This window comes from Bufo gargarizans, chromosome 9 (assembly GCF_014858855.1).
Source record: "Bufo gargarizans isolate SCDJY-AF-19 chromosome 9, ASM1485885v1, whole genome shotgun sequence".
NCBI lineage: Eukaryota > Metazoa > Chordata > Amphibia > Anura > Bufonidae > Bufo > Bufo gargarizans.
Genome location: NC_058088.1, coordinates 3712235 through 3784323, shown reverse-complemented (window position 1 = coordinate 3784323; position 72089 = coordinate 3712235). Strand labels below are relative to the sequence as shown.

Genomic DNA, 72089 nt, shown 5'->3' with positions numbered 1-72089 from the left:
GACCAAAAGTCTAATTTCTAAAAGGTAGGACATAGAGAGTTATGGTGGCCATACCCTTTAGATAAACATCAGCTGAACCCACTGATTTGGCAGGACCAGCCTACCATCTAATGTGTGTGGAAGTGTCTTGACTTCCTTCTGATGCCAGACATTCGAGATAAGCCATTGTCCATGTTGTCAGGCAGCTAGTATCACCTTCTTCCTATTGAGAACACATACTCAAGCAAGCATGTGCATAGAGGGGTTGGGAGCAATAGGTGGCCAAATGAGCGTTTGGGAGAGAGCTATCTTATGGCCACTTTCTTGTGGTGGGGTCCTCAGACTGAAGTGCTGTCTATTTCAAGCCTTATCTTGCTTTTTTAATTTTGTAGGTTTAGTTGATTTAAGATATACTGTATTTAGGAATTTCGGCTTCATGGAATAGGTTGCTGGACAATAAATATGAGGCCATGGATCTTAGATCCAGAGGAATGAAATTCTTCAAGTCTGAGAGTCATTTTTACCTAGTCAACAGAAAATGGCCATATGGTGTCTTGTGAGATGATTATTTGGAGAAACTACCAAAATTTGGAGAGTAGCAACTGTAAAGGTTTGATTGGAAAGAGGGAAAGCAGAATTTGGGTGGATGTGTGGTTTTCTGTGTGAAGATTTGGCTTTTTAACCCTATAGGACTTCTATTTTGTAATTTAGAAAGATCAAGTTTTCATAAGTAGGGTTATTTGCCATGACTGAAAACCATAATCCAAATGCAGTGTTTGTTTTGCATTGCTTCTAGGAAATTATTAGCTAAGGCCCCAGAAACTTTGGAACGAGGTGAAGACTAAGACCCCACCAAAACACTGTGTTCGGAAACCAAAGCTCTAATTACACAATAAAGTGAACAGAGTGTTTTCATTGCTCATTACCCATCCATCATTTGGATCTTTAACAGCCCCTTCAATCCAGGCATTGTAGATCAAGGGTCCTTCACCTAACTGTTGACCCATGATACTGAAGAAACCACAAGGTCAACATGAAATGCATCCCAAACTTCTTATCTTTTGTAGATATTTTCTGGATTATATGTTGTGCATATTTTTGGCTTCTCTACACAGCCTATGAGAATATGTTTAGGTAAGAATCTAATCGCAAGGATTTAAGTAGGAATTTTTTTTGTATTGTTGCAATTTATGCATCAATCCCTAGTTAGACTACTTTCACACTAGTGTTTTTGCTGGATCCGGCAGGGTTCACCAAAAACGCTTCCATTACTGATAATACAACCATCTCCATCCGTTATGAACGGATCCTTTTTGTATTATCTTTAACATACCCAAGACGGATCCGTCATGAACTCCATTGAAAGTCAATAGGGGACGGATCCGTTTTCTTTTGTGTCTGATTGTGTCAGAGAAAACGGATCCGTCCCCATTGACTTAGATTGTGAGTCATGACGGATCCGTCTTGCTCCGCATCCCAGGACAGAAAGAAAACCGCAGCATGCTGCGGTTTTCACTTCGGTATAAGAACGGAACGGAATGCATTGTGGAGAATTACGTTCTTTCAGTTACGTCTTGTCCCCATTGACAATGAATGGGGACAAAACGGAAGCGTTTTCTTCATATATTGAGACCCTATGACGGATATCAGTACCGGAAAATATTAACGCTAGTGTCAAAGTAGCCTTAGTGATGTACTTAGTTGTATACAGTAGCTATCTGCTGTTTATATGGCATAAATTAGACTACTGTACATCAGTCGGTGTAGGGTAGAGGTTGACAAGATGGATTACGTTCTGGCTTCTTCCTGATGATATCAGGGCTTACAAGTCTGCTTTCTATAGACAGGTTGCAGAATTTAGGGACCCAATGTGTGTCCAGGTGTGGATGGACAGGCAGAAGTACATATCGCTGACATCCATGCATGGAAGAAGGATCTGAAGCTGCCTCAGGAGAGTGGGAGTCATCAGACTTATCCTGTCTCTCCATATTGCAACCCTGACCCTTTCTGAAGAGGCATTCATCACCAGTTCTGCTGCCTCTGATCTGACACCAGGAATGAGGATCCTGCACATCCCACCGCATTCCAGCCGCCAAACATCCCAGACCTTATCCAGAATAAGACTACTGGGAAATGTAGGAAGGTTAACCTATTGATGAGATGATAAATAATTGGTAACAGAAAGGCTCTGAGGTTTACATTACTGCAGATTTGCTTCTGTAGACACAGATCTCTCAAGAGTTAAAGCCTGAACTTCATAGTTGGGCTCTGGTGGGAAGGAGATAAGCTATATTTAAAGGGGAAGGCCTAATATTTGACTATGAACGTTTATACCACTATGTTAAATTAAAAAAGGGATCTTTTTACTATGTTAGTCAGTAAATAGAAGATAAAAAATGAGATCCCTTAGTGGTTGGCCAACTGAACATGACAAAATTGCAAGCTATTGAGACTACTCAAGTCTCTTCCTCAGGCATCTTATAATACAGTACACAAAAGTATATTGGAATAGAGTGGTAGATGAGACAAGTGATGTAAAGCAGATCAATATGAGTGGAGGAGGAAATAAACTGTTCAGTTTAGATAAGGAATTAATGTGTTGCATGGATTTATGTCCCTCTACATCTGTGAAATTTGCCGCTTAGATCTCTGGGGTTCATCATATTCATAGACTGGATATCAGAGGACAATAAAACTTTCACACTCCTTATCTATAACTGCTACACCTTCTACAACCCTTTGTTTACTCCTTCACTCCTACTGATCTTTCTTTACATCATATGTTTCATCTACCTCACTATTCCCATGTACTTTTGTGTATAAATATATGAATCTTCAGAGGAACGACGGTCTGGTATGAATACCTATGTCTAAAGTCACTTAGGGGCCACCCTTTTTAATCTACGTTGGCACAAAATTCTGTGCTGATATATTTCTTTGTATATTTTTATGACGATCAGAGCTTTGTTTTTCTGATACAGAGTTCCAAATACCCTGTATAGACTTAATTGATAAAAACCATGCTAACAGCAGACACCACTAGAGGGAGCTTAACAGCTTACTGCATACTATGCTGCTGTTTAGTTCATTGCATAGACAGTATGCAGTAAGCTCTTAAATTCTCCCTAGAGGTGGCTGGTGGGATTTTCAGAACTTTGATATTGATGGCCTATCCTCAGGATAGGTCAGGATTGGTGGGGGTCTGACATTCACATTGATCAGCTGTTTCAAGCAGCCACCAATGCTGGAAACTATACAGTAGATGGAAGGCTCTGTGTACTATGTCGTTTCTGGTGCTGTCATACTGCAGCTCAGCTTCCATTTATGTGGATAAAACCTTCTGCTGACTACTGCCCAAAACAGCTTATCCATAGGGGCTCTGTGTGTTGGACCTTCACCGATCTGATATTGATGACCTATCCTTTAATTAGCCAAGAACTTCGAGGCAATTTAGATTTGACACTAAAATGGTATTAAAGGTTGGACATTCACTGGTGATAGACATAAAATATTTTAAGCCATATATTCTTTCAGCTGACAGCTATTTTAGCCAAATAGGCATATTATCTGACTGGAGGACAAAAGATCAGTAGCTGCCAGTTACACATGGAAATGCTTATCCAAGAGGAAACGATCACTGTTTTCCTCAATGATACTGTAGACATCATGAGTTTTGCTGGAAGACTTGGCAGACCTTTGAAATTTGCAGAACCCAAAGATCTCGTGTCCATGGCCTTTAGTCATGGACATTCACATTCAGCTCCTAAGCTTGTTTCTGGGGGATGGACATTGAAATTATGTGTTTAGCCAACATCTAGAATGTGTGTCTCTGGCTAGTACATACCCACCAATGAACAGGTCTCTAATTGCCAGGACTACCTGAGCACTAATCCAATTATAAACTTAAAGCTAAAGTAAAATAAACCATCACCCGTTCTGTTACCACGAGTGGAATTGGATGCAGAGTTCAAATAGGAGTCCCAATTGTGTAAATAAACTCTGCTCAAAAATTACCTCTGATCCCAGACCCACATCTATGGTACTTAGCAGCTTGATTAACAGAATAAAAATCAATGCGCCCAGAAGCTCACTGCCCCCGAAACCGCAATCTGTCTGGTAAGGCATGCTTCCAGCCAGGTGTTACTGTGTTCCTCCTCGATAGCTACCTCTGCTTCTCTGGTCAGGAAGTCTCTAATGGAGTAATGTCAATATTGTTTTATGGGAAAAGAAAACTGGTAGAAGCGCTAAGATTATTCCTAAAAAGATTCCTTATCTTACTCTTAAGTTTATAAACACAAAATAATCCCAGCAGTAACACCAGCAGCAAAGCCTTTGGGGAAGTGCTTACAATTTTTCTAACCCCTTTATGGAGAGGTTATAAAGGTCATTGCTATGATATTTGCCCTGGAACCAATATCTTTGTAGACGAACTTCCCAAAGAAGCTTCAACATGAACCGGTTGTTTTGTAGGAATAAAATCAATTTGTGCTAAATCAGTGGTGGAGGATGTAGTTCAGGAAAACAAGCCAAAGAAAAGCACCATCCTTCTCTTCTCTAGAATCCAGGCATAGGTCTTCTAAGATGGAAACATTCCATGGGAAGAACCTCCTATAATACTATCATGTAGGACTCAATCACATTGCCGTATTTATGTTCCATAAACCCCGTCTCTGTTAGTTTCTCTTACCAAAAATGAGATTGGATCCTAACAGAAGAACAAAGGAAATCCTTTCCTGAAGATTGTCTACTATTTGCTAGAAATGCCCCTCAAAAATAAGTTGATGATAGATTGTCCCACTGCTGGGCTCCTCAGAGATCATCTGTAATCTGTGGGGAAATCTGACGTTAAAGGGGTTGTGCAAGAATGAAGGGGAGAGGGAGGAGGTTTGACAAATCCCCATTCTGCTAGACCTGCAAAGGGAAGATGACTTACCTGCTTCCCAGACGCTGGTTCCTCGCTGCTTCTCCTGCAGGCCAAAGCTCCTTTGCTGGGGTTTAGCTATGTCAATGTCCAGTTTGACAATGCTACAGCCAATCACTGACTGCAGCGGTGTCTGGCTCCCCTTGCTCATGGCAAATGGTCACATGACACAAGAGGAACCAGACACCGCCACGACCAATGATTGGCTGTGGCGAACCAGATGTTGACATCACTGGAGCCCAGCAAAACATTGCAGGATTGCAGCAGAAGGAGTGGCTCAAATGCTGTTTCATGGGCAGTTGTGGGCAATTCCTTCATATTTAATTCCCAATTAAGCACATACAAGGCCTGGAGTTAATCTGAGGTGTGGTGCTTGCATTTTGAATATTTTCCTGAGAAGTAAACATGCGGTCAAAGGAGCTCTCCATGCAGGTGAAACAAGCCATCCTTCATCTGCGAAAAGATTTTAAAAAAATCTGAGAAATTGCTACACTATTAGGAGTGGCAAAATCTACAGTTTGGTACATCCTGAGAAAGAAAGAAAGCACTGGTGACCTCAACAATGCAAAAAGACCTGAACGCCCACGGACGACAACAGTGGTAGATGATTGCAGAATAATTACCATGGTGAAGAGAAACCCCTTCACAACAGCCAACCAAGTGAACAACACTCTCCAGGATATAGGCGTATCAATTTCCAAATCTACCATAAAGAGAAGACTGCATGAAAGTAAATACAGAGGGTTCACTGCACAGTGAAAGCCACTCATAAGCCTCAAGAATAGGGAGGCTAGATTGGACTTTGCTAAAAAAAAAAATCTTAAAAAAACAGCACACTTCTGGAAGAAGATTCTTTGGACAGATGAAACTAAGATGGATTAAAAAAAAAAGTATGATTAAGGCATGGTACAGCTCATGATCCAAAGCATACCACATCATCTGTAAAACACTGCGGAGGCAGTGTGATGGCTTTGGCATGCATGGCTGCCAGTGGCACTGGGTCCCTAGTGTTTATTGATGATGTGACACAGGACATAAGCAGCTGGATGAATTCTGGGGTTTTCAGAGACACACTGTGCGCTCAAATGCAGCCAAACTGATTGGTCGGCGTTTCATAATATACTGTAGATGGACAATGACCCAAAACATAAAGCCAAAGCAACCCAGGGGTTTATTAAAGCAAAGAAGTGGAATATTCTTGAATGGCCGAGTCAGTCCCCTGATCTGAACCCAATAGAGCATTTCACTTGTTAAAGACTAAACTTCAGACAGAAAGGCCACAAACAAACAGGAACTGAAAACCACTGCCGTAAAGGCCCGGCAGAGCAAAGGTGGAAACACAGCGTCTGGTGATGTCCATGAGGTCTAGACTTCAGGCAGTCATTGCCAACAAAGGGTTTTCAACCAAGTATTAGAAATTAACATTTTATTTACAATTATTTAATTTGTCCAATTACTTTTGAGCCCCTGAAATGAAGGGATTGAGTTTAAAAAATGTTTTAGTTCCTCACATTTTTATGCAATCATTTTGTTCAACCCACTGAATTAAAGCTGAAAGTCTGAACTTCAACTGCATCTGAATTGTTTTGTTCAAAATCCATTGTGGTAATGTACAGAACAGAGATTAGAAAAATGTTGTCGCTGTCCAAATATATATAGACCTAACTAAGATTTATAAACCATAAAACGTTAAAGGAATTCTAAAAGTTAGTCTGCAAGTTTGCGACATGGGAGTCTCCGAGCCTGAGCCTCTGTGGTTACATGCTGCTGGGGTTCATGTTATCGTTGAGGCCAGTGGATGGCTACAGTGGTGAATGTGACTACAGACGGCATGTTACACTTCCAGTCCACTGGGGACTGGAAGAAGCAGGCGCGGTATCTTCAACGCTGGAACTGAACCACTTTCAAGAGGTGGGTGGCTTTTTATTCTTTATTTCGCACTCATTCCCAGCTGTAATTCATTTTGATTTGGGGGTCGGACAACCCGTTTTAAGGTATAGAGAAGACATTACAGCAGCAATAAGTCCATGATGTTTCTCAAGAAAATTCTGAAGATCGTGACATCAGAAGAAAAAACTATACCGTGTACCAAACTTTCTCATAGTGTGCCCAACTGAGGACAGGAGGTTGCCCAGGAACCCCAACACAGAGAGGGAGTGGATAGGAAGTCAGAGAGACAAGAAGAAACCCACATAAAACAGAGTCCTTTAGAACTAAAGAATGAAGAGTGTTTAGAAGCCAAGGATGATCTACTCCAGAAAGATTAAACCTGAGGATTGTGCGCTGGACCTCGATGCCATGAAGTTGTTTGAAGCTTTAGTTCCAGCTTTTTCTTTGGAATGTAAAGCATGGAAACCAGATTGTAAAGGGAGGTCTTTTTCCTCTGTGCAGTGATCCATCCCCGTTCAAAGGAATTATGATGGATGGGACAATGGATCTCCCAAATCCTGGTGGGAATTGTCGACACATGAAAAAGATAAAATATTCAAATTACAGATTTTCATTAAAGGGAAGCTGTCACCTGGATCTTGTGTATAGAGCTGAGAACATAGGTTGCTAGATGGCCGCTAGCACATCTGCAATACCCTGTCCCCATAGCTCTCTGTGCTTTTGATGTGTCAAAAAAATGATTTTATATATATGTAAATGAACCTTAGATGATTCCTGTCTCCTCCATGCTTGAGAGATGAGTCCAGCCATGCCCACTGTGAAGGAGCCGAGCACCGCCCCGCATCCTCCGAATCTTCTCCTTGCTCCCCGACGTCACAAAGCTAGAGCGCCGTAATCTCGCAATGCGTGAGCTAGCGCATGCACAGTTCGTTCACTAAGGCTCATGCCAGCACAGGGAAGAAATACTATGCCGGCACTGCGCATGCGCTAGCTCGCGCATCGCGAGATTACGGCGCTCTAGCTTTGTGACGTCGGGGAGCAAGGAGAAGATTTGGAGGATGCGGGGCGGTGCTGGCCTTCTTCACAGTGGGCATGGCTGGGCTCCGGAAACGTTAGTAGCCTCATTTACATATATATAAAATAGTTTTTTTGACACAATAAAAGCACACAGAGCTATGGGGACTGGGTATTGCGGATGTGCTAGCGGCCATCTAGCAACCCATATCCTTAGCTCTATACCCAAAATCCAGGTGACAGGTTCCCTTTAACCTGTTCCGGACACATGACACATGACATACCGGTACGTGATGTGTAGTTCCGATCACCGCCGCCCAGCGGGCGGTGATTAGAACAAGGTGCCTGCTCAAATCATTGAGCAGGCACCCGGGGACGATGCGCGGGGGGGTCCTGTGACCGCAAACCGCAGCTTAATTCAGGGTCCCCGTGCGGCTGTAAGGGGGACCCGATGGCATGGAAGGCAGCGCAATGCCTTAATTAGGCATCGGCGCTGCCTTCCAGTGAAGAGCCTGTGAGATCCAGCCCCCTCGATCTCACAGGCCGGAAGCTGTATGAGTAATACACACTGTATTACTCATACAGCCAATGCATTCCAATATAGACGTATTGTAATGCATTGTAAAGGGGATTAGACCCCCAAAAGTTGAAGTCCCAAAGTGGGACAAAAAATAAAGTTAAAAAAAGTTGAAAAAATAAACTTTTCCCCCCCCAAAAATTAAAAGTTTCAAGTAAAAATAAACAAAAACGTAATTTTCCCCAAATAAAGTTAAAAAAATTGGTAAAAATTAGGGGGAAAAAAAAGTTGACATATTAGGTATCGTGGCGTCCATATCGACTGGCTCTATAAACATATCACATGACCTAACCCCTCAGATAAAAACCGTAAAAAATAAAAACTGTGCTAAAAAAAACATTTTTTGTCACCTTACATTACAAAAAGTACAACAGCAAGCGATCAAAAAGGCATATGCCCACCAAAATAGTACCAATCTAACAGTCACCTAATCCTGCAAAAAATGAGCCCCTACCTAAGACAATTGCCCAAAAAATAAAATCTATGGCTCAGAATATAGAGACACTAAAACATAATTTTTTTTGTTTTAAAAAAGCTGTTATTGTGTAAAACTTAAGTAAATTAAAAAAAAGTATACATATCAGGTATCTCTGTGTCCATAATAACCTGCTCTATAAAAATATCACATGACCTAACCCCTCAGATAAAAACCGTAAAAAATAATTTTTTTGTCACCTTACATCACAGAAAGTGTAATAGCAAGCGATCAAAAAGTCATATGCACCCCAAAATAGTGCCAATCAAACCGACATCTCATCCTGCAAAAAACGAGACCCTACCTAAGATAATTGCCTAAAAACTGAAAAAACTATGGCTCTCAGAATATGGAGACACTAAAACATTATTTATTTTTTTTGTTTAAAAAATGAAATAATTGTGTAAAACTTACATAAATAAAAAAAAAGTATACATATTAGGTATCGTCGCATCCGTGACAAAATGGTCTATAAAAATACCACATGATCTAACCTGTCAGATAAATGTTGAAAAAAAAAAAAAAATCATATATACCCTAAACTAGTACCAACAAAACTGCCACCCTATCCCGTAGTTTTTAAAATGGGGTCACTTTTTTGGATTTCTACTCTAGGGGTGCATCAGGGGGGCTTCAAATGGGACATGGTGTCAAAAAACCAGTCCAGCAAAACCTGCCTTCCAAAAACCGTATGGCATTTCCATCTGCGCCCTGCCGTGTGCCCGCACAGCAGTTTATGACCACATATGGGGTGTTTCTGTAAACTACAGAATCAGAGCCTTAAATATTGAGTTTTGTTTGGCTGTTAACCCTTGCTTTGTAACTGAAAAAAATTATTAAAATGGAAAATCTGCCAAAAAAGTGAAATTTTCAAATTGTATCTCTATTTTCCATTATTTCTTGTGGAACACCTAAAGGGTCAACAAAGTTTGTAAAATCAGTTTTGAACACCTTGAGGGGTGTCGTTTCTAAAATTGGGTAATTTTTGGGTGGTTTCTATTATGTAAGCCTCACAAAGTGACTTCAGACCTGAACGGGTCCTTAAAAAGTGGGTTTTTGAAAATTTCTGAAAAAGTTCAAGATTTGCTTCTAAACTTCTAAGCCTTCTAACGTCCCCAGACCCACTTCTCTACACTGACGGCGGCACTATGTATCTTTTTGGCGGGTAGCCCTACACCTTAGGAGCTACGAACCTTGGTATCATATTCCTCGAGTGCTTATCAGCTAGGTAGGTTCGGGGTGATTATTCATGAGCCTCTTCACTAATTATCCTTACGTGATCCTTAGCCTTCGCCAATCTCAGATCTGCAGTCTGCATCTAGGCGGTCGACTTCACTAACCATGCCGCCGAGTGTCCCTATGTAATTTGCCATTAGGCAACTACTTACCAATTCTGGGTCTGTTGTCGTGTTATAAGTGATTATCTATCAACGCATTTATTTACGCACGTATCATTGGACTGGGCCTGCTATAGCCACAGTCATGGGCTCCCGGTCCCTAGTACACCTACCCCGTATAACCCCCTGATGATCCCACTAGTATGGGTGAAACGCGTCGGGGTTGTAGGTCATCTATTGTTTATTATATCTGTGTTTCTTTGTGCGTGTGTCTGTTCGTATATAGTATTTTGTTATCCTCTTGGTGTACCCTGTACCTCCTGGCATATTGTCACGAGGGCATTATACAGTGGACACCTTTCATACTCTCTCATTGTGTGCTAGTTATCCGTTAGGGCACCACTTATTACCTATCTCCCTCCACTGTTCACTTCACTAGGGACAGCCAGGAGGTGGAGATTAGGTACGTGGACAGGGCGTCCCCACCACAAGGAGACGTCCCTGGGCAGAGGACCAGTTTAGGGTATCAGTGCTAGGGATTTCTTTCCCCCCTTTTTTACCCACCACTTACCCAGTGCATCTGACTATATCCTGGCCTCTTACCTCGGATCAATTATATAGAGTTCTTTGGTACATGTATATTTTTACATTTCTTATTAAATTTAGTCATCTTTTGATATAACAGGGTACCCTTGCTGGACTATTTGCTCTGTACACAAATACCCTGATTCGGTATAACTTTGGTATCTTCATTGCTGGACTTTTCCATTAAAAGTGACCTAAATAGTCACATTTGTCCCGTGTCATAACTCCTCCCCCAAAAATGACACAAGTGTGGAAATGGTTTTATTTATTGTTCAAATACATTCTTAAATGGAAAAAAATATAATTATTTTTATATTGATGACAGTAATCTTATGGTCCTCAAAGGGTTAACAGGGTTTATTACAAGGAAATATTTCTATGTCTTATTTGCCCTTGTGCGGTGCAGTTATATGTTCTAAAGCTTTTTTTGGCTTGTATTGGTGGGAAAAAAAGGGGCTTATTAGCCGTTGTGTGGTGAATTGCTAAAATAACAGCACTTTTTGTCATGTATTAGTGACAAAAGAAAAATACATTTGCCTTTCAGCGGTGCAGTTATATGTTCTAAAGCCCTTTTTGTCGTGTATTAGTGGAAAAAATTAAAATATATTTGCCGTTCAGCAGTGCAGTTATATGTTCTGCAGATAAGTAAATATATGACACCGTGCTCCCCCTAGCTCCTACCAGCCTACTATAAGGGTCCATTCACACGTCAGTATTTTTACCTTTCCAGATAAACGTTCCTGTTTTTTGCGGATCCGAAAAATCTGGATGACATGAGGATGCTTTTAGCATGTCTTCCAGATTTTCGACGGATCCATTGACTAGAATGGGATGACGGAACGCAAAATCGGACAAATAGTAGGACAGGGTATATTTTTTTTCCAGGATCCGAATAACGGAACCCACGGAACGGAACGGAATCACGGAATCGGAGAGCACCATGAGTGCTGTCCGATTATTTGCGGATTCCATTGAAAATGAATGGATCCGCATAACGTTCCGTTTTTAATCGGAACGGATGCGGAACACCAAAACGGACGTGTGAATGGACCCTAACACAGTGGAGGCGCCAGACACTTCTGGCAATATATAACAGCAGTTACCTGTTAAGTACCACTTGCTCCGTGACTGATCCTTCCTTCGTGGAATCTAACGTACTGCTGAGTAGTGAGCTAAGGTATCTAGATTGTGGCTCACGCCCCGGCCGTTGGAGCGATGCCGTTTGTATAAATCGTACCTCGTGCTTTTCTCAAGCGGATAGTGACGTACTATGTAGACTACGGTAAGTAGTGGGTACCAGAATTCCTATCTACGCGTTTCAGACTGTACGCTGTCCTTCCTAACTAAGCTCACCACTCAGCAGTACGTTAGATTTCACGAAGAAGGAAGGATCAGTCACGGAGCAAGCGCTACTTAACAGGTAACTGCTGTTGTTTGTTATATATTGCCAGAAGTGTCTGTGATGACTCCACTGTGTTATAGTAGGCTGGTAGGAGCTAGGGGGAGCACGGTGTCATATATATACTTATCTGCAGTTTACTATTTGGCAGCGGTTTGTGCGGTTCCGCTGCGACACCTGCAGCCAAGCGTGTGAATAGGGGCAAGCAACCGCCAGGGGAATTAATCGTTACTTTGAGTTATATGTTCTAATGCTTTTTGCGGGGTGTATTAGTGGCAAAAGTAAAATATATTTGCTGTTTAGCGGTGCAGTAATATGTTCTAAAGCTCTTTTGTGGAGTGTATAAGTGGAAAAAAGAAATATATATTTGCCGTTCAGCGGTGCAGTTATATGTTCTTAAGCCCTTTTTTTGCATGTATTAGTGGCACATAAAAAGTATGTGCCGTTGTGTGGTGAAGTGAGAAAATTATAGCCCTTTTTGGCGTGTATTAGTGGCAAAAAAAAAATATTTGCCATTCAGCGGTGCAGTTATATGTTCTAAAGCCCTTTTTGGCATGCATTAGTGGCAAAAAAAAATTATATTTGCCATTCAGCGGTGCAGTTATATGTTCTAAAGCCCTTTTTTTGCATGTATTAGTGGCACATAAAAAGTATTTGCCGTTGTGTGGTGAAGTGAGAAAATTATAGCCCTTTTTGGCGTGTATTAGTGGCAAAAAAAATAATATTTGCCATTCAGCGGTGCAGTTATATGTTCTAAAGCCCTTTTTGGCGTGCATTAGTGGCCAAAAAATTATATTTGCCATTCAGCGGTGCAGTTATATGTTCTTAAGCCCTTTTTTTGCATGTATTAGTGGCACATAAAAAGTATTTGCCGTTGTGTGGTGAAGTGAGAAAATTATAGCCCTTTTTGGCGTGTATTAGTGGCAAAAAAAAAAATATTTGCCATTCAGCAGTGCAGTTATATGTTCTAAAGCCCTTTTTGGCGTGCATTAGTGGCAAAAAAAAATTATTTTGCCATTCAGCGGTGCAGTTATATGTTCTAAAGCCCTTTTTTGTGTGTATTAGTGGGGGAAAAAGGGCTTATTAGCCATTTTGTGGTGAAGTGAGATAATTACAGACTTTTTTGGGGTGTTTTAATTTCCTTTTTATTTATTTGATCTAACAGTATGTCAGACAGAGAAGTGCCAGGCCCTGCACAGGGGAGTGGCAGAGGCCTAAATGTTTCTGGTGCAGGCACAGGTCGCAACAGAGTAAGAGGTCGTGGCAGCAAGAGTCGCAGCGAGAGACCTGAGCTCCCGGTGTCATCTAGCGGTCATGTCTTGACCAGCAACCCAGCGGTTCTTGAATGGATGACGATCTTCGACTCGTCGCAAGTGACATTAGACACCCCCAGCCAAGAGTCAGTGGGTTCGTCAGACACAACCCTTAGTTGGCATGTCCTGGGAGCAAGTCCTGTGCCCTCACCTGTTCTCAACCTGCCTCTGTCCTTTTCTGTTCCCTCAGCCAGAGAAGTATTGTATGTTGTGGGCTCAGCTCCACTATACAGTGAGGCCGAGCTACTAGAAGACAGTCAGCAGCTATTGGCAAGCCAAGATGTGAAGGAGAGTGCTGTGGGAGCTGGTGTTGCGAGTGGTCAGGCTCCTGACCCAGAGAGGAGGACATCAGTGGGTGCAGACAGTATTCGATGATGATGATGTAGCTGATCGCACTTTAGAGCCAGGTGACGAAGGGGCTTCATCATCATCGGGAGAAGAGGGTGGCAGCTTGCCCGTGAGGCAGCAGCGGAGCCAGCAAGTCACTAGTGTGGCCGGGAGTCAGCAGGGTGGCAGCAGTGGGAGGTCGGGAGCAAAATGTGCCCGGGGTAGACCACCCGCTTCGCATGAGCCTACCTGCCTAGGAAGTAGCAGTGCACTGGTTCACAGAGGCGGTAGCAGTCAGTCAGTGCGTAGTGTTGGGGGTAAAATTGCAGCGACCTGGTCCGCAGGGGCAACACGTGAGGCTACGGTGGGCAGATGGGGGTAGTAGTTGTCTGTACTCACGGTTAGCAGAGCCCCCCTGGTCAGTGATGGGGAAGACACCACTAAATTAAGGTGCTTTGGTGGCTGGGCCCCTGTGTTCGTAATGCCAGCACCATAAGGTGCAACCGTTGAGAGTCGTAGAAAGGATGAGGAGTCAGTTGCAGTAGAAACAGTTGAACTTTTACTTAAATTGAATGTCTCAGGAGCGTTGGTACATTTCATCAATACAGCAAATGCAATAATCCAGATGTTGGTTTAACTGGAATTCCTTATAACAAGTCGGGCAATTTTCAGTTGAGGAGTTCTCTCAAGACTTTAGCTTTAACAGGCAGAATGACAATTCTTGCTTAAATAGTTTTGCACTAAGTCCAATCTCTAGCACTCAGGTACTGAATATAATGGTTTGCTTACGTTTATATTAAGCAATCCAATAATGGCGTTCTCCCTCATGACAGCCAAACTCTCTGCTACATTATTTCTTGCAGGATGCTCTCCTGAAATGTTCAGGTCCACTATGTCCCAGAAGGCATTTAGTGGAAAAGGATAATTCTGCACACTAATCATCCAGTTGTGTCCAGGTACCTTCAAGTTCCTCCTGGTCACTGATGCTCATGAAGTCCCTTGGCTAGACTCAGCTCTAATCTTCACTAAACTTGCTTTATATTTGTACATAGGCTCACTTGCCTGTGCTGGGCTGCTGTGACTACTTGGTCTGTCCTCTCCAGGCTTGATCAGGGCCCAGAGGAAAGAAAGGCAGCTACATCTTGGACTGAGCCTGCTCTGCTCCTCCATACACATGCTTCTCTTCTCTGCTTCCTTTCTACACACTGAAATAACTTTATTAACTAACCCCAGACTATATATATCAGTGGTGCCAGCACCACCTAGGGGCGAATAGATGTAATGACAATGCCAGCCTGATATTAAGAAATACAATACATTAAATATGACAGCAGCAAAAGTTTAAAGTGCCCACATATAGCACATAGTGGGACACTGCAAAATCACCTACTCGGCGGTGTGGCAGTTTTTTGTTAAGCCGCCGGAGGAGGTGAACATGGCCATATGTAGAATCTGTGGGCAGAAGGTGAAGCGTGGCCAGGGTGTTGGCGCCACAGCCCTGCGTCAACATATGCAGCATCCCCATAAAGTGGCCTAGGAGAACCGTGGCTCCGATGTGGTGGTCCAGCCTGCCGCTGCATCACCCAGTGGCACACAGATGATTTCAGGCAGTCAAGGCTCCACCACCTCAGCCGAAGGGAGCTGTCTGTCGTTCCCATCATCTGCTGGTCCTGATGCTCCTGCTCCTGCTCCTCCTCCTCGTCAGTTATTCTGTCAGCAAGCGATCACCAAAGCAACTGCCAAGAGACAACAGTATGCGTGCACTCATCCAACGGCGCAGAAGCTGAACGTGCTCCTGTCCAAGTTGCTGGTGCTGCAGTCCCTCCCTTTCCAAGTGGTGGACTCTGCACCTTTCTGAGAACTGATGGCTTGTGCTGAGCTGAGGTGGAGAGTCCCAAGCCGTCATTTATTTGGCAAAAAGGTAGTATCGGCCCTGCACACACACGTAGAACAGAAGGTGGGCTAGTTCTTAAGCCTGTCGGTGGCTGCCAAAGTGCACAGCAGCGCCGACGTGTGGAGCTGTAACTATGGTCAGGGACAATACCTGTCCTTTACGGCCCACTTGGTGAATGTGGTTCCTGCACAGCCACCCCAGCAACTTGGGCAGGTGATGCTGCTTCCGTCTCCGCATTCTCACGCCATTGGTCCTGCGACAGTGTCCGCCTCTGCCCCCTCATCCTCCCCCGTGTCCTCAGCCTCCACTGAAGGGACAATTCACAGTGCCCCTCCAACATACCACATGTGCAGGGCACGGCGGTGTCACGCTGTTCTGCACCTCGTTTTCCTTGGCCAACGGAGTCACACAGGGGACGAACTGCTCGTGTCCTTCATCAAGAAATTGAATCCTGGCTTTCTCCCCGACAACTCAAAATTGGAACCATGGTGACTGATAACGGGAAGAACATGGTGTCTGCACTGCATCAAGGAGGGCTGAGCCATACGCCCTGCATGGCACACCAGTTCAATCTGGTTGTCAAGCGGTTCCTGAAGTCTTCCACCCATCTTCAAGACATCCTAAAAAAGGCCAGGACACTTTGCATGCACTTCAGTCACACGTACACTGTAAAGCACACCCTCCAATTTCCCCCAACATAGGCTGATATGCGACGTTTCCACCCGTTGGAATTCCACCCTCCATATGTTGGACCGACTATAAGAACAGAGAAAGGCCATAAACGATTTCTTGATGATCCAAGTGGACACGAGTACTCCCCTGTGTAACTTCGTTGTCAGCCAGTGGCAGCTCATGCGTGACACCTGCCGTTTGCTCAGGCCCTTTGTCAGTCGCCAGGACTATGGGATGAACAACGTCATTCCACTGCTTCATGTCCTGGAACAGATGCTGGTAAATCTGGCTGGTCAAGGGACTGGAGACGTGGCGCCTAGATCTCATGGCAACATGAGCCCTGTGGGGGCTTAACTGGAGGAGGAGGAGGACATTGGAGCACAAGCAATGTGTAGCGAAATGGGTGGTTTTTCTACACAGGTGACAGGAGAGGAGGAGCAGCCAGAGGAGCTACAGGGCGATGAGGAAGAGGAGCCAGAGGACCCAGACACACCATGGCAGTATGCAGTGGAGATGAAGGCAAGGAGTCCCTCCGAGTCACTTGCATGCTCACTTGCTTGCGTAGTGACAGCTGAATTGTCACCATTCGGCAGAGGGATGAGTTCTCCACCTTGTTGGACCCAAAATGGGGGCCTTTTTTACACCAGCTGAGGAAGGACAAACTGAACTACTATAGAGACATCCTATCTAGTCAGTTGGCCGCTGCCTATCTGCGCCATCGTCCATCCTCTCGCAGGTCTGATCGGGGGGGGGGCTCTCTGCACTCACGTTCTACTACCATGGCTGCCCGGGAGAAGAAAAAAACACAATGTAACAGCACTTTGCAAACCAAATTAAGTACAATAATGCCATAGTAATAGAAAATATTCTGGTGCTAATGCTATGCTTATTTTGTAAATGTGTGATTCTTGGCAATTACATTTTGTACAAAATTATTTTGGCCCGTCTGCCACACATCAAGGCGATCTCTGTAAGACGGGAATCTAACACTAAATGCTACCTGTTATGTGCCATAACGGCCACCATAAAATTCAGGGAGTGCAGGTTACACATGCATGCTGGGTCCACTCTGCTTTTTATCATTTTTGGTGCCAAAATGGCCTCCATTAAATTCAGGTACCAACATGGCTGCTGGGGAGGGGTGGCATGAGCAGTAACAGCTCCATCAGCAGCAGCCTGAGTCTAGAGTTGCTGATGAGCAGCTTTCTTCACCCGCCTAGTGAAGAAACTACTCACCACCAGCAGCAGTTAGACCTGGAGCAGGACCTGAACAAGCAGGTGGTGGCATACTTGGACAGTACCCTGCCACCCCACATTGAAGATCCGCTGTACTACTGGGTAGCCAAACCGGATTTGTGGCCTCAACTAGCAGAGTTTGCCCTGAAAAAGCTGTCCTGCCCGGCCAGTAGTGTGGCATCAGAGCGGATGTTTAGTGCAGCAGGGGCCATAGTTACCCCAAGAGGAACTCGACTGTCCACCCAAAATATGGAGACTGACCTTTGTCAAGATGAATCAGGCGTGGATCAGCCAGGATTTCCACCCACCAATGCTCTATGTATCAGACTAGATCATCCATGGTGCTGCACCAACACTTTGACAAAAGAGACCGGTTTCTTCTGGCTACCTGCCTCAGCTACTATTCTGATGTTGCCATCTGCCTGATGCCACTCATCTGATGCCAAGTGCTCCTTCTTACACCTATCATCGTCAGCAGGTACTGTTATTGCCACCCATCTCCCCACTCTGTCGCCGGGTCACTCTGTGGTCTCCTCATGCTGCTGCCACTTCCACACTATGTCACCTTGCCACTCTGCGGCCTCCTGATGCTGCTGCCACTTCCACATTATGTCACCTTGCCACTCTGTGGCCTTCTCATGCTGCTGCCACCTCCACACTCTGTCACCTTGCCACTCTGTGGCCTCCTGATGCTGCCGCCACATCCACACTGTCATTGTGCCACTCTTTGGCCTCCTCTTGATGCTGCCACCACCGTTATGCTGCCTTACACCTCACCACCATGTCATAGGGCCACTCTGTGGACTTCTCATGCTGTTCCCACCCTCCACACTTCATTGCTGGCCCACTATTTTGCCTTTCGGCCTGGCTGACATAATCATTTATTTGACCCTTCTTCCGATCTGTCAGAAGGAAGGAAAAATGAGACGCACAACGGATCCTGTCTGTGTAGCAGCTGTAAGGCCTGTATGGTCCCATCAGAATTGGCTTATGTTTCGGTAGCCAAAAGCAGGAGTGGATACAAAACACAGAAGACATGTAAATATTCCATTCACGTGTCATCTCTGTTTTGGATCCACTCCTGTTTATTTTGGCATTAGCAATACTGATCTGACACTTGTATAGGCGTTTAATAGAACAGGTTCTGTAGACATCTATGTGGAATCAACTGACGACGGTGTAAAAGGAGTGCGCTTCTTCTTGGCGCTAACATCGACCTGTAAGGGTGAGTTCTCACTTGAGTTATTTGGTCAGTTTTGGTCCCATAACTGACCAAATAAGTGAAGTGTGCAGTGATTCTAAGAGCGACGCCTGTCATCTGCATGTCATACTGACTCACAGTATTATGTCACTACCACAGCAGACTCACTATGCGTGTTACTGCAAGGCACAGTGTTCTACACCGCTATACAGGCTCTCTGCAGCCAGGAAATAGACGTTTTTTAACGCAATTCGCCGCAAATAAATTCGGATTGAACCGTCCGAATCTGATTTTTGAGAAATTAGCTCATCTCTACTTATGATAGGCCATCAAACATGCGATTAGTTGGGTGCCAACGATACAATCCCCACCAATCAGCACAACAAAGTGGCAGCTGTGCCCACAAAAAAGTTGCAGCCCCTTCACCGCAGTTCCTAACATGGGGAGAACAATATGCATGCTGCTATTTTGGCTCAGCCCCGTTCACTTGACCCCCACCAATTGCTTATTGATGGTCCATCCTAAGAATATTATAAAAGGGGTTTTCCAGGAGTTCGATACTGATGACCTGTCCTCAGGATATGCCATCAATATTTGATCAGAGGGGGTCAGACACCCGGCACTCCCTCCAATCAGTTGTCTGACGAGGCCGCTGCGCTCCGGCCTCCTCACTGCATACCAAGCACAGCGCCTTACAATGTATACTGGTTGTGTTTGGTATTGCATCCTAGATCCATTCATTTGAACGGGCCTGAGCTGCACATAAGCCTCGTGAGATGCCACGGTGCTCAACAGAGTGCTGTGACCTCTTCGAACAGCTGATCGCCAGGGGTTCCGCGAGTCGGACCCCCAAAGGTCAGATGTTGATCACCTATCCTTAGGATACGCCATCAATATTGACCTCCTGGAATACCCCTTTAATTTCAGAAATCTGATTTAATGATATATATTCTATAAAAAATTAGCAAATCACTGGCCTGCCCCCTAATGAACAATATGTGATAAAGTTATCTTTACGTCTACATGACCTCTTAACATATGGATGGACATGGGAGGTGAGCGTAGTCATATATGTGGCGGTTCAATGGTAATCCAAAGATCTTACTGGATGAGAATATAATCACTTCTCCTTTGCTCCCTAAGTTCTCACCCTTCCCCAGTAATCACTCACTATTTCCAGTCATAACAAAACACCCTTCTCTCCGGGCCCTGTCTCTGGGTAATTACCGGCTGCAAACACTTCTACCATACAGGCGCCTGCCAGTGTTTATACTGACCATATCCTGTTGGCGAAAGTGACCCCCCCCCCCCCCATGCTTCATCACAGGACCTTCTACAAAACTCCATCCTACCTTCAGCTGAGGTGTAATATGGATATGTTATGATATATGACAATTATATTATTAGAAGTATTATTTACACACTGCAAAAAAACTCCTTTAATCCAGCAACAAAGGGACCTGGTAGATGGCAGATTACCAAATTCTCCAGCTAATTGGATATGTAGAAAAGTACATAAAAGTTCACTTCTACAGGTAGAGTACCTTCGCAAAACAGAACAAAATAAAATGTTCATACAAAATGCTACAGTAAGTATATAAATATGTATATAGACGTAGTGATGGACGTATCTTGTGTTCTCTGTGTGATCTGTGGAATGGGATGATCGGGAAATTACCGCCGATTGATCACCGCTTTGCACAAGTGCATTATGTTTTTCGACCTCTTTTTTTTTTCTTAACGTTGTCCTTGATTATTCTGGAATTTTGATGGTGAGATCTGATGTATGATTGATCAGCCACATCGTAGCCGATGCTAACCTTAACTGTATGGCCAGTTTATGGCAGTGCATACATGGTGACTCATATTACCTGTATGTGCATGGAGCAGGTATGTAATCACAGGCCATGTACTGTAATCCTAGTCACTAAGGCTACCTTCACACTAGCGTTATTCTTTTCCGGTATTGAGTTCCGTCCTAGGGGCTCAAACTGGAAAATAACACTTCAGTTTTATCCTAATGCATTCTGATTGGAGAGCAATCCGTTCAGGATGCATCAGGATGTCTGCAGTTCAGTCCCTCTTACGGTATTGCTGCTGTATTTTCTCTGGCCAAAATTCCGGAACACTTGCCGGAATGTATCAAATGTATTAATGCGGGATGCGCTACCAAGTGTTCCGGAAAACCGGATCAGGTTTTCCGGTCTGCGCATGCGCAGAACTTTTAAAAATGCGAAAGAAATAAATACCGGATCCGTTTTTACGGATCCGGAATTTTTATGCATTTGTCAGACAGATCCGCATCCGGATCCGTCTACAAATGATATCCGTTTGCATAAGGATTTCCAGATCCGGCAGGCAGTTCGAAAGTACCCTAACACGCTCTTCTGTGACATCCCTGTGTTTATTATCTCTGTACTGTGACATCCCTGTGTTTATTATCTCTGTACTGTGACATCACTGTGATTATTATCCCTGTACTGTGACATCACTGTGTTTATTATCCCTGTGAGGTGACATCACTCTGTTTATTATCCCTGTACTGTGACATCACTGTGTTTATTATCCCTGTGAGGTGACATCACTGTGATTATTATCCCCATACTGTGACATCACTGTGATTATTATCCCCATACTGTGACATCACTGTGTTTATTATCTCTGTACTGTGACATCACTGTGATTATTATCCCCATACTGTGACATCACTGTGTTTATTATCTCTGTACTGTGACATCACTGTGTTTATTATCTCTGTACTGTGACATCACTGTGTTTATTACCCCTGTACTGTCACATCACTGTGTTTATTATCCCTGTACTGTGACATCACTGTGTTTATTATCCCTGTACTGTGACATCACTGTGTTTATTATCTCTGTACTGTGACATCACTATGTTTATTATCTCTGCACTGTGACATCACTGTGTTTATTATCCCTGTACTGTGACATCACTGTGTTTATTATCTCTGTACTGTGACATCACTGTGTGTATTATCTCTGTACTGTGACATCACTGTGTTTATTATCCCTGTACTGTGACATCACTGTGTTTATTATCCCCATACTGTGACATCACTGTGTTTATTATCCCTGTACTGTGACATCACTGTGATTATTATCCCCATACTGTGACATCACTGTGTTTATTATCTCTGTACTGTGACATCACTGTGTTTATTATCTCTGTACTGTGACATCACTGTGTTTATTACCCCTGTACTGTCACATCACTGTGTTTATTATCCCTGTACTGTGACATCACTGTGTTTATTATCCCTGTACTGTGACATCACTGTGTTTATTATCTCTGTACTGTGACATCACTGTGTTTATTATCTCTGTACTGTGACATCACTGTGTTTATTATCCCTGTACTGTGACATCACTGTGTTTATTATCTCTGTACTGTGACATCACTGTGTGTATTATCTCTGTACTGTGACATCACTGTGTTTATTATCCCTGTACTGTGACATCCCTGTGTTTATTATCCCTGTACTGTGACATCCCTGTGTTTATTATCCCTGTACTGTGACATCACTGTGTTTATTATCCTGTACTGTGACATCACTGTGTTTATTATCCCTGTACTGTGACATCACTGTGTTTATTATCCTCTGTAACTGTGACATCACTAGTTTGTATTATCTCTGTACTGTGACATCACTGTGTTTATTATCTCTGTACTGTGACATCACTGTGTTTATTATCTCTTACTGTGACATCCTGTGTTATTATCTCTGTACAGTGACATCACTGTGTTTATTATCTCTGTACTGTGACATCACTGTGTTTATTATCTCTGTACTGTGACATCACTGTGTTTATTATCTCTGTACTGTGACATCACTGTGTTTATTATCTCTGTACTGTGACATCACTGTGTTATTATCCCCTGTACTGTGACATCACTGTGTTTATTATCCCTGTACTGTGACATCACTGTGTTTATTATCCCTGTACTGTGACATCACTGTGTTTATTATCTCTGTACTGTGACATCACTGTGTTTATTATCTCTGTACTGTGACATCACTGTGTTTATTATCTCTGTACTGTGACATCACTGTGTTTATTATCCCTGTACTGTGACATCACTGTGTTTATTATCCCTGTACTGTGACATCACTGTGTTTATTATCTCTGTACTGTGACATCACTGTGTTTATTATCTCTGTACTGTGACATCACTGTGTTTATTATCCCTGTACTGTGACATCACTGTGTTTATTATCTCTGTACTGTGACATCACTGTGTGTATTATCTCTGTACTGTGACATCACTGTGTTTATTATCCCTGTACTGTGACATCACTGTGTTTATTATCCCTGTACTGTGACATCACTGTGTTTATTATCCTGTACTGTGACATCACTGTGTTATTATCCCTGTACTGTGACATCACTGTGTTTATTATCCCTGTACTGTGACATCACTGTGATTTATTATCCCTGTACTGTGACATCACTGTGTTATTATCTCTGTACTGTGACATCACTGTGTTTATTATCCCTGTACTGTGACATCACTGTGATTTATTATCCCTGTACTGTGACATCACTGTGTTTATTATCTCTGTACTGTGACATCACTGTGTTTATTATCCCTGTACTGTGACATCACTGTGTTTATTATCCTCTGTACTGTGACATCACTGTGTTTATTATCTCTGTACTGTGACATCACTGTGTTTATTATCCCTGTACTGTGACATCACTGTGTTTATTATCCCTGTACTGTGACATCACTGTGTTTATTATCCCTGTACTGTGACATCACTGTGTTTATTATCCTCTGTACTGTGACATCACTGTGTTTATTATCCCTGTACTGTGACATCACTGTGTTTATTATCCCTGTACTGTGACATCACTGTGTTTATTATCTCTGTACTGTGACATCACTGTGTGTATTATCCTGTACTGTGACATCACTGTGTTTATTATCCCTGTACTGTGACATCCCTGTGTTTATTATCCCTGTACTGTGACATCCCTGTGTTTATTATCCCTGTACTGTGACATCACTGTGTTTATTATCCCTGTACTGTGACATCACTGTGTTTATTATCTATGTACTGTGACATCACTAGTTTTATTATCTCTGTACTGTGACATCACTGTGTTTATTATCTCTGTACTGTGACATCCCTGTGTTTATTATCTCTGTACTGTGACGTCACTGTGTTTATTATCTCTGTACTGTGCCATCACTGTGTTTATTATCTCTGTACTGTGACATCACTGTGTTTATTATCTCTGTACTGTGACATCCCTGTGTTTATTATCTCTGTACTGTGACATCACTGTGTTTATTATCTCTGTACTGTGACATCACTGTGTTTATTATCCCTGTACTGTGACATCACTGTGTTTATTATCTCTGTACTGTGACATCACTGTGTTTATTACCCCTGTACTGTCACATCACTGTGTTTATTATCCCTGTACTGTGACATCACTGTGTTTATTATCTCTGTACTGTGACATCACTGGGTTTATTATCCCTGTACTGTGACATCACTGTGTTTATTATCTCTGTACTGTGACATCACTGGTTTATTATCTCTGTACTGTGACATCACTGTGTTTATTATCTCTGTACTGTGACATCACTGTGTTTATTATCTCTGTACTGTGACATCACTGTGTTTATTATCTCTGTACTGTGACATCACTGTGTTTATTATCCCTGTACTGTGACATCACTGTGTTATTATCTCTGTACTGTGACATCACTGTGTTTATTATCTCTGTACTGTGACATCACTGTGTGTATTATCCTGTACTGTGACATCACTGTGTTTATTATACTATGTACTGTGACATCACTGTGTTATTATCCCTGTACTGTGACATCACTGTGTTTATTATCTCTGTACTGTGACATCACTGGGTTTATTATCCCTGTACTGTGACATCACTGTGTTTATTATCCCTGTACTAGTGACATCACTGGGTTTATTATCCCTGTACTGTGACATCACTGTGTTTATTATCCCTGTACTGTGACATCACTGTATTTATTATCATTGTGTGCATCATCCTGAATCACATCGCTTTTCACTGTGTGCATTTTCAGGATGTATAGTATAGAGTTTGCAGCTGTCGATGGCGCCTGAGTTGGCCTACCAATAGTACCAATACTATTAATTGCCTGTATACTTGTTAAGTTCCACCGCTACTCAACAATGCCGATTTTTTTTCTGCTTAAATAAACTGTAGTCCCAAAGTTTGTTTATTTCCACAGCACAGCTGACCACTGTGGTGTACCACCAGAATTTGGTGATATTTGTCTTATTTTTTTAAAGAAAACTTGGATTGCCGTTGTGGTGGGTATGATGAACTCTTCTCGTCATCCTGCCGCTGTGCAGTTGACCCAGCACATCTGCTCCTTTCTTCCTCTCAGATATATTTAGACTCAGGTTCTGCTCTGCCGGGTCTTTCAAACTGTTTTATCTTCCCTCTCTGTCTGGCATCTGTCCCAGAAATATCAATTCGTGATGAAGGCTACAGCTCTGTTTGTGTATACAGAATATCCTTGTAGTATACCCATTGAAGGCCACGTATTAAGTTACGTTAAGATTGGTAAGAAATGTCTACGCTCTTCATTACTGGATCGTGGAGTATCTCGTCCATGACGCTTACAGAAGAGCGGCATGTAACTGTGTGTATACTGCTGAACTAGCATCTCGTGTGGGCGATGGAATACACCAGTGGATTCCCAGCTAAAGCCATCATTGAAGCTGACCTTCCGTTTTAGCTCTTGACACCCATCTCAATTGGCACACTTTACGGTTTTCTGGGAAGGGAGTCTCAGTAGCTGAGATGATCATGGGTCAGACTCATTCTAAAAAAAAGTTGTGTTGTGATAACCATTTTTAGGGTACTTTCACACTAGCGGTTTTCTTTTCCGGCGCTGAGTTCCGTCCTAGGGGCTCAATACCGGAAAAGAACTGATCAGTTTTATCCCCATGCATTCTGAATGGAGAGTCCGTCCCTCAGGATGCATCAGGATGTCTTCTGTTCAGTCTTTTTGACTGATCAGGCTTTTCAGAAAACCGTAGCATGCAGTATTTTTACCTCCGGCCAAAAATCCTGAACACTTTGACTGAACGCCGGATCAGGCCTTTTTCCCATTGACTTGCATTAACGCCGGCGCCGTGTGTTCAGTCAAAACGGATTCGGCTTTTGCATGTTAAACCCGAAAAATAGGAAAAAAAAAGTCCATAAATGGCGGATCCGTTTTTTTCAATGCATTTTTACATTGTGATCGAAATCCTGATCAGGATTCAAATGTAATCAGTTATCACACGTTTTTCCGGATCCGGCGGGCAGTTCCGGTGTCAGAATTGAACGCCGGATTCAAACAACGCTAGTGTGAAAGTAGCCTTTGGTGGTTGTAGTTACTATCCAAGTGCCTCCCTTGGATACACTGATCAAGTTTGCAATGTGAAGAAATACTCTTGTTCAATGGTTTTTGACTGCTCAGGAGGTCTGAGGACTTGTAGATGTAGCGACAAAATATTGGCATAAGACAAAGGTCTATCGGTGGCCACCCAACTTGCAAGAAGTAATGTAGATCATGCCCAGTGTTTGCACTAGTTGGTATATTTGCGCATAGTGCAGATGTACTATAGAAGGATATGTGACAGACAAGTCACGGGATGGAGAGTGGACCCACTTTGTGTCTATTAGATTTGGCCTAGGGTCAAAGTCTACGGCCAGCAATACACATAAGATAGCTGTCAGCTATCACTTCCAATGCCCTCATACACATGCCTTCTCAGGAGGAGAAAGCAGCTGCCAGGCTCCTTTGAAAGCTGCTTATCTCCCTGTGAACAAAAGGATGGGGTATCCGAAATACAACTTGCCCAATCCTTATCTTCCCTGACATGGGAGTTCAACCAATATACATGTGTATGGCCAAATTTATGGATTGTTCAATTGTCACCTTAAATAACCCTCTGGGGGGTATGGACTATCTGAAGAGATGTGACAGGTCATGTCTACGCCAGTTGACTTTATACCTATTCTTTTGGCCTTTAAAGCAGCACTTTAAAGTCAGCAGCTTCTCCTAGACCTGAAAAGGCTGATAACAGGGAACAGGAGACTACATTTAGTTGGAAAGCAATCTCCATCAATGGCAGGTGCTGTATTCAAGGGAAATTCCTGACCATAGCATTTTAAGCCAACACTGGGCATACACACAATGGTTCATATAGACCAGCTGTTGTAAAACTACAGCTCCCATCATGCCCGGACAGCCTACAGCAGGGATTGATGGGAGTTGTAGTTTTACAACAGCTGGAGTGCCGCAGGTTGACCATATCGAGCTTGAATTTGTCTTATGGGCTGACTATCACACACTTTGGGAAATCTCCTTTGGAACTGGTTTGGAGTACCCTGTATATCCTGCTCTCCCTCCATTGGCCAAGGTTTCCATGGTTGGGATGACTTGCATGCTAACTAATGATAATTATGCTAATTACTACTTCCCTTCCATGATAATCCTTGCAACCAATCTGTCAGGGTCAGATGTGGCTTCTGTACGGCACTCTTCTACTGAGCATTCCAGATACTTCTCTTATGTCCACCTACAGTAGTTGATAACATATTATTGACTATATACTATAGTAATGGTACCTACCTATCCCAGCTTCTTGAGGAACTACATGTTTATAATGTGAGGGAGGATATTCCCAAAAAATGTATTGTTAGATGCCTCTTTATTTTTGTGCCTGGGTCATTTTGGAAGGCAGACTTCAGTAATGAAATGGTATTTAGGGCTCTGAAGGGTTGATTGCATCTCAGCCTAACCAGAGGGGCTGTCTCTCAGACTTCGTCAATAGCCCCTCTGGTTAAGCTGACTTCCAATCACCCCCCTCAGAGCCCTAAATACCATTTGTCTCTCCCCCTTGCATGTCCTTCTAGCTAGGAAATGTCAGGGGCCTCTCGTATTTCAGAGAGGGGCTTGTGAAGTACTTTTCTGGGTGAAGAAAGAGCACATCCTTATTTTTTTTTAAAGTTAGTATAGAACGGTGTAATGATGGCTATCCATCCGGAGTTCCAAAAATACAATGGAGTATTGTAAACGTTGCAATCTCTGCACCAAAGTAGAGGCCACGTAAATAGGTTGGGGAGAAGTTGATAGCGTTGGTCTTAGTCCAGATATGGAATGTAGTAGTATTTCACTGCAGGCTCAATCTCTCCTCTAGAATATTAATATTAGGACTTGTTGGGCATAGAGCCGCGCTGATTGTTCAACAGAAACAACACTCTCGTCTAATCCAGTACTGAAAAAACTTGGCAACAGGGAAAAACAAAAAATCTTGGCCCCCGTTTAGCAGGAAGACAAGCCGTGCAAGTCCCTCCAGACCAAACAGGAGATTGATTCATCAAAACACTAATGTTGTAAGGCCACCCATAATTAGTGGCTGCAGACTGACCTCTAGGTCAGCACAGTGGGAGGAACTAGACGGGCTGTCACCATCCATGTCCCTGCGGGCAAATAAGAATACATTGTTGGCACTGTTGTTGGCAGGTGCAAAAGAAGATGAGGAGCAGAGGGTGAGACTTGTTGTCAGATTAAGGTGGTTATATCCTATTTTTGGAGAGACAGATACAGAAGTTGATGGGGGGGGGGCTGTGGCAGTCAAAAACTGTGGTATCCATTTCTCACACTTTTATGCACAGTGGGACACATACATCAATAGGGTTGTAAAGTAAAAGGAGAGTGGGTCATTTAATTTAGAGCTGTGACTAAATCTAGATGGCGACCACTGCAGTCATGAAATACTAGACATTCTTCCTTACAGTTCCTCATGGCTGTAGTGCATGTAAATTTGTATTGTGTGCCAAATAATCACTCATTCGTAATAAATGTGGCACAACCTTGAAAAATTTGCCCCAATGAGCAGCTTAGCTCCTAGGACAGTAATCTGCAAACTTATAAGCATGGAAGACCCTATGAAAAATAGCTCCACCCCAGAAGAACCCTACCCCTGTTCTCTCCTCCAATACACTTGGTGTAACTATGACTCTGTAGGACAGGGAGCAGAAAACTCCAGCTGTGGTGCAACTATGACTCCCAGCATGCCCATTTGCTTGACCCTTCTCAGAACTCCTGCAGAAGTGAATGGAGCATGCTGGGAGTTGCAGTTTCATAACAGCTGGAAGTTGCTGAACCCTGGTTTTGAGATCCAACTTTGGACATGTTGCCCCCATACACAGCTGGATTCAACTCATGTATACACTCACCTAAAGAATTATTAGGAACACCATACTAATGCGGTGTTGGACCCCCTTTTGCCTTCAGAACTGCCTTAATTCTACGTGGCATTGATTCAACAAGGTGCTGATAGCATTCTTTAGAAATGTTGGCCCATATTGATAGGATAGCATCTTGCAGTTGATGGAGATTTGAGGGATGCACATCCAGGGCACGAAGCTCCCGTTCCACCACATCCCAAAGATGCTCTATTGGGTTAAGATCTGGTGACTGTGGGGCCATTTTAGTACAGTGAACTCATTGTCATGTTCAAGAAACCAATTTCAAATGATTCAAGCTTTGTGACATGGTGCATTATCCTGCTGGAAGTAGCCATCAGAGGATGGGTACATGGTGGTCATGAAGGGATGGACATGGTCAGAAACAATGCTCAGGTAGCCCGTGGCATTTAAACGATGGCCAATTGGCACTAAGGGGCCTAAAGTGTGCCCAGAAAACATCCCCCACACCATTACACCACCACCACCAGCCTGCACAGTGGTAACAAGGCATGATGGATACATGTTCTTATTCTGTTTACGCCAAATTCGGACTCTACCATTTGAATGTCTCAACAGAAATCGAGACTCATCAGACCAGGCAACATTTTTCCAGTCTTCAACAGTCCAATTTTGATGAGCTCGTGCAAATTGTAGCCTCTTTTTCCTATTTGTAGTGGAGATGAGTGGTACCCGGTGGGGTCTTCTGCTGTTGTAGCCCACCTTTCTTTCCCATTCTGACATTCAGTTTGGAGTTCAGGAGATTGTCTTGACCAGGACCACAACCCTACATGCATTGAAGCAACTGCCATGTGATTGGTTGACTAGATAATCGCATTAATGAGAAATAGAACAGGTGTTCCTAATAATTCTTTAGGTGAGTGTATATGGTCAACTTAAGAAGGTGATATTGGGAAGTGGCCAAGACTTAATAAGGTGACCAAGACAATAGGGGAGATTTACTAAGCTAAACTGAACCAGAATTTTGATTTCATTTGCACCAAACTGTGCCCCCATGCTTTGTACTACATTTATGTGTATTTTATCGCTTGGCAAGGTGGCATGGCAACGCGGGAAACAGTGGCAAATAGGCATGGCTTAGTGGAAATCGAGTGTAGTTTAGCTGGAAATGGTTATGGCTTAGCTGGAAACAGGTGAGGCATAACGTTACTACAAAAAAATACACCAAACTTATAAAATGTGAGCCACTGCGATAAATATAACACATCTTTAGACTGCCTTGTCTTTGGTGTTCTCCAAATCCACTAGTGCACCACCCGGGAGTATGACTTAAAGAGGACTTTTCATTGGTCCTAACAATATTACTACCTGACAGAGTAGGGCATGATCAGTAGATGTCCACGGCTGCTCCAGTTAGTCGCTGTGCCCCTCGTTCTCTTTTACCGCCCTGTATGCTAATTAAAAGCATCAGTACAGGGAGGAGGAGATGGCAGTGTTCTCCTCCTCACCTCCTCCCTGGTTGTGATGCTCTCCGCTGTGATTGGCCAGCTCACAGCCAGGGAGAAGGAAACGACCCTTGAGAAACAGGGCCATCTCCTCCTCCCTGTACTGATGCTATTAATTAGCATACAGGGTGGCAAAAGAAAACGAGGGGCACAGTGCCCTAACGGAGCGGCCGATCTAAAAAATAAAATAAAATTAGAGCACGGACATCTACTGATCATGCCCTACACTGCCAGGTACTTATATTATGTCAGGTCCTCTTTAAGGCACTTTTTATAAACACTAAAGCAAGAACATTAATAAGATGACCACAGAGAAGACCTTCCATTTTCCTATGGTCTTGCAGTGACCACATGGATGGAGACATGAGACTCTGCATCAATTTCCAATGTCCGACGGGCCTGAAAGCCTAACATAGAAGACTGTTGTGTTAACCTTTCCCAGCTCTATAGGGTTTCCCGCTTCACTAGAGTAAAATTCGACATAAAACAGTCTTCTCATTTCACATGTGCCTTATGTGACGTGTCCAAACATGAAGACCCCCTTAAAATAACCAGCGAATGCTGAAATAAAAGCAAATAAAATCCAGTGAAGGCATTCCTCTACAGACCCTGAAGTTTATGAGTGCTATAAATATTTATACAATTATATATTTACATCCACAGTGGAATTTTTTTTCAAGTTCTTTTTCTTTATCATAAAAAAAAAAAAATCAGGTAAAACAATACACTTATGAACCCAAATAATTATAATATTAATTAAAAAATGTACAAGTTTAACTTAGTCCCTGCTGCAAGTGATGGCGTAGTAAAAATAAAATAAAATAAAAATGAAACAAAAAGTTCCAATGATCTGACGCTTCGGTTCACATCTGTCCGTAGACTCAAGTTCCATGTTGGTCCATCCAAGGAAGGGAAATTGTTTGGGTAGGAGGGTGTGCGTGGAAAAATAAAATAAAATTAAAACAGTGAGTGTTTTTTCTCACACCGAGTGTCAGCTATTCGGTCCACATTGCGAAATAGTTAGGAAGACGGGAGAGAGGGTTTATTTTTATTTTTTCTTTCAAGTCCCTGCTTTTTCATCTTTAACCTGGTTGCAGCCGCTCCTCGGCTGGAGGGTATTATTTTTTCATTCTCCCCTCTGAGGGGTAACGAGTCCAGCTAGAACTGAGGATTTGTTCAAAGGCGTTTTTTTGTTTTTTTTTGGAAGCTGGAGGAAAAAAAAGTTTAAAATGTAAATGACCCTGACACCCGGTATGGCTGAATGTTAGTGAGCGTGAATGTCTATGTTTTGACCGTTCAGAAGTGCGTCTGCCGGGCTCTGCGCTGACACCAAGTGGTGAGGGGAGGTGCCGGTGGGCAAGATCATGGAGGCATGGTGGGGGTGCCCGGGGAGGTAGGAGTGTAAAGACGGTCCGTGACGGAGGCCGGCTGGGTGCGGGGGCATTGTGGACGTGTAACCGGCCGGTGGGAATCCCATGGTCATCGAGCTTGGGGCCGCACTGTAATCCCCTGGGATCCCTTGGAAGCCTGTAGCCCAAAAAAGAAAAAGAAAATCATCAACTTTTCAGCTCTAATTAAACAAGTCATATCACTATGTTAAATGTATGTAGTCATATATCTCTACCCCTCCCCCCCCCCCCCCCCCCCCCGACAAGGTTTTACAGGGAAATGAATCATTCAAAAATAGTGTAGGAAATTTTGTATGCAAAATGTCAACAGATCAGGAGATCAAAAATGCTTTTCAAAATGGTACCCAGATATCGGACCCAATTTATAATCGACATGTCTTGACGAATCAGAGACCAGCTTTCATGGTGCTGGAGAAATGAAACGTGGACTCTGATTGGCTGGGACAATTTTTGATATGGGTTTTCATTCACATCATGCAGTCACACGACTCTGATCATTCGGTTTATTTGGCTTTCGTATACAAAAAAAAAAAAAGGAAAGAATAAAATGGCGCCAACTTCAGCCCTAACCGCCCACCCTTTTCTAGGCATTTGTAATGCTGAGGCTAAACCCCATTGTAGGTGCTATAAGAGTAGTTATATAATGAGGAGGTCATCTAGGTGACCAATACCTTTTTTTTTAGCATTATACCCTGGGTTAAAACGGATTAAATCCAGTTCGGAGGGATTCCACCTCCTTGGCCGATTCCTCGAATGTTCAAGCCAGTACAATGGAAGCCTTCCCTGCAGCTGTCGGAGAGGGTTAATATTATCCCTCATTTATAAAATGAAATACTTCCCGCTGCAGCGTAGTGCGCCCTCCGCTGACCCATGATAAAGCGCCGCTCGGAAGCAGAGAAATCTACATACCTGCGCAGTCACTATAATTCGACACGCCGCCACAGACGGACTATTTAGTTTGCTGCCTATCAATTAGCTCCTGCTGGGGTCCTGTGTCCTCATCTTCTGTAGCTAATTCTCCCTCGCAGCCCCACCCCCCCTTCTTCTCGCTGCACGGAGACACAGGGAAGACCCCCGGCCCCCCTCCCCGCTGTCTCTCTCCTTCCTCCTTCATAACTGATGTCTTCAGCTAGGCTAAGGTGATCCTTTCCCCTTCTACACTGCCATGTTTTATCCGCGGTCCCTTCAGCTGCCCCTTATTTTTCACACCTAATAAAAACCGCTGGTGACTACAGATGTGGTGTTTATGGAACCTGCCCCAAGCCCTTTACATGACAGGGAACAGGTAGACATCCAAGGGTCTCTTTCCTAACATACGGAGAGGGGGGCGTGACAATCTTTGAACCTGTGGGAATGGCAAAATTCCTTAAAGATTATTGTCCTTTTTAGTAATTAAAGGGGTTCTCCAGGATTTTGATATTCATGGCCTATCCTCATGATCAGTCATCAATATCTGATTGGCTGCGGCACTCCCGGCAATCACCTGTTTGAAGAGACCACTGAAGAGGTGTGACGTCATGTCACGTGGTCTAGGCGCATCTCAGTCCCATTCAAGTGAATGGGGCTGACCTGCAATACCAAGTACAGCCACTATCGAATAGATGGCGCTGTGCTTGGTAAGCTGTTAGAAGACCACGGCACTCACCAGAGCAACAGGGCCTCCTCGAACAGCTCATCGGTAGGGGTGCCAGGAGTCGCACCCCTGCTGATCTGATATTGATGACCTATCCTGAGGATAAGTCATCAATATTATGCACCCAGACACCTCCTTTAAAAATTCTATTGAGCTACATCTGTTTCTGAGAAAGCTGGATATAAAAAAAAAACTAAACATGGATGCCTTTCCAGGTCTACAAAGGTGGTGGTTGGGGTGGTCACCCAACTTTTCCAGTATCCTAAATGGCAAAGTTATGCAACAATATGAGACTCCAGTAAGGATTGCTGCAGCACTAGGGAGTTAGGTGACTACCTCTGAGCAAGCTGCGATGACGGCCATATTAGTGGTCACTCAGATTTGCCAAAAGAGAATGTTTGACAACTCCAGGAACTTTTATCGATCTAGTTTTAGATTTTACGGCAATTGTAAAAAATAAAATTTATACAAATTGACCAAGTGTAAAATCTTGAAAAGAAAAAGTGGTGGCGATCAAGCAGGAGCCTACTGTTTTAAGTAGAAATCCGAATGGTCGATAGGATAGGAATTACACCAACTAATACTAAGAGACTGGAGAACTGAAGGTTTCCAAAAAATTCCTATGCTATACCAGTGGCTCTGCAACCTGTGACTCTCCATCTGATATTAATGTACAGTCTCAACATGCTCTAACATCCGGCAACTTTCATAGGATGTTGGGTCTTTTGGTTTCACAACAGCCGGAGAACCGGAGGGAGGTAGGGTTGTGCCACCATTTCACTTGCAAATCCTGGTAACACACATGCAGTGATGGTCATGCATGTGACACGTGTTATCATTCACTCATTACATGACGAGGGTGACGTGTGCTTATGATGATGGGTGGGTGGGGGGTAGTTGTGATTGACAGGCACGCGTCCCTCCCCATTTCAGGTCAAAATACAAATATATATATAGAAATATTTACTTACATCCCTAGTACCAGAAAGATGGCAGGGGGTTACATGTAGTGCCACTGCCCTTCCATACCTACGGCCATGCCTAATCCTCCCATCGCTCCTAAGGGAAGACAGGCAACTAAGACCACAAGAAGACCACTGTGGCACCACCAGCGCCCACATGCAGTGTGTCACCTGGCCTACCCCATGTATGAAATCATGATCTATTAGAATAGTCTCCAACAGTTGGCACATTTGTATAAGAAGTATTAAAAACCTAGTCACTGTGGCGGTCAATGCATTGGTTGGTTACCCCAACGTCTCACCACTCACATTGAATGCTCCAGTGGGAATTCTGGACGTTGTTCAACAGGTTGCTACCTTATGCAAGAACGTTTGTGTCTGTCTCTACAACCTAAGGGAACTACAACTCCTAGCCTGCACTGAGAAGGCTAGGCCAATGAGGGGGGGGCCTTTGGTTTCACAACGGCTGGAGAATCTCTGGTTCCTAACTACTGTTCTATATGTAAGCATCACTCATTCTTATAGGATGGTAAAGCCTCCAGAACCCTTCCCGATGTACGGACGGCACTATCCTGACCCTAGTTGTGTGCTCCCCATTAACTAAAATGAATCCCGTATTTCTACCCTTGACTTGGTGCTCACCTGGTGGGCGGATTCCCATGTGTTGCTGGCCATCCATAACGTATCCCCCAATATTCTGACCATCTGGACTATAGGGGGCACCACCCTGACCTGTATAGAGAGAAAAAGGATCGCTTTAGACTTCACCTGACTAGGGGCAAGAAGTAAAAGACATTAGTTTGTTCAGTAGATAACACAGCCTTTACCTGTTCGATTTGATTGGTCAATCATTGGTTGGACGATTCGTCTTCTTGCATTAATAAACCTGGAAATTAATGGGAATAACACATTACGTTTTTAGAAATTTGCCCATATATTTCTAATCCAAACCCTTTAGATTGTGTCATGTCCCTGTAACCCAGATTTCGCATGAAGTGGAGAGTCCATTGATTTCAAGACTAGTCAGCTTCTTCTCATACCAATAACAGGTGATCATCAAGGGATCTTTTATATGGAAAGGTTTTCTAGACTGGATAACCCCTCTTCAGGGGTTTGTCGGAAGTACAATATTGATAATCTATACTCAAGACAGGTCATCAATATACAATGCTGTGAAGGGTCTGACTCCCAGAACCATCGCTGATCATCTGTTTGAAGAAGTTTCGGTGCTCTGAGGAGTATACCAAGCACAGCGCCATACATTGTGTAGTGGCTGTGCTTGGTATTGCAGCTCAGCCCCATTCACTTGAAAGGGACTGAACTGCGCCTAAGCCATGTGACCAAGAAACGTGACATCACTGGCCTAGGAAGAAGTTGAAGCATGGCCTCTCTAAACAGCTGATTGGTGGGGTTATAGGGAGTCGGCACCCCCACCGATCAGATATTGATAGGTCATCAATACTGCACTCTCAGGAAACCTTTTTAACACTATAATAATGAATGACACTCGTTCCTGACATACAATTATCTGCAGACCACAAATCCCACCAATCAAAATTGAAGGCGAAGACTGGGTCGCCCCCAATATGGCTGCTTGGTGCACGTTTCAAACAGGTTGCATGGCGAGATAGACAAGTTTCTTACCAATTATTGACTTGTAGTATCGTGAGGCCGGTGTCCTGCGCCAGCTGTTTCTTTTGTTCTTCTGAGGGATAGGGATGCTTTATGGGGGAAGAAAAAGAACAAATTGAAATTCAGCCAAATCCTTAAAAAACACTAAAAAATTACATTATTTAAAAAATTAGAATTAATCTCCCCCTAAATAAACATAATGTCCCCGGCATATTACTGTCAAGTTCTTAGGTGGCCTTATCTTTGGTTAAAAAGGCCAGAGATGTTGTCATACAGACCTTCTGTCCCCATAACATGGATTTTTTTTCTCCATATGTATTGTGTGCAAAGGGCAAATTAACCAGTTTATTAAAGCACCACTTGTCCATTAGACCTTCTACTGATGAATTGAAGATAATCCAAGGTTCTTCTAATAAAACGTGGGACCATCTGGTTTGTTAAAGGCTGTGGGAGGGGGGGGGGGGGGATTTGGGCTAGTTTTCTTCATGGTATCCTTCCTAGATCTAGGACAGATGGGACTCACACAAGCATTGCTTTCTTTTCCAGGGACCCAGGAAATGTGCAACTGGCCCTCTGCTTGATTAGAAGGCCTTAAAATGACAAAAAAAGCTCCATGGACCTGTCAAGGTCAGCAATGATGGATGAGGTTGGGGGTCTTAGGTGGCAGTTGAACAGAGACCTTCGCTTGACAGCTTAGTGACAGATGAAGGGCCTAAGTTCAGGCCTAGACAGACCCTAGGCCAAAAAAGCTTGCCCGAATGAAAGCAGAGAGGCGGGAGAACACACAGATCTAAATGGTCGTTCAGGGTTACTGGGCCGCGGCTTTGATAATTCACAAATATTTGTTGTGTAACAAACTTTTTTGGCTTTCAACCGTGAAACCGAGCCTTGTTTATTTACGTCTCCAGTAGATCATGGGGAACGCAACACATTTCTCCCATCAAATGCTCGAAATAAGATGTGCCTGGATTGCAGTGAAAATGTGAACTGTCCATCTGATTTTTTGTGTTTGAATAATACAATTTGTAGTGCTTTTTTCCCAGTTTTGTTTTTAAGGAATTTTTTTTTTAAAGGAAATAATGATAGCTCTTCCTGATCCTTAAAAAAAATAAAATCAAATGTAGAAATCTGATGCATAAAATCTTGTGATAGATTTGGGGTAGAGCCACGAACATGTTCAAAATCACACTCCTACATAAAATTTTATCCATAGAGCCATATGACCATTAACAATTAATTACCCAAAGTAAAACCACAAGGCAGCATGGCTTTCTGTCACAAAACACAACCTACCAGTGGCCCTATCCTTAGGTTCAAAACATCTCCTATGGAAATACATGTCTATTATATTAGGAAAAGGATATACTGTATAAGTTGTTGGTGGCAATCTTCTGACTGCATTTTCCAACATGTCTGGACTGAGGGGAGCATCCAATGGGTCCAGATTCTGACACAATGTGGAGTCCCGATCATGAGGTCAAGCAGACAACCCCATCTGATGCTTGGACTGGAGATTAGCCTCCAGCCGATCCAGGTTCTGACATAATGTGGAGTTCATCCACTACATGAGGTCAAGCAGACAACCCATCTGTTGTTTGGACTGGAAAGAACCCTCCAGTCACTCCAGGTTCTGACATAATGTGGAGTCCAGACACTACGTTTGGTCAAGCAGACAACCCATCTGATGTTTGGACTGGAAAGAACCCTCCAGTCACTCCAGGTTCTGACATAATGTGGAGTCCAGACACTACGTTTGGTCAAGCAGACAACCCCATCTGTTGCTTAAACTGGAGAGGAGCCTCCAGTGGGTCAAGGTTCTGACATAATGTGTAGTCCAGGCACTACATTAGGTCAAGCAGATAACCCGATCTGTTGCTGACATCACTTGATGTGCATGTTTATCATGTTTTAGGGATATCTTTCACGCTGTTATTTGCCATATTTTATTAAATATATTGGCACGTCCCCACGAGAAGAACATGATCCTTCCCTCTTCTATAGCGATCACTACTGACCAGGTTAGTAAGGTCCATAAGGTCACCATATCATCATGTATCCCACCAAATGTTGAAAGAGCACGGAAAGAGCACGTATAAAAGCTATGCGATGTTCTAGCCCCGTCAGCCGGAGATATTCTGCAGTTGACTCTCTCTCCTCGGTGCCTGGCGCTAAGCAGGTTCAGGGTAATTACCTAGAATTGATTACCCGTTTACCAGCTTCTAATAGGTTTATAGCTTCGTCAATTAGTAACTAATTGGTCAGCGTTCATTAACTCTGCTTTGTTTAACTAGGCAGGGACAGGCCCCGTTCTGACTAATTGTTTCTGTGCACTCCGCTAGCAGAGATTTTGCCCGGGGCTGACTTCATGGGTAGTTACAACAGAGATTCTGAGCTTTTATGCTGCACTTTAGCAATTTTTAATTGGGTCTGCACTGTTAATATCTACTATGAAGGAGCAATGAGGAGGAGATATCGATTGAAATCAAGGGAGGGTTCAATTTGAAGGGTTACAGATAGGGAAAGGACCTAATCCGTGCATGATTCTGCAAAATACATGTATGGGTCTTCCGAGTACAATGCTCACGTATCTTCGGCAGTCCCATTTAAAGGGTTTCTACCACCACATTTTGACCTAATTAGCTGTCTGAGACTAGCAATCTGCTAGTGTCTGCTGTACCTAACCATGCTATTGTAATACCTTTCTCTGCAGTGGTTACCCTAAAAAACGAACTCTAGGTGCTATGGGGGGGTCTTTTCAGCACCTAGAGGCTCCGTCTACTTACCATGTCTGCCGCCCAGCTTGTCCCTCCAGACCGCCCATCTCCTCTAGATTGACAGCCTCCATCGCGGCCGAACTCTTGCGCCTGCGCATCTGTATTCGGCGCAGGCGCAGTGACTGTCGGACCGCCCCCTGCGCCGGCATCTCCACTGCGCCTGCGCCGATGAAGTCAGAGTGCTCCCAGGAACAGACGACGCCCGGCCTCAAGCAGTGGAGATGCGCAGGCGCAGTGGAGATGCCGGCGCAGGGAGCGGTCTGACAGTCACTGCGCCTGCGCCGAATACAGACACACACGGCGCAGGCGTGAGAATTCGGCCGCGATGGAGGCTGTCAATCTAGAGGAGATGGGCGGCAGACATGGTGAGTAGACTGAGCCTCTAGGTGCTGAAAAGACACCCCCATAGCACCTAGAGGCTCATAGCAATAAAAGGGACTTGGGAGGTCTGTTTTCGTGATCAATGGGCAGGGGCGAATTGGCTATAGACCCTACAGGGAAATTTCCTGCTTGCCAATGCACAGGGGGCACCCAAGCTCTTCTCACGGCCGCTGGCCGGGTATATCTGATCTTCTCAGCATTAATTAATGCTAGGAGCATTAGGTACTTATGTATTTGGCCAGAGGGCTGCAGTTGTCCTCATGAATTCAGCTCTATTACAGTCCTCAGGAGGATGATTATCAGTATTTTGTGCTGCACTGTGGTATTTGGTTCTGCTGGGGCGGTATTTTGAAATTGCTGACTCCGCCTACTTCTGTTCCTTTGTCTACTTGTGTTGTCCCGCCTTCTGTCAATTTGGACCCGCCTACAACATGGGGACACTTTTGCTTTTTTGCAGGGCCTCTTTAAGTTCCCAGTCCAGCCCTGTCGATGGGGCTTCCAGCGGTCAGATTATACATTTATCACTTATCCTGTGGATAGGTGAAATGTTGATGAAAGTAACCCTTCAATCTCCATAAATTAGAGTTGTGCAAACGTACAGCCATTGTCATTGAAAGCTAAATTCGCCAAGACTACAACCATGTACCCTCAGATACGGATGAGTGTCACCAGCGTACTTACCGAAAGGTGCTGGAAGAGCCACGCTCTCATTATGTTTGTGGCAACTTTAGGGAAGATGCCCCTTTTTTTGTTCCTCTTTTTGTCCCTGTCTAATTCATCGTCGTCCCCCGTGCTGGGTGAGGCCACACTGTTGTCTAGACAGTCACCTAAAGGGCAAAAAAACATAACACGCAGGTTATTATATTGGCTACTACAGTGCGTCACTCCTGCCAGCATTGAACCTTGTGATATCACAGACTGCCCACTGCTCATTTAGCATAGGGAGGGGCGAAGCTATCCAATCTGCCAATTACAGTGCGATGAGCGCCACAATGCTGATTTCATTGGCATTGTGATTGGAGCTGGATAAAACTAGTGGTCGCCTGAACTGTCAGAAGTGATGGCGGTAAGAGCCAGGTCTGCGCAAGTTTTATCGTCACTGACCTCGATAAAATATGGTAATTTGTGGAGTTTTTACTCCTTGCGGGGATAGTGGCAACGTAAAAGGGACTGGGAATTTAAAGTGGCCCCGGAAAAAAAATAAAAGTGGCCCCATGTTGTAAGTGGGTCCAAACTGACAGAAGGCAGGACAACACAAATAGGCAGGGACAAAAGAAGTAGGTGGGGAAAGCAATACCGTAGTGCAGAACAAAATACCACCCTAGCAGAACCAAATATCACAATGCAACAATGTACCGCCCCAGCAGAACCAAATACCAAAGTGCAACAAAATACTGCCCCAATAGAACCAAATACCAAAGTGCAACAAAATACTGCCCCAATAGAACCAAATACCAAAGTGCAACAAAATACTGCCCCAGCAGAACCAAATATCACAATGCAACTAAATACCGCCCCAGCAGAACCAAATACCAAAGTGCAACAAAATACTGCCCCAGCAGAACCAAATACCAAAGTGCAACAAAATACTGACCCAGCAGAACCAAATACCAAAGTGCAACAAAATACTGACCTAGCAGAACCAAATACCAAAGTGCAACAAAATACCGCCCCAGCAGAACCAAATACCAAAGTGCAACAAAATACTGCCCCAATAGAACCAAATACCAAAGTACAACAAAATACTGGCCCAGCAGAACCAAATACCAAAGTGCAACAAAATACCGCCCCAGCAGAACCAAATACCAAAGTGCAACAAAATACTGCCCCAGCAGAACTAAATACCAAAGTGCAACAAAATACTGCCCCAGCAGAACCAAATACCAAAGTGCAACAAAATACTGCCCCAGCAGAACCAAATACCAAAGTGCAACAAAATACCGTCCCAGCAGAACCAAATACCAAAGTGCAACAAAATACTGACCCAGCCCAGCAGAACTAAATACCAAAGTGCAGCGCAAAATACTGCTGCCCGCACTGCAGTATTCAACTGTATCACCGTCCTGAGAAATTCAGGAGGGCACCTGCAGCTGCTGGCGAGGTGCATAGGACAGAATCAGATAGTTACATACCCAGCTGGCAGCCGTGAGAAGAGCTTGGGTGCCCTTCTGGGCATCGGCCCACCGAGAAATTCCCCTGTAGGGTATATGTACAGTCCTCCCCTGGAGGCAGGCGAGTCCTTTGCCCCATACATACATGTCCTAAAGCCATTGGATGATACCATACTGAAGTTACTTCGGCTTCATGCACACAGGTATCTCTGTGTTTTGCTCTGCAAAATCTGGATAGTTTCCTTGTGCACTCTGCATTTTTCTCTCTCCCATCAATAAGAAATGACTATTGTCATCCGCAAAGAGAACCAGAACAGGACAGGTTCTATAATTTGCAGAACGGCAAGACAGATCCGCAAAAAATACAGCTGTGTGCATGGCCCCATAGAAATGAATAAGTCAGTGTGCTAGCCGCAAAAAATATGGTTGTGTGTATGAGGCCTTATGCCTTATTTACACAATCAGTATTCGGTCAGTGATTTCCATCAGTGATTTTGAGCCAAAACCAGGTGCGGAAGTCACTGACGTGTGAATAAGGCTTTAAACACAGGACATAACCCTTAGTCAAGGTTGATGGCAGACATGGAGGCACAAACCTAATGTACGGACACGTATGATATTAAATGCACAAATATTCCGTGATTGTATGGTTAAAAAAAAAAACTTAAATTGAAAAAAATGAATTTTCATAAATGACCATTAATCATTTTTATATGTATGTTCTGCAATACTGGTTCCAAAAGTTGGAATTAAAAAATATGAATACAGGAATCTCTATCTTTCATAGTCCGTGCCCCAGGGCATGGGCAGATGTCGCGATACTTTCCTATAAGACATCTGCCCATGCTTGGACTCCCTTAGTGGAAGCTTCATGTCCATCGTACAGAAATTGTCCATCATGTAGGGAGATCTCCCTGTGCAACCTTCATTACATGAGTGGTAACCATACTTTGATCCTGCAAAGATGCTACATGGTAAAAGGTGTCCCTTACTAGAAATGGGTCCAAGAGAGAAATGGACTGAGCCCTTGATTTGGGCCGTCCACCTCACCACGAGTGGTTCTGTTCGGGATGTCCGGTGAGCTCTCTGTTGGCCTGGCTCTGCGCATACAATCTCTCCTGTCTTTTAAACATAAATCAGAGAGGAGGAGGACAGGGGGGGACCATATAACAGCTGCTCAGCTCCTATAACCTGCGGCAAAAGAGAGGCTTAAAAGCTTGCCTGGAGGGGAAGTAAATTATGCATCAGAGCCTGCGTCTGCTCTGCCCCGTGTTACACAGCATTGCTTCCCTCCCCTCACCTCCACAACGCCCCGTTATCCGCTCTGCTTCCATATGCAAAATCATCGCCGGCTGATGAATTTTCATAAACTTAGGAAAGACCAAGAACAAAGGCTTTTTATGCAGGGAAGGACACTCTAATGTGCCTGGGTCAGGTAGGGAGATGCTGGGGTGGAGTACGAGGGGACATAGGGATGGACTAAATCCAACATTATGGAAACCGATTTGGGGGGGAGACGGGGGGACAAATCTTTCTCCGAATTTCAGTGGTCACAATTCTGCCTGCCTGATATTGTGTTCAAAAATTAGGTCTTTGGTTCTGTCCACGCTTAGTTTTTTGGTTTGTAATCCTCGAAAGGAAGCCTCCAATGTATATCACTCTATAAGCAGGGTCCTGAATCTGCTTAAAGGGAACCTGTTACCGGGATTTTGTGTATAGAGCTGAGGACATGGGTTGCTAGATGGCCGCTAGCACATGCGAAATATACAGTCCCCATAGCTGTGTGTGCTTTTATTTTGTAAAAAAACAAAAAACGATTTGATACATATGCAAATTAACCTGAGAGGAGTCCTGCCCCTGAGATGAGTCCTGCCCCTGAGACGAGTCCTGTCCCTGAGACGAGTCCTGTCCCTGAGACGAGTCCTGCCCCTGAGACGAGTCCTGCCCCCGAGATGAGTCCTGCCCCCGAGATGAGTCCTGCCCCCGAGATGAGTCCTGCCCCCGAGATGAGTCCTGTCCCCGAGATGAGTCCTGCCCCCGAGAGGAGTCCTGTCCCCGAGAGGAGTCCTGTCCCCGAGAGGAGTCCTGTCCCCGAGAGGAGTCCTGTCCCCGAGAGGAGTCCTGTCCCCGAGAGGAGTCCTGCCCCCGAGAGGAGTCCTGCCCCTGAAAGGAGTCCTGCCCCCGAGAGGAGTCCTGTCCCCGAGAGGAGTCCTGCCCCCGAGAGGAGTCCTGCCCCCGAGAGGAGTCCTGCCCCTGAAAGGAGTCCTGCCCCTGAAAGGAGTCCTGCCCCCGAGAGGAGTCCTGTCCCCGAGAGGAGTCCTGTTTCCGAGAGGAGTCCTGTCCCCGAGAGGAGTCCTGTCCCCGAGAGGAGTCCTGTCCCCGAGAGGAGTCCTGCCCCTGAGAGGAGTCCTGTCCCTGAGAGGAGTCCTGTCCCTGAGAGGAGTCCTGTCCCCGAGATGAGCCCAGCACCGCCCCACATCCTCAGAATCTCCTCCTTGCTCCCCGACGTCAGAAAGCTAGAGCACTGTAATCTTGCGATGCGCGAGCTAGCGCATGCGCAGTTCCTTCCCTGAGGCTGATGCCAGCACATGGAAGAACTATATACAATTGATGGCTGGCACTCTACTTGAGTATATATTTCTTCGGTGCTCAGTGATGGAGATTATCTCCGCAATAATATTATAAATTAATTCACGGCACTCAAATTGATGCAAATAAAGTAAAATCTGTTTGATTTGGCCAACAATTCGGTCCTCCCGCACCTTGTTCACGGCCTGTTAATTACAATAACACTATATAAATATATGACAAAACATACTGGACGCCTGGTCATTTCCCTACCTGTGTACTGTGGTCATAGTCTGGCTATATATTTTGATCATATTTTGGTCACATCTTTTGATCATTCTCTTGACAACCCCAACGCTTTTCTATATCTATAGTTATTTTTATGGCGACTATTCCATGATCAGAGTATGTATCCTCACATTTGTATGCAGACAAATAATATTGTGTGAATATATATATTTGTATACTTGCCTCTGTGTTTCTGTTTATTAATTTTGTTTATTAATATTGTTTCATTTAATGTTTTGTCATATATTTATTTAGTGTTATTGTAATGAACAGGCCGTGAACAAGGTTCGGGAGGACCGAAACGTTGGCCAAATCAAACTGATAACCACTGGTGGCATTTCAAATAAAAACCTTCAACTTTATTTGCATCAATTTGAGTGCCGTGAATTAATTTATAATAGGCACAGGGAAGAAACACTATGACGACACTGCGCATGCGCTAGCTCGGTGACAGGTTCCCTTTAAAGAGATCAGTCCTGAATGGAGACTTACTGGACATTCTCCATGGTTTGGAGACCTTATTGGGAAACAAATATGCAAAGAGGTATCTCCCAAGGAAAGAGAAGCATCTCGCCAGCGGGACCTATTGGAAGTGTTTGTTGAAAAGTAATATCTGGACAAGTACGGAGCCATCTCCAATAGGTGGCGCTGGCGAGATGGTTCTCTTTCTTGGGAGATACCTCTGCATATACTATAGAGCAGGGGATCAGCAACCTCCGGCACTCCAGCTGTTCAGAAACTACAACTCCCAGAATGCTTCATTCACTTCTAAGGGAGTTAGAAGAACAACCAAGCATGTTTGCATGCTGGGAGTTGTAGTTTCATGGCAGCCTGGAGTGCCGAAGGTTGCTGATCCCTGCTATATAGGCATTCATTGCATCTCATTGTAAAAACCATATATGCTTTTTTTTACTAGGTCCCCCTGTATAAGAAAGCATAGCAGACTACACTTTCCTACAGCCTACGCCAAAAAGGGCCTATCGATAGGTTCGTCGTGGAGTGTTCCTGACGCATATGCTGAACGAAAAGCAAAACAAATGTGAACAGACCCTTAACCCGCCAGATCATTATCCAGATCTGTGCCCCGACCAGAGATCTGTCAGCATTGCATATAACCTAATCAGCTCCAATCTTAGGTTTATGGAAAGCCATTCTGCCTCCCGCTTCATTGAATAGAGGACTCAAGATAACTCAATCTATCCTGATCAACAGATAATTGGAACCATTACTACTCTATAATTACATAGCGAACAGCCCAAGATAATCCGGCGTGTCCACATGATCACGGGGCTCATTACTGCCCTTCATTACAGGGCAAAGCATGATCTGACGTCGACCGTACACCAGATAGGCGCCATGCTTGGGAGGCCATCCAAGCGCCGGGTCTTGGCATTTGCTCCTTGTATTGCTTCTTTCAAGATGGACGTGCCCATCTACAGCTATCCCGAGGTCTGAGCGAGAACGGCGGCTCGTGGAAGCAGCCAGCGCACGTCTGCTCGGCTTGTTTATTTTACACTAATCCAGTTTACATACTGCAAGGAGCGACTGGAAGACGGGAGAGGGTGGCGGTGCTGCTGCTGCTGCGGTGGGAGAGAGTGCAGATCTGGGGGCTTGGATACATGGCCCCCCCTTAGGATTATTCTGTGATTAACCAACACTCCCTGTGGCTTTATAGCAACCCTTGCTGCGAGTCAATGAAGCAGACACACAGTGCAGCAGCATGAAGAAGAAGAAAGCGGAAAGGGGGGGTTGTAGTGTTGGGCTATGAAGGGGGGGGGGGGTGCGGAGATTTATGAATGAGAGGTTCGCACACAGATGGAAAGAGGAAAAAAAAAAAAAAAACTTCTTCGGCAGCCCAGTTAAGGCACAGAACTGGCTCTGCACAGTTATCTGATGACCTTGAAGTTGGAGAGCAAAGGGGCGGGTGGTGCAATGAGAGAAGGGGCCTGGATTTAGCACAAGGAAAGAAGCTAGCTGTGATTTCACTTACAGAAGCACATAGACATGTGTCCATTAATAAGAAGGGGATAGATCCCCTACCGATGTGCGCTGAGATGTTGGGGGTTTACGTGCGATTACGGAAGAAGAACGGACGGTGACCATGAAGAGGCGTGGAGAGAGCGCTCGGCAGCTTATCACTAGGATCTCTTAGGGTCAGCCTGGAGTTGTAGTATGATCTACCTCGCTGTGGCCCCTCACTCAAGCACTTCCACAGTCACCATTCTAGGCTGAGTGCTGGAATCCCGCTCCTAATTACCATATCAGTCATCCTGATCTATAAGTAAACACTGAAATGCCTTCATGACCAACTCAAAATGCAGCTGCCTTTCCCCAATTGTCCCTGGCCGAGGCCCGGTGCCCACCCCCCAACTCAAGGATCTGCCGCTGCTTGCAAATCATTCTTAGAGGTCTACACAATGACTTTTGTGGAAAAAGAAAGATTCCCAAGAGGCTGGAAACCACAGAATATGAGAATATAATGCAAAAAGAATTTCCTTAAATCTTATTGTTATTAGTGTTTTTGGGGGAGGGCGTCACTACTGTTCCTGGCAGGCCTCGGATGGGAACTCGAGCCCTTTACCATTGTACATTTCATTAGACCATAGATCAGTGAGAACAATATTCCTCCACATGGTTCAGGTCATGTCCATTAATGTAAATGTCTAAGGCTACGTTCACATTGGCGTATGAAATTCCGATATTTTGCTAGGGCATAGGAAGAGAATACGGCGTGCAGTGGAAATTTGTCTGGCAGAATGCCAGTACTCATGCCTCAAGTCCTGTTGGACCCCATTATAGCGAATTGGATCCATCGGGTGCCGCCAGTCTCCAGATATGGCAATCCTATGCCCCGAACAGAACACCAGAATTTCATGCCGGCCAGATGGAGGTCAAAAGGATGTTCATCTGTAAACGGAGGGCTATGCAAACGCTAACGTATGCAGGAGGTGCATTACCCAGCAAATATACACAGTGTGACCTTATCCCAGGGGTCAGCAAGCTCTGGCACTCCACTGCAACACCCAGCATGCTCCAGTCACTTCTATGGGAGTTCCGAGATGCTGGGAGTAGTAGTTTTTACCACAAATGGAGTGTCAGAGGTGGTTGAACCCTGCCTTAGCTTAATTTGCATAAATCTATTACTATGCCTCTGATCCCTGCAAAAATTTGATATTACACTGCACCCATCTCAACCATCATAGTCACGTCTTCCAGACTGGGAACCGCTCTTCGTGATGGTTTTCTGCTATGGCTGATAAAGGGGGAAGGGCTCCATCATACAGTATGCAGAAGGGTATGATGGACAATCCCTTTAATGTGCTGATTTAGGCTACTTTCACACTGGCGTTTTGGCTTTCCGTTTGCGAGATCCGTTCAGGGCTCTTACAAGCGGTCCAAAACAGATCAGTTTTGCCCTAATGCATTCTGAATGAATAAGGATCCGCTCAGAATGCATCAGTTTGCCTCTATTCCGCTTTGGAAGCGGACACCAGAACGCTGCTTGCAGCGTTTTGGTGTCCGTCTGACGAAACTGAGCCAAACGGATCCGTCCTCTCACACAATGTAAGTCAATGGGGACGGATCCGTTTTCTATGACACAATAGAAAAGGGATCCGTCCTTCATTGACTTTCAATGGTGTTCAAGACGGATTGGCTATGTTAAAGATAATACAAACTGATCCGTTCTGGACGGGTGCAGACGGTTGTATTATCTGAACGGATGCGCGCCAAACGCGAGTGTGAAAGTAGCCTAAGGCCTCATGCACACGGACCGTGAGGTACCGGCCTGAATTCCTGCTGAGTGCAGGAGCGCACGGCGTCATCGGTTGCTATGACGCTGTGCACCTCGTGCCGCCGCTGCACAGTAATACACTCGTATGATCTATGCGAGTGCATTACTGTACAGCAGCGGCGGCACGAAGCGCACGGCGTCATAGCAACCGATGACGCCGTGGTGCTCCTGCACTCAGCAGGAATCCAGGCCGGTATCTCACGGTCTGTGTTCCCTGGACGTGTGCATTAGGCTTTAGTGATGAGCGAATCAAAGTCTGATCCGAATTTCATGATAAATTCGATTAGGTGCAAAGCCGAATTTCCTCGCGGTAGCAAATCAATTTAACCTGAAATAGTGTAAAAAAAATTAAATAAAATACTTACTTGATCCATTTGCTCGCGATGGGCCGGCCGCCATCATCTTACTTAAAGATCTTGGCCAAAATCCCATTTGACATCACCACACCGCCAGACCTTTTAAGCAAGATGGCGGTGGCCGACTCGTTGCAAGCAAATGGATCAGTTAAGTATTATTATTTTTTTAAATTTATTTTACACTCTGTTATTAATAACAGATGCCGCGATCATGAGGGATACAAAGACGGGGGGTGGCGCAATGGTCACTCCCTGTCATCGCACCCACTACTTACAAAGAAATGCGCTTCGTAATCAGTCACAAAGCGGATATTTTTTTGGTATAATTTGGCTAAGCAGCCGGATTTTTAAATACTTCGCTCTTCACTAGTGCGGATGTAAGCAGTGTCAGCATATATGATGGACAATCCCTTTAACATGCCGATGGACAGATTCAACACAAGTGACATCATCCTTACCCTGTTCACTGGAGTTATCCCCGCTCTGCGACGCCAACCCCCCACTGGACGGACCCGGCGTTCCTGAGTGGGTGGAGCCCGTTTCATCGTGATCGCGGATCCAGGAGTTATTCTGCGTGGAAGGTATAAAAGTACACAGGTCATGTACACAGCGAGGACTACATACAAAATGCCATTCGAGCAGTAAAACCAGAAAAAAAGGCTCAACAAGCAAAAGCCATAAAGGAACTCGCAGGCCTTGTAGGGAGAACTCGATTTTCTATGGTCTCTTTTGTGAGAGCTTTTAGAAAACTCAACACCGGGGAGATAAGAGTAGGATGAAAGGAAATCTGCTGCTTGGGATGTGAGGGGTCGTTTTCATTTGTACATACACCCCCTCTGGGAGCTGAACTGACCCTTATTGACCCTTTAATCCCACATTCAAAGAACTTGCTGCCTTAAGGCTCCAGTCCAGCCCCTTCTCTCCCTTGCACTGTGTTAGTTAGCCATTACTTCCAGGTGATCACAAGAGTTTTAGGTTCCAGCTGTGAAGATTTGGGACTAGCAAAAAAAAAAACGTGACCCCTTACCCCTTGTCCTGATTAACCTGGGGGCTGCAAGTGGGACACAAGGGTTAAAGAGGGAGCAGGCGGGCGCTCTGACCTCAAGGGAACACCAAGCCGGGCAAGTTTTGTTTAAGGCCTGCAGGAGGCCATGATTCAGACATGAAATGTAAATGAAATACAGGCGGTGGGGCCTTTACATGCTAATTCTTCCCATTCTCTTCAGCTGCAAAATGAAGAAAATACTCCCATATTCTTCAGTAGCTACAGAACTGCTACCGAGGGGTCAGAGCCCCTCATGTCCAAGGAGTCTGTCGGGGACAGTGACTCGTTTACTAGGTCATTCTTTCCTAGGACTGTCCTTAATATTAGAGCGCACTAATGACAGTGACAATAGGTCGGTCCTTCCGAGGGCAGCGTACAAATGTCAATGACATATTTACTGGGTCAGTCCCTTCACCGATGCACTTGTGCCTTAGCAAAGGGAAGATTGGCCATGATGCACAATATAGCATAGCCCCTGGGGTACCGGCAAAAATGTCACATTTGCATTCATTTTCCCTTGGCAATAATATACTATGAACACCAGGGGGCTGGGGCTTCACGCCATGCAACACCGGCAAGATGGCCTCCAGAGTTTCGGCCCCGTGGGTCTAAGGAAACTGCAACCTCCGGAACTCCACTTGTTCTGAAACTACAACTCCCAGAATCCTCCTTTGGGAGGTACCAGAACAGGCGAGTAAGGCCTCATGCACACAAACGTTTATTTTTTTCAGTTTCCGTTCCGTTTTTTTGCGTTCTGCACACGGAACCATTCATTTCAATGGGTCCGCAAAAAAACAGTGCACACGGATGTCATCCGTATTTTTTGCGGATCCGTTTTTTGCGGACCGCAAAACACTGAAAAAGCCATACGGTCGTGTGCAATAGGCCTAAGTGTGCATACTGGGATTTGTAGTTTCACAGCAGCTGGAGCGCCGAAGTCATCACCAGAACATCTACTACAAATATGTCAGCTGCTCGTCACCTACACAGCTACTTGGAGGCTCTCTTCTTTATCTTCCTATAATAAAGCATTGCCTTTTAAAGGGGTCATCCGAAAATTTGACATTGATTGCCTATCCTCAGGACAGGTCATCAATATCAGATCGGTGGGGGTCTGACTCCCGGCACCCCCGCCAATAATCTGTTTAAAGGAGTAGTAGCCTCCTTGCAGCTTATCGAGCACAGCGCCGTCTATCGGTGATGGTCAGTTCGCAGTGTTCACCAGCAAACACATGCGGGCTGCCATCTTTAGTAGGGTAGACTCACCTGTCCGGCGATGCACAGGTAAGCCCTTACCTGTGCCGGGAGCCAGTCTGAAATCAAATGCAGTCACTGGGAGCAGGCAGTTCCGAGAACAGCCGCCGGGGGCCTTCATCGGGCTGTTCTCGGAACTGCCTGCTCCCGGTGACTGCATTTGATTTCAGACTGGCTCATGGCACAGGCACATTTAAGGGCTTACCTGTGCATCGCCGGACGGGTGCGTCTACCCTACTAAAGATGGCAGCCCGCATGTGTTTGCTGGCGAACACTGCGAACTGACCATCACTGCCGTCCATTGTATAGTGGCCGTTCTCAGTACTGTAGCTCAGCCCCATTCACTTGAATGGGACTGAGGAGCACCTAGGCCACGTGACCGATGTACAGTGATGTCAGTGGCCTAGGAAGATGCCCAAGCACTCACAGAGCACCCCAGCTGATTGGCGGGAGTTCCAGGAGTCAGACCCCTACTAATCAGAGAATAAGCCATCAATCATAAATTCCCAGATAGCCCCAAATCTAAACTATGCCTACCAATGAGGGCAGTAACAGGGGCGCACTTAAAGGGAAGTAACCTGTCATTATTGAGTTAAAATCCAGCAATCCAGATCACATAAAACCTTCTATATCATAGTGTAAAGCAGGCATCTCAAACTCGCGGCCCTCCAGCTGTTGCAAAACTACAACTCCCAGCATGCCCGGACAGCCTACAGGTATCAGCCTACAGCAGGGCATTGTGAGAGTTGTAGTTTTACAACAGCTGGAGGGCCGCAGTTTGAGAATGCCTGGTGTAAAGTATTCATTAACACAGTACGCCAGGGGCTCTAAGAGGGTGTATAGGTCCCATGCGATGTAAATACCCAACATCTGCCACCAGGGGGTAACAGCCCAACCTAAACCAATCCCAATAAATAGAATGCTGCAATTTCGCTTCCCGCAGCCCCCCTCCCCCCCACCCTATTCACCATAAACTATGAGCAGCAAATATTTAAAAAAATGCAAGAATGTTTGGAAGGAATCAGATTTCATGTAGGAGCAGCGAGCGCCCACTAGAGACAGGAGGTATTATTGAAGCCTGCTGGACGTAGGCCGCGCAGCCTGCGGTGAGGAAGGGGTTAGGTGTCGATGGCGCGCACTGGGTGACAAGCACACAATAGGCTGCTGCTTGGAATATGGAATGAGTGCACTCAGCGAGAGGCCTCGCTCCTTACCCTGCCTGCTCTGTAGCCTGAAGGAATATTAAAAATGCATCAGTCCAGCTATAGGCAAATGCATCGCCTGCATTAGTTTGTAAAGAAGGAGGCGATAGAGCGCTGGCGCTATCTAGGGGTGGGGGGAGCGTAACCAACAATTAACGGTCGTGGGATGCGCCTGATTAAAGATGCAGTGGAGTGTCCCTGCGCTGGATCCATAATGTACATGCGTCAGGGCTCTGCTAGAACAACAGATGCCGATATAGTGACATAATAAAGTCCGGGCTCATGCTAGGCATATGGATGAGGCTGCAATCACGTGACCGCATATTGGCTTCCCAAAAGAGGAGCGGATACCAACGACAAAACCAAGGGATTTCCTGCTTTCCTCTGCTGGGATCCATCCTTCAGAATCACCCACCAAGATAGTCTCACCTGATCTGATAAACTCGTGCAGGATCCCGTGAAATCTTCCAAGTCCGACTTGGAGGAACCAGTCGCGGTCGTCTATCACCAGGTCAATGGGCATCTTGCCTTTCAAGCAGGTGATGTATCGGTGGCAGAAATTGTCGCATAGGTCGTGAACCTATTGGGAAGGCACAAGATGGCTTAATGAAGCGATAGTCGTGAGAGCCCTCAGGATTTCATGACAGGGTTTAGACAGTAGGTTCACATTCTTCATCTAATCAGCTAATCCCTCACTTAACGGACTTCTGGGGAGCATTTCACCACTCCAGAAACACTTAACCGAGTTCAACGGGCAGGTGGAGACCATCGGGGTCAGGAGGAAATAAAGACGATCTGGTCTGACCCAACCCATGGACAACGCTGAAGGTGACACTGTCAGATAGACACTGATATGTGTAGCCGATCAGGTGAGCAATATGGCAGATCTTTCCAATCATGCAACCCTGAGGTCTTCATCTTCCAGCTGGGCTGGGCAACCCTAAATAACCATGAAAAGTCCTGCCACTTCATAAACTTGAACAATCCCGCTGCAACATCTGACTAGCGCCTCATTCCATCATATTGTGAGAGCACTTAACCACTACGCCAGATGTTCTGCACTGGTCATATGAAGCTCCTTCTCAAGAACAAGGTGGCCACACAGATTAGATTAAGGCTAGGTCTACACGACGACAGTTGTCGCGCGACATTTTGTTGCACCAATGTCGCGCGACAATTTTTATAATGGCAGTCTATGGTGTCGCACTGCAACATGCGACATGTTGCGACTGCGACGCGACAGTCGCAGAAAAATCCATCTTGAATGGATTTTCTGCGACTGTCGCATCGCAGTCGCAGCATGTCGCATGTTGCAGTGCGACACCATAGACTGCCATTATAAAAATTGTCGCGCGACATTGGTGCAACAAAATGTCGCGCGACAACTGTTGCGCCCTATCTGTCGCGCGACTTTTTGTCGTGTAGACCTAGCCTAACTGGGTTTTCCAGAGAGTTTCATATTGATGGCCATTCCTCAGCATAGGGGTTCACCTAGGCCATGAGACCGATGAACATGAAGTCTCTGGCTTAGGAAGAGGCCGCAGTGATCACCAGACCCCACCGATCATGTACTTATGTCCTATCCAGAGGATAGGCCATCAATATTAAAATCTCAGCCAAACCAGTTGACCCTAATAGGATGGGCTAACTGCCTAATGTGCAAGAGGGAGCCCTGACTCTCCCTCAACAGCAGATTCAAGGCTAGATGGGGGAGAAGGAGGATCAAGCATGATTGATTTCAATATGCACCATCCTTTGATCTCACGGGAGATAAGCTGTCGCCGGAGGATTACCCGTTGGCTGAGCAAGCTTGTATGACCACCTTGAGAAAGAATAAAAAGTACTTGGGGCAGTCCAAGGTATAGCTGCTCCTGAAATACTGTCCTTGAAATATCAGTCTACCCACAAAACTTTTCGGCTGAACACCATATGCAGCTGCCTATACAGCCCAGTTTGGCTGAATCTTTAAAAAAACAGGTTGTCTTTGGCCAATAACATGATAATGCCCTAGAAAAGTGATGGCTAACTTCCGGCACTCCAGCTGTGGTGAAACTACGACTCCCAGCATGATCTATTCATTTCTATGGAGTGCTGAGAACAGCCCAAGCAAGGGGGCATCTTGGGAGTTGTAGTTTTACCACAGCTTGGAGTGTCTAGAATATTGATTGCTTCGTATATGTGGGTGATGTAAGGAGGTGGAGGTGCAAAAGGGATTTGAAGAGGGGCTGATGACCTATTGCCGCTTGGTGTTAGGCTCTGTGACATCTGTGACAAGACAGTCAATGGTTCATCCATGAAGACGTCCGTGAAGGATCCGTGTTTAGGTCCGTGTATCTGTTTATAGCCTAATTTCTAGTGCATCTTCTACCAATGGTCCGTGAAAAACCAAAGACCAAACACAGATGCCACACAGAACCATAGACTATAATATGTGCAATCATGGACAAAAATAGGGCATGCTTCCCTGGAGTTACCACGTACCCGCGGTCCGTGGAAAACAAGATGTGTGAATACATGCATTTAAGTCAAAGGATACGTGAGCGGTCCGTGGAGAAACACGGACATCACACACCTGCGACTTACTAACGTATAAAGGAGACATTATTCACTCAATGAAGATATCCGTGAAAGGTCCATCCGTTTCTCGGCCTCCATGTGTCATCTGTATCCCAAAGAAGTGGATTTCCAGATCATCTTCTCGCCATGGTCAATGAAAACCACAGACAGAAAATGGACGCCATCCGCCTTCTGCCAGTGGTTTTCACGGATCCGTAGACTTCAATAAGCATGTGAGGTCCTCAACACGGAGCAAAGATTTATTTCTGCGCCGTTTTCTACTGCAGAATCAGTTTGGGGAGGAAATCCTCACCATACTTCACACCTAAAAATCCGCAACAATCCTGCGGATTTTCTGGCAGAATTATCCGCAACGTGTGAAGGCACCCTTCTAAGGCGAAGCAAAGTCTTCCGAGAAAAGAAGCGAGCCACCAGGAGCCTTTCAAGCCATTCCCGCACAATTCCCGCCCTCACAGAATAAATGCAGCTTTCTGACTGGAAAAGACGGAGAGTGGGATTTATTCAAGACGCCAACTTGCTGCTGACAGGTAACCCGGCTGGAAGGTGAACCGGCGAGGGGGGCTAGCCTTTTCTTTTTTTTATTTAAAGGCGCAGCTCTTACCTCGCCGCCTCTACAACCCCCAGGCCTGTTTCTTTAATCCTTCTCGATTCCCAGCAGGCAGGCGATGGGAATCAAAGGGTTAATTACCACATTAACAAGAGGATTATCTGGTTACAAACCACCAGCACCTCTTGTATCCTTTAATGAGCTCATTAGCTTATCAAACCAGAGGGGCAGTTCTGAAGTAGAGCCTTTCATCTCTCTGGGCCCCCCTCCCCTGCTTCTCAAAGTGGTATGTGCCAACCCGGAGCTCATCCAAAGGCTGGTGGGATTCTCCATATGGGAGGAGGGGGGCTGGGGGAGAGGATTTTTTTTTTTGTCTGTACAATTAACCTTTTCCTGCCTGCAGGCATGCACAGCACGCCTTGGTGTGTCCCCTCATCTTTACATGCACAGCTCATTACCGCACCTCGCATCCATCCGTGTAAAATAGACAGAAAACTACATGCGCCGTTTAGCAGTTGACCTAAATATCCAACAGACCTTAATGTGTTTATGTACAGCCCTTGCAGTATACAGTGAACCAGGGAGGATTTGGGCAGGTGTGATGCTAGATTCTGACCTACAGAGCTCACTATCTACGTGCATTACTGTGTGCTTGCTGCGGGGGATGATGTCATTTATAATATTCGCCCCACAGGCTCCGCTGGTGAAGGTCACTAAACCTAAAGAATCTTGCTGAAGGCCCCAGGATGAAGCTCAATGCATCCATCTAACCGTGGGGTAAACTTCAATGGGAAGGATCAGACAAATTCTGCGTGCACAAGGGTGGACTGTAAAGGGCCCAGCAACCCGGACAGGAAAATCGGATGACGGCGAGTGACTTACCTTTTCTAGCTCTAAGAGATGAAATCTTAAAACCTGGATGGCTTGGATCATCTAAAAATAAAAAAAGAAATGAAAATAAATGACGACATTACTTTTAGTCAGTATTAAGCCTCTTTCACACGGGCGTTGCGGGAAAATGTGCGGGTGCGTTGCGGGAACATGCGCAATTTTTCTGCGCGAGTGCAAAACATTGTAATGCGTTTTGCACTCGCGTGAGAAAAATCGCGCATGTTTGGTACGTGTTCTGGCCAACATTTTTAGATTTTTTTAGAGTAAGATGAGTTTTTTATGGTGTTTTTTACCTAATGTTCTTCAAGTCGTATAGGAAAAAATCCCAGAAAAAAAACAACACAATACCTTAAAAAAAAAAAAAAAAAATAAGAAATACAACCGACCCAAAAGCCACAAACCAAAACCATTTGCATGCATTTTTGTCATTCAATATGGAATTCACATCTGGCCCCCCCCAAACATAAATAAAATAAAAAATATGCAAAAAAAATGCTAATAAAACCAGAATTAAAATTTGATGCAGTGGAAAGCAAGCTATTGCTCCCTGTTATCAGCCATTTTACGTTAGGGAGAGTCGGAAGAGTCTCGAGCTCCAACATACTGAGGCTCCTAATGAACAAAAACTTCAGGAGCGAAAAAAAACACGCTCGAGTGTCCTGCATTTCGTGTTTCCCACAGATCTTCGGCTCACATCTGGAGCTGGTGTATTTACTGCAAAAAATACTTGCTCAAAACTCATCACAAAAATAAACAAAAACCAAAAAAAATTAAAAGTGCAGAAAGACGCCACTAAGAAACCACGTGTAAAAGCAGTCGTATAGTGCCATATTTGTGCCATAATTGGATGCAACTTTTGGAGCTTCTCGACACTTTTTAGGAGCGGTGATAAAGGGAGGGGCTTAGCTGTAGGGGCATGGCTTAGCACCGCATGTCGGTAGACTTCATTATCTGGTGGGAGACAGGTCAGAGATGCGTCCTAATTTATTAAGAGGCGCCCGTTTCTGGCGCAGGGATATCAAGATTGGTGTATGGGGATGCCAGTCTTATGAAATCTCCCCAGTGTGTCTTTCCGCTAGCATTTTCTTTATGGCCTAGAGGAGGTGATATCAAAACAGCTTAAAAAAATGCCAAGAGCTCCAGCATGCTGTTTTTGTTTTTTTAAAGAAATCAAAAAAGACAAAATGCCACCTAATCAACAAAAAACTAAAAGGTCTGTGGGTCCTGCCCTTCATATCTCCCATAAACCTTCAGCTACTGCAAAACTGCAGATGCAAAAACCCTGCCCCAAAAAGTGCAAAAAAATGGCACAAAAAAATTCGTTTTTCTCAATGTTTTTCATGCCGTATAGGGAAAAAAATAAAATACCATTCTGAAAAAGAGAAATAAAACTGACCCCCAAAAATGCCACTAAAAAGGTACAAATTGTATGCAGCACTTTCTATAGTTCAATAGACTTAAAAAAAAAATTGTATCAGCCGCTGGGGTTTTATGTTCTTCAGGCCTCTTGCACACCACTGTATTTTCTTTCCAGTGTCCATTCCGTTTTTTTTTGCGGACAGTCTGCGGAACCCTTCACTTTAATGGGTCCGCAAAAAAAAAACGGAAAGTTACTCCAGTGTGTATTCCGTTTCCGTATGTCAGTAAAATAATAGAACATGTCCTATTATTCTCCGCATTACAGGACAAGGATAGGACTGTTCTATTAGAGGGCCAGCTGTTCCGTTCCGCAAACTACGGAATGCACACGGATGTCATCCGTATTTTTTGCGGACCGCAAAATACATACGGTCGTGTGCATGAGGCCTTAATGGTACAGGCAGCTTCATACGGTGACGGATCCGACTGGAGGACTCCTTACCAGGTTGTCCAGCTCCGGGTTAGATGAGAAGAGCGGTTTTTCTGTTCTGACCTGGAGACATAAAGCAGAGAGAGCCCCTCATTATCAGACGTCAGGTCCACTCCGGGTCCCCCCCCTTCCCCTCCAGTCCCATTCCAGATAAACTTTGCGTTTTAATCTCCAATAATCTATTAAACTGTTGATCTTCCTGCCTGGCGCTTCCCTGGAGAAGCCTCCGACGCCTCCGCCTGCTCCCGGCAGCATCCATAAAACATCAGCGCTCACGTTTATCGAGGTTTTATCCAACTCCCCCACTTAAAAAAAACAGCGTCATTTGTAGCAGAGGACAGCATCGTGATCGGGGCTTTTTAAGTGTTTTCCATTGATTTTATTTTTTTTTTCATTCCGCTGTATTTATTTATTTATTTTTAATTGTGTAAAAAGGGAACAGATTTCGGGAAATTTAACACTTTGTATACTCATCAGAAGCAGAACGCTCGCACACATGTCTCTCGGGCTGTATCATAATTGGTCATTACGCTAGCACCCATTATTAATATTACGATCCTGCCGGCGGTCAGGCGTAGTCCAATGACATGGGACCGTCTTGTTGTATTAATTTACTTCTGCAACTTAAGTTAGGGTTTTTTTTTCGACTAAGACATCTAATCTTAAGGTTGATTTGAAGAGAAGATCTTCCTTTCCTAGGTTTAGAAAAAAATTAAACATGGCTGCCTTCTTCTTCAAAAAAACAGCACCACCCCTGTCCAGAGGTTATGTCTAGTACTGCAGCTCAGTTCAAATGAAGTGAATGGGGAAAAGCCGCAATACCACACACAGCCTGTGGACAGGGGTGGTGCTGTTTTTGGAAGAAATCAGCCATGTTTTGTCTAATCCTTTAAGCCATCCTTTTCTATGAAGGTGTGGTCGGTTACTGGGAAATGCGGCTTCGCAATCAGCTTTCCCAGAGTCCTGAGTGGTTAATACATTCTACAAGTAGGAAGATTTCCTGTCCAGGACTCTAGGAAAGCTGGGTGACAGCCCCTATTTCAGCTATCGGCCATCTTAGTGGCCACTCAGCTTTTCCAGACACAGATGCAGCTAAGAAACATCCGGTAATCCCTTGTGGTATGTTCACACGACATGTATTTTCCGTGGAGTCTGACCCTCCAGTTTCTGTTGCCGATTTGCCCCTTTCTCATTAAATTGGGTTAAGGCCTCTTGCACACGACCGTGTGTCCCCCGTGGCGGTATAGCGGCGGGTCCGCAATACACGGGACACTGGCCGTGTGCATTCCACGTCACGGATGCGGACCTATTCACTTCAATGGGTCCGCAAATCCGGAGATGCGGTGCGGAATGCAACGGAAGCACTACGGAGAGCTTCTGTGGTGTTCCGTTCCGTGCTTTTGTTCCGCAAAAAGATAGAACTTGTCCTATCTTTTTGCGGAACGGACGGACTGCGGACCCCATTCAAGTGAATACACGGGCAGCACACGTTCGTGTGCAAAGAGGCTAAATTCGAACGATTTCCAACCCAATTAAATGACGGGCCGGAAACTGTTCCTATGCATGTGCCCCCTGTTCGCTGAAATCCCATTTCATGAGGGATTTCCAAGTGAAAATCCAAGGCAAAAGGTGTAATGTGAACACAGCCCAAGGGAAAAAACTAAGGATCTGCTTTTTTTTTATTTTTCAAAAACATTGCCACGCTTGACAAGTGCTTAAGGCTGGTATTGCAGGGGAATGGTGCAGAGCTGCAATACCAGACACAGCCTACGGGCCAAGGTGGCGCTGTTTCTGTAAAAAAGGGGAACCTAATCACGAACCTTCTAGGCCTCAACCAGAGACGATCTGGACCTACAAGTCCTAGTATGCTTTCAACTGCAGTTGCTTTTTTTTTTATAAAAAACCGCTGCACATCCTGTCAGATGATTCTTTAAGTGATTTATTTCTGTTTTTAATCGCATATATAAGCAGCTGTGCAAAAAAAAAAGAAAAACATCACGGAAATCATATGCGACATTTCCTTTATGTTCCGTGAGGGCTAGGAATATTAGAACAATCTCATATTTAAAATCTCTGCTAATTTAATAAAATGTATGCGTTTTTTCAGGGTTTTTCAGTTGTTTTTTTTTCATGCAGAAAAATAAAACCTGATGTGTAATCCGCATGGAGATTCCTTTTTTTTTTATTATGGCTTTTTTTGTTTGTTTTTTTTTTTTTATACGTTTTTGACGTGGTTTTTCATTCCTGCCCATGGAAACTCTGGATGCAAAATCCGCTTTGAGAATGGACACGTCTCTTCCTTTTTTCTGCGGCATGGTTTTAAAAACCACAAGCGGAAAAATAAATAGCGCCAAGCGGTTTTCCCATTCAGTTCAATGCAGATGAGTTGCAAGCGGTCTCAGCATGGTTTTTGGGCCAAAAGCCACATAAAATTAAAAAACTCTGTGTGACCATACCCTAAGCATTTTTTATGCGTTTTTTTTTCTGCCGCCACGTCACATCCCCATGCACCACCCAGTATTGTGGGACTTGCGGTTCATTACCGGAGTGCTACAGGTTACCGACACGTGTCTTACGTTAAACTGACTTTATCATAAAATGCACAAAGTAAAATTTTTTTTTTTTTACAAAATTTAAAAAAATATATAAACTTTGTTTTTATTGTGTTTTAATCACATTTAAAGGGGGGGTTCCCTTAAATGTTGGGGGGGGGGGGGGGTTCCCTTAAATGCGGGTCTCCTTTGAGAAGGCCATGACAATGAAGAGGCATCGGGGATGGGGCCGGCCACCTGGCCTTTGTCCGCTGTCAATGTTCTAGGCTTCTAACGGAGCCCTTCTGCTTTGTGTTAATTAAATCCACCTTCCTTGCGGATCGAGCCCCCCCCCCGCCCACGATAGAAGCCCACCACATCTGAGAAACCGTCAGCGGCTCCGACGCTGCGAAAATCACACTGACCTGTTTGGCAAATACAGAAATGTCTTCGTTGAATGAATCCGAGGAGCACACGTCCCCCCCTGGGAAGGAGCCGGAATTATCCCGTGGCGAACAAGTAGCCAGCTCGCACTTCTCAAACACCAGCGCCAGCAGGGGAAACAGGGGGTGTCTGTGAGGGGGAGAGAGAGGTTACAGTTACACGTCAAGTCGTCACGTGGGGTACAGCGAAATCACACGGTGAGCGGCTGTGCCGCCCCAAGAGCTTGCAATCTGTTCAGAGTTAACAGTCTACTGAAAATAACCCGGGATGAGCCAAGCCAGTCCAGAAGACATGGGTGCTGCACACTTGGCTGCTTCCCTGGTGATTTTGTCGGGGGGCGCTCTGGTTACACAAATACCGATAGGTTTGTTTGTATATCGGCCCCATATCGCGGCGGTTTACAAAGACCTCGGTATTTTTAGCCGCACACACGCGTCTGTATATTTATAGACGTGCTGCGTGTGGGATTGTGTTACACACTGACTCTTTTTTTCACTACTTTAACGAGAGAAATTCCCGGCTCCGATTCCTGACTTTTTTTTTTTTGTTTTGTTTAAGTAAATAATAATTCAGGTTCACACGCTTTTAGATTGCAAGCTCTTGGAATCAGTATCTAGAACAGCAAAGAATGGGCTACAGATTTTATATATACTCTATAGGACAGTATATAGTATGTGGACCCACTGGGAAATGCAGGTCCTAGGCTGCTCAGGATAGTCCTGGAGGTGAGGAAAATCACAAATACTAGAAGAAGGACATGGACGGTCCATACACATCCCAGGAGAGAAAAGGACCTAACTGTATATAATGCACCTCACATAAGAAGAGCAACAGTTGTATCATATACTACATAGGGGAGTATAGACAGGCTCACTGCTACATGTCTGTGTATAAACCGTCAGACATAGAGATAGATAGATAGATAGATAGATAGATAGATAGATAGAAGATAGATAAATAGAATATAAATAGGCATGAGATGATAGATAGATAGATAGATAGATAGATATGAGATGATAGATAGATAGATATGAGATTGATATTAGATAGATATAAGATAGATAGAATATAAATAGGCATGAGACAGATAGATAGATTTAGATAGATAGATAGATAGATAGATAGATAATGAAACAGATGGATGGATAGGTAATAGGCAGGTAGATAGATATGAGACTGATATTAGATAGATATAAGATAGAATATAAATAGGCATGAGACAGATAGATAGATAGATAGATAGATAGATAGATAGATAGATAGATAGATAATAGGCAGGTAGATAGATATGAGATTGATATTAGATAGATATAAGATAGATAGGTAGGTAGATAGATGGATAATTAGATAACAAAATAGAAAAATAATAGATAGATATGAGATAGAATAGATAGAAACTGTAGATAGATAGTTTATGAAATAGAAAAATAGATATGATAAAAGTTTAACTCCGATACGTTGCCAGCATTGTTAGCACTGCAGGTCCAAATGTGAAATGGGTCAAGTTCACAAAAGTCAATCCGTGCGTTTCCGTGTTGGACCGCGCTGCTGTTTCTTCACCGAAAAAACCTTCCTTCCAGCATAAAACCATTCAAGGTTTGGGGAAACACCAACCTCCACGTGTGAGTAATGTTTCTATGTTTCTATGAAGCAGGCGCCCCGATACTGAAGTACTGATACCACAGGTCTACTAAAAGTGGTTTATTCTACTCCCAAACAAACTCTTTGTAAAAGCATATCAAAGTTGTTGAGATACTAATCATCCTTCTGCCCAACCCGGGTTTCGCTTTTGCAATTCATCGCTAAGCGCTAAAGCGAAACCCGAATCGGGCAGGAGTACGATTAGTATCTCAACAACTTTGATATGCTTTTACAAAGAGTTTGTTTGGGAGTAGAATAAACCACTTTTAGTAGACCTGTGGTATCAGTACTTCACTATCGGTGCGCCCGCTTCATATTCCACAGGAGGTTTGGTGGAGGTGAATGGTCTTAAGCTAGAAGGTGTTTTCAGTGAAGAAACAGCAGCGCGGTCCAACACGGAAACGCACAGAAAGATAGATAGATAGAATTGCTTACTACAACCGCTAGCTAGCTGAGATATTATATATATATATATATATATAATGCAATTCCGATCCTCTGTGAATTACAGTTGGGGGAGCTGCTCATACAGCTACACATATGATAAACATATAAACTATAACCCACAGACAATGTGAACTGGGAACCAACAACTAATTACACATAATACAGCGGAAAGTAAATCTACCGCCATAGATAGCGGTATAACTGACGTACATCACGCCTGTGACCACCACATGCACCTGGTGAAGGCCAGCCATGCTCACCGTCACCCCATAGACACCATCATTATCAGTGTCAGACCAGGCCTTTGGAAGGTCCACAGAGCTAACAATCACCCAACATAAAGAGCTCCACATTTAACGGTAGATTCATTGTGCCTATAAGATGTAGAGCTGTGTAACACATGGGCACAACACCAGACAGGTCGTTTCAGCAGCTCTGATCCTGTAAGATTTGCAAATGTTATATTACGCCAAGGGGTCAGCATGTAATGTGCAGCCAGCAGTGAGCTCATGAGGCGCCAACCACTCTTACCCATAAATCTCATCCTTCTCCCTCTTCAGACTGTCGTTGCTGCCCATCCCAGGGGGCATGGGGATCCGATGAGGTGCCCCAGCAGTTCCATAGGGTGAGCTCTGGCTTAGGGAGTGATGCTGCATGACTCGTCCCGTGTGTGCATCCCCAAATCCTGCCAGGGGGATCCCATCTAACCCGGGGTAATGCACCATTTCGTCGTACTGCAAAGCACAGGGCAGGAGGAGAGGGTTACTTCTCAAGCACAGATAGATGAGTTACTTGCATAAAAATGTACAATGCATAAGCTTGCTGCCTATTGTCTTTCTATGCATGCATGTAGCAGAGCTGAATGTGTTATTTCAGTGTTTTTATGCCAACTTTCAGTTTTAGATAATACAGCAGACATACAGAAAATCACAGAAACATTCATGACAAACTCAGCTCTGCTACATCTGTACAGAAAACTATATTCACAGCATTAACCTTTATACAGTATATGACACACACACTAAATACCATATATACAAGTGCCATATACTGCACAAACAATGCCATAAATACATTTATATCATAATATATATATAATAAAATACATATCACACAATATACAATAATAAAATCATCAGATAAGCAAAACTAGCACATTATCTATAATTTTATGCAAAAAAAAAAACCCTCTTGGCGCTGTCATGTCATATTTTGCTAGCAGTGAAAATTTGAAATAAATCAAGAAAATTACATTTACAGATCCAAGTTCAGTTTAGGCGAGAATTCTATTAAAATTAAATCATTTTTTTTTTAAATGACCCCAAAACTTTTACTATTGCAAAAGTTCAAAAAATAAACTTAAGTAAACCCATCATTTGTTTTTTAACATCCCAGAAACCCGTCCTGCATTTTTTTTATTTTTTATTTATCGCTTCCTTCAGGCACATAGCTTGGCAGAGCTAAATAGAATAAATTGTCAAATTACATTTTATGTTGCAGTTTCAGTTTTGGTGTAAATTTTTTTGCATTTTCATACCTAAATAAAGGGTGACCCTAACACTGGACACTCTGGGTTGCCTTGTGTCAAGTGGTTGATTTTTTTTAATTATTATTTTTTTACATTTTATGTATTACAAATAGATTCCATTTTGGGGTAAAAAAAAAAAAAATGTGGAGCATTTTTTATGTCATTTTTCTATATCCTAGTCGTTTTTGCAAATCGTTAGAGGTCTGCGTATCAAGCAGAGTATATTACAGGGCTCCTAACACACACACAATACTTTGTATTATTTTATTATTATTATTTTTTTCTTTATTTAGTAGCTTTCTTCCCACACTCCTCACGCTCAGCTCTCCCAACTCCCAGGCAGCAATCAGTCAACTGTAAAGAAACTTTTGTAAAATGCAAATCTCGGCCAGCAGCTCCCTCTGCCTCTCCTTACATTTTCCTGCCTTGGCCCTGGAGATTTGGGGAAGTTTGGAGCAGTGTGTGAATTTCTTCAGGGCACTGCTACAACGGTCCAAACTTAAGGAAAGCTAAGAGCTGGCAATGGAAAGTCCAGAACTATACTGCAAATACATAGAAAATTACATTAGAAAAAAAAAATCTATATTTTACATTTTTACTTTTGGCTGCTATATAAGTAGATCATTTCTTGCATTCTTTAACACATTTTAAATTTGTCTCTTTTTACACCTACATAGAAATTCTCCGCTTTACTTTCTTCCCAAAAATATTTGAGTATTTTTGGAACACTGTATAGATTATATATATATATATATATATATATATATATATACACACTTAAGACAAAATTGCACATATATATATACCACCGAGGACAGTCCTGCAGTCTTATATACAGATTATATAATGAATGCATTATATACACTACAGTACTGCAGCCTCGTATACTAACTGTATACTGTATATATATGTCATATATGTATGACACACACACATATATATATATATATATATATATATATAGCACAGTCCTGCAGTCATATATACAGATTTTATAAGGAATGTATTATACACAGTACAGTACTGCAGCCTCATATGGTGACTGTATACTGTATATATTACATGTATGACATATATATATATACACACAGAGAACACAGTCCTGGATGTGATCTCCATGCAAATTACACAATTGCTCTAATTAGTTCTGCACAAATTAACACTGGAATGTCATCCTCATTACATGTGTGAACCTACAGAGCAAAGCCCTCCTTATGAAGCTTACAATATATACGTGCACACATACAGCTGGGTATTACACCCAGACACAGTACACAGTAAGCAGTATACAGGCCAGCAGGACTGTTCTCAGTCAGGAGATGAGATCTCTCCTGCAGCTCTGAGACATGAAAACTTCTTGGAAAAGAAAGTTTTAAACAAGTGAAGTCTGAAGGAGCTGCTGACAAACCCAGCTCTGCTGTGCACTGGTGTGTAGTGTGCAGTGTCACCCCCTATAGTACACACAGCCTGGACCTGGCTACTGTCTAAAGTACAACATAACCAGGACATCAGATAAATAGTATAAAAGTGATGGGTGTAGTGGGGTATTACAGAGGTCTGTACATGGAGTATCCAGAAGCAGAGCAGCCACAGAAATACAGGGGACAGTAATAATACTGTGCAGAGTGCAGACTGCTCCCTGATCCCAGTGTCCAGTACATTATCTGATAGAATGTGTCCAGTATACTATCTGATGTGTCCTGTATATTATTTGATATCATGTATTCAGTATATTTTATTATGTGACTAGTATGAGACAGTACTTCATGATGAGTATATATTATGTGTGTACAGTACATGTATCCAGAATACTATGTGTGCACAATATATTACATCATATGTCTAGTATATAATGTGTGTACGCTATATTATATGTACCTGGTATGTTATATAGTGTTATTATATGAGTGCAGTGTATTGTTGTAGGTGATGTGTCTAGTAGTGTGTGTGTGTACAGTATATTATAGTGTAGTATACTGTGTTATAGGACATGTATATTACAGGTTATCATGTTATATATTGGTCTAGTATATTACAGTGTAGTATGTACAGTATATTATAGTGTAGTATGTGTGTAGTACTATATTATGTTGTAGTATGTGTACCTTACATGATAGTGTAGTATACTATATTATAGTACAGTATGTAAAGTACATTATAGTGTAGTATGTGTACAGTACATGATATTGTAGTATACTATATTATAGTATGTGTACAGTACATTATAGTGCAGTATACCATATTATAGGACATGTATATTACAGATTATCATGTTATATATTGGTCTAGTATACTATATTATAGTACAGTATGTAAAGTACATTATAGTGTAATATGTGTGTAGTATATTATATTATAGTGTAGTATGTGTGTACAGTATATTATAGCATAGTGTGTACAGTATATTATAGCACAGTATGTGTGTATTATACTATATTATAGGCCATGTATATTACAGGTTATCATGTTATATATTGGTCTAGTATACTATAGTATAGTGTAGTATGTGTGTACAGTATATTGTAGTATAGTGTGTATATGTATGTACATATGTATACAGTATGTGTGCAGTATATACTAGATTACAGGTTCCCGAGGTATATCCAGTGTATGATGTGAGCTCTCCATGAAGTTTGCAGTATATTGTGTGTATCCGGAGGTGTAGTGCCCCCCACCCTGCAGCCCCCCGGCTGCTCTCTGCCCGTGTGGCCGGCCTGTGGAGCAGCACCGCCGGTGACAATGGCTGCAGGAGCACCTACCCTTTGTGCCATGCCGCCTGGGCTCGTCCTTGTGGCTGGAGACAATGGGAGGTGAGGGCGCTAGCGGCTCCGGGCTGGAGGGGAGCGCAGGGCTGGGGGACGAGGTGCTGGCAGCTGGAGCGCTGGAGGCTGGAGCATGGAGGGGACTCTGCGCGGAGGAGCTGCTCTCACAGCCGCCTGTCCATCCAGGTGTCACGGGGCAGATGAGTGACGAGTCCCGCTGAGGACGAGCTCCCGCGCCGCTCACACTGCAGACATGCCGGCTCCTGCAGGAGGATGATGCTGGGCAGCGGCGGCGGTGATGTGTGCGCCGTGTACAGGGCTGAGGAGGATGAGGAGGATGGTGGTGATGATGATGATGATGATGCTCCTCTCTCCCTCCCTCCTGCTTCTCTCTCCGAGCCCTGAGCAATGAGCAAACCCGGAAATAGAAGAGCCTTTAACTCCTGCACTGCCTGCCCTGACCAGTCCCCAAGTGCTCTGCCCCCTCCCTGCATGATGCCAGCCCAGAGCCGGGCACCGGCCACTGACCCCTGCCCGGCCAGCAGCTCCGGGGGCTGCACTCACACCAGTGCCAGTCCTCTACTATCCTGTATATCTCTGTATATACTGCCAGCCCTATTCTATAAATAATAACACCAGTGCCAGTCCTCTACTATCCTGTATATCTCTATATATACTGCCAGCCCTATTCTATAATATATAATAGCAATGCCAGTCCTGGGCTTTACCAATGCTAGTCCTATACTAAAATATATATATATATATATATATATATATATATATATATATATACTGCCAGCCCTATTCTATAATATATAATAGCAATGCCAGTCCTGTACTATCCTGTATATCTCTGTATATACTGCCAGCCCTATTCTATAAATAATAACACCAGTGCCAGTCCTGTACTATCCTGTATATCCCTGTATATACTGCCAGCCCTATTCTATAATATATAATAGCAATGCCAGTCCTGTACTATCCTGTATATCCCTGTATATACTGCCAGCCCTATTCTATAAATAATAACACCAGTGCCAGTCCTGTACTATCCTGTATATCCCTGTATATACTGCCAGCCCTATTCTATAAATAATAACACCAGTGCCAGTCCTGTACTATCCTGTATATCCCTGTATATACTGCCAGCCCTATTCTATAAATAATAACACCAGTGCCAGTCCTGTACTATCCTGTATATCCCTGTATATACTGCCAGCCCTATACTATAAATAATAACACCAGTGCCAGTCCTGTACTATCCTGTATATATATACTGCCAGCCCTATTCTATAAATAACACCAGTGCCAGTCCTGTACTATCCTGTATATCTCTATATATACTGCCAGCCCTATTCTATAATATATAATAGCAATGCCAGTCCTGGGCTTTACCAATGCTAGTCCTATACTAAAATATATATATACTGCCAGCCCTATTCTATAATATATAATAGCAATGCCAGTCCTGTACTATCCTGTATATCTCTGTATATACTGCCAGCCCTATTCTATAAATAATAACACCAGTGCCAGTCCTGTACTATCCTGTATATCCCTGTATATACTGCCAGCCCTATTCTATAATATATAATAGCAATGCCAGTCCTGTACTATCCTGTATATCCCTGTATATACTGCCAGCCCTATTCTATAAATAACACCAGTGCCAGTCCTGTACTATCCTGTATATCTCTATATATACTGCCAGCCCTATACTATATTATATAATAGCAATGCCAGTCCTGGGCTATACTGTGTGTGTGTGTATATATATGGTGACACCAATGCTAGTCCTATACTATCATATATATATATATATATATCGCCTTGTTTATGATTAGTGCAATTGTCTGTATTATGTATGTGCAGCACTAATCATATGTACAGCGCTATGGAATGAATGGCGCTTTAATAATTAATAATAATAATAATAATAATATATATATACTGCCAGCCCTATACTATATTATACAGGTAAAACTCAAAAAAATAGAATATTGTGCAAAATTCATTTATTTCAGTAATGCAACTTAAAAGGTGAAACTAACATATGAGACTCATTACATGCAAAGCGAGATATTTCAAGCCATTATTTGTTATAATTTGGATGATTTTGGCTTACAGCTTATGAAACCCCAAAGTCACTCTCAATCTCAGGTCCCCTCTGCTCAGGGGGTACGGACTAATTAGCTGACGAGAGTGTGGCACTATGAGCCTACAATATTGAACCTTTTCACAATATTAAAATTTTAAGGCTACTTTCACACTAGCGTTCGGGCGGATCCGTTCTGAACGGATCCGCCCATAATAATGCAGACGGAGGCTCCGTTCAGAACGGATCCGTCTGCATTATATTAGCTAAAAAAAGCTAAGTGTGAAAATAGCCTGGGACGGATCCGTCCAGACTTTCAATGTAAAGTCAATGGGGGACGGATCCGCTTGAAGATTGAGCCACATTGTGGCATCTTCAAACGGATCCGTCCCCATTGACTTACATTGAAAGTCTGGACGGATCCGCACGGATCCGCACGCCTCCGAACGGCCAGGCGGACACCCGAACGCTGCAAGCAGCGTTCAGCTGTCCGCCTGTCCGTGCGGAGGCGAGCGGAGCGGAGGCTGAACGCCGCCAGACTGATGCAGTCTGAGCGGATCCGCCTCCATTCAGACTGCATCAGGGCTGGACGGCTGCGTTCGGGTCCGCTCGTGAGCTCCTTCAAACGGAGCTCACGAACGGAAACCCGAACGCTAGTGTGAAAGTAGCCTAAGTTGCATTAGTGAAATAAATGAACGATATTCAAATTTTTCGAGTTTCACCTGTATATATAGAATAACACCAAAGCCAGTCCTGGGCTATACTGTATATATATATATATACTCTCAGCTGTATACTATAATATACCGTAAATATATAAAAAAAAATGCCAGTCCTGTACTATAATATATATATATACACACACATAAATAGAAATAGAAGATGATGGCAGCATAGCAGGCCAAATCTAAAAATATAAATACAGAGGAACAGGCCAATGGATCAGGCAACACTGAACAATGTAAAAAAAAATGGCAGCACTCTCACCAAGAATGAGTGGAAAGAAAAATACTTAATTCACCCATGTGGTCCTAACCTTTCAGCTGTGCTACGATTTATATATATATATACACTCACCTAAAGAATTATTAGGAACACCATACTAATACGGTGTTGGGCCCCCTTTTGCCTTCAGAACTGCCTTAATTCTACGTGGCATTGATTCCACAAGGTGCTGATAGCATTCTTTAGAAATGTTGGCCCATATTGATAGGATAGCATCTTGCAGATGATGGAGATTTGAGGGATGCACATCCAGGGCGCGAAGCTCCCGTTCCACCACATCCCAAAGATGCTCTATTGGGTTGAGATCTGGTGACTGTGGGGCCATTTTAGTACAGTGAACTCATTGTCATGTTCAAGAAACCAATTTGAAATGATTCGAGCTTTGTGACATGGTGCATTATCCTGCTGCAATTAGCCATCAGAGGATGGGTACATGGTGGTCATGAAGGGATGGACATGGTCAGAAACAATGCTCAGGTAGCCCGTGGCATTTAAACGATGGCCAATTGGCACTAAGGGACCTAAAGTGTGCCCAGAAAACATCCCCCACACCATTACACCACCACCACCAGCCTGCACAGTGGTAACAAGGCATGATGGATACATGTTCTCATTCTGTTTACGCCAAATTCGGACTCTACCATTTGAATGTCTCAACAGAAATCGAGACTCATCAGACCAGGCAACATTTTTCCAGTCTTCAACAGTCCAATTTTGGTGAGCTCGTGCAAATTGTAGCCTCTTTTTCCTATTTGTAGTGGAGATGAGTGGTACCCGGTGGGGTCTTCTGCTGTTGTAGCCCATCCGCCTCAAGGTTGTGGCTTCACAAATGCTTTGCTGCATACCTCGGTTGTAACGAGTGGTTATTTCAGTCAACGTTGCTCTTCTATCAGCTTGAATCAGTCGGCCCATTCTCCTCTGACCTCCAGCATCCACAAGGCATTTTTTCGCCCACAGGACTGCCGCATACTGGATGTTTTTCCCTTTTCACACCATTCTTTGTAAACCCTAGAAATGGTTGTGCGTGAAAATCCCAGTAACTGAGCAGATTGTGAAATACTCAGACCGGCCCGTCTGGCACCAACAACCATGCCACGCTCAAAATTGCTTAAATCACCTTTCTTTCCCATTCTGACATTCAGTTTGGAGTTCAGGAGATTGTCTTGACCAGGACCACAACCCTACATGCATTGAAGCAACTGCCATCTGATTGGTTGACTAGATAATCGCATTAATGAGAAATAGAACAGGTGTTCCTAATAATTCTTTAGGTGAGTGTATATACTGACATCAATACCAGCCCTCTACTATATATATATATATATAATCACCATCTACATCAAACATACAAACTCTGTATGCACCTATGTAATATATTTAAATAATGTATACCATATGTACACTATGTACTGTATATACACTATGTGCTAAATATAATACTATATGCACTGTATACTATAGATTGTATATACAATAAATACACTAGCATAAAATGAATAAAGAACACCTGTAAGGCTACTTTCACACCGTTCAGGGCTCTCACACGCGGTCCAAAACAGATCAGTTTTGCCCTAATGCATTCTGAATGGAAAAGGATCCGCTCAGAATGCCTCAGTTTGCCTCTGTTCCGTCTCCATTCCGCTTTAGAGGGTGGACACCTAAACGCTGCCTGCAGCATTTAGGTGTCCGTCTGACGAAACTGAGCCAAACGGATCCGTCCTGGCACACAATGTAAGTCAATGGGGACGGATCCGTCTTGGCTATGTTAAAGATAATACAAACAGATCCGTATTGAACGGATGCA

At 44.0% G+C, this 72089-nt stretch overlaps 1 protein-coding gene across 1 annotated transcript; it reads right to left on the bottom strand.

Moving 5' to 3' along the window:
• Positions 1-31699: 31699 nt before the first annotated feature.
• Positions 31700-67572, bottom strand: MEIS3 (Meis homeobox 3). The gene is given in 13 exon segments (XM_044305981.1): positions 31700-32087; positions 35207-35296; positions 35392-35450; positions 36209-36285; positions 40033-40178; positions 48926-49037; positions 52398-52457; positions 52459-52548; positions 55975-56025; positions 57845-57895; positions 60789-60936; positions 63427-63629; positions 67183-67572. Coding segments are annotated over 13 exon segments (1362 nt in total). The 5' UTR covers positions 67195-67572; the 3' UTR covers positions 31700-31824.
• Positions 67573-72089: the final 4517 nt, after the last annotated feature.